A 72089-nucleotide genomic window follows, 5' to 3' on the forward strand; every position below is an offset into this window, starting at 1 on the left:
CCAGGATCCCCAGGTCCGAGGTCGAGCGCCCTAGCCGTTAGGCCAACTCCTCTCCCTTGGTTTGGTGGAGTGATTTCCACCAGTGGATTCTCTTCCAGATTTAGAACTTGTACTTCAAGTCTGACACACTTCCATTTAACACATATCTATACATCAGGCCATTAAACCAATTTACGATGTCAAAATCACCGTTTCATGTTTCAGAAAGAACTTCCATTTCGACAAGTCTACATTTAAATATTTTTTTGGCCTCAAGTGACATTAGAATGTTAATGTTACATGTGCCAGCTCAGACACATTTGTTATTTAAATTTATATTACGGCTACCAGGCAGTGTGAGTCATTGCTCCCAGCCCTTTGAATTTATTTTTGTAAAACAACTTTTTGACAGTTGCTAAAATTCCCTTGTTCCGGATTACGTGTTTCCTCATCTTTTTCCCGAATCAACCTCTGCAGAGCTCTTTAGGAGTATCGAATGAGAAGGAAACATCAGAAATCTAAAATAAAAAAGACAATCCGTGCAAAGTAACATTTCCCCTGTTGTTGAAAAATATGACTTTGCATCAAAAAGTACTTTAAATGAAATGACACTAAACTAAACGTGATCAGCCTGTTACAATCTTCACTCACAATGCAGAGGAACAGCGAAGCCACAGCGGTGCAATAAATGTTAAGTAGATGTTGTATAAAATCATGTAGACTGGCAGCAGAGTGATGCAAGGCTTTTCGATGCTTCGGGCATAAAGAGGAGAGCATATCTTACATATCCCACAGTGAAACCTCACCAAGAAGACACAGAACACATGAAAAGTGATACTGGAAAGATCTCAAATGCGCCAGGGCCATTGGGAAATTATCTTAAACTTGGGCAATTTAAACCATGGTCTTCAATTAGCCATTCAATGAATGTCTTACTTGTGCATCACGTGTATCGTCCAAGAGAAAATAGTTATATCTCATCCAGCAAAACCCTCGTTCCGCCAGATAGATTTAGAATTTAGCACAGGAGAAATGGGTTTACAAACATCTAGAACACTTTTAGGGCTTAGATTTTTCTCCATTGGCAAAAAGTAACTGAAACACTGCTGTTAAGCTGTTAGACTTGGTATCTTTTTGCTTGGTTTCACCTGACTTTTTGCCTTCTCACCCTTTGTTTTTGACTGCGTGCTGAACTTCGTTTTTGCTGGCTTAGGCCTGTGTGCACCTTTTCAATGCAGACCAGTGCTAAAGTGCATGTGCTCTGTGTCTAAAATGTAATGGCATTTTGTTTCTCCATGATTGGCACATTTGATTTACTGTTAAGACACTAGCACAGGCACTATATGTGCCCAGAACCTTGAAATTAAATTCTACTAGTGTGCCTGCAGCGCTGGTTGTGCCATCCACATGAGTAGCCCTTTAAAAATCTCTCAGGCCTGCCAATGCAGATCCTACGTGTGCAGTTTAAAACCTCCATTTAGACCTGGCAAGTTCATCTACTTGTCAGGCGCACATCTTCCTTTTTATTACATATACTCCACCCCCTAAAGTAGGCCTCAGGTAGCCCTATAGACAGGGCAGTGTATTTAAAAGGTAGGACATGTACTTTTGAGTTTTATATCTCCTGGTAGTCAAAAAACACATCTTATAGTGAATTTGGTTTTTAGGTTACAGGTCTGAAAATGCCACTATTACCAAGTTCAGAACAACAGAGAAAAAATGCCAATACTGGTAATCTATTTAAAGACACTGGTTCTCTACCAAAAGAAGACTCCTGATCAAAAATGGGAAATGCTATTCAGTAGCTTTTTATTTTACAAAAAAGATTTTTTTGAAAGAATATTTATTTTGACTTTCAACTTTAGGCTGTCAGTGCACAATACAATTTATATACACAATGAAAATTAACAAGTGAGGACACAAAACAGGGCAATAAAAATCACCAGGCATTCATGGGTCAGTCATATCACAGTCATACAATAACATTCATACATGCTATAATACTCAAAATTGCATATAGAATAAACAAATAAGCCAAATACTAGGTCTGCTGGATTAATCAAGAATATTTTACAGAAATTATCAAATACATTACTGTATTTTCGGTTAAATCCACTCAGTTGTGAAACCTTTTTAAACAAAGAGTGTGGTTATGTAATTGATTATTAGCTAGTGTAGAGAAGAATTAAACACTAAAACCACTGTAGAGGGCAGACACTAGAAGAGGGGGGGGCCTACGCGTTTCGAATCCCTATGGTTCACGCAGGGATTCTCCTCAGGGCCAAATACACTCTGGAAAAGAAAGAAAAGGCAAATGTGCTCAGGTTTTTTACATGACAGAACACTCGAGTGCACTACAACACTCAGTATCAACTTTGCTTACCTCTAAATGAATATATCCGGTGGCAAAAGTAAAAGAGGATGGAAGTGACCTGTTAGCATGAATCAGACGAGACATACAGGAAGAAAAAACAAGAATTGTGTGAAAGCTTCTATTATAGTGCTAAATCAGCAGGGGCAGAATACATTTACTTGAAAGTACCTCTGGATTATATATATTGGCGCGTCCTGAAACCTGGGAGGGACTTTTGCCATGTTGTTGTGTGACTGTGATATCACTGACCCATGAATGCCTGGTGATTTTTATTGCCCTGTTTTGTGTCCTCACTTGTTAATTTTCATTGTGTATATAAATTGTATTGTGCACTGACAGCCTAAAGTTGAAAGTCAAAATAAATATTCTTTAAAAAAAAATCTTTTTTGTAAAATAAAAAGCTACTGAATAGCATTTCCCATTTTTGATAAGGAGTCTTCTTTTGGTAGAGAACCAGTGTCTTTAAATAGATTACCAGTATTGGCATTTTTTCTCTGTTTTTCTGATGATTAGGCTCAGCCTTACTGATTTGAGCCAACCCCAGTTGTTCGTAGTTTAACTATTACAAAGTTGGCCTTTTCTTACTTTAACCATTCTGTGTCTCTGCCTGTCTCTGGAATAGACGTCCGGGTTGGGTAACAACTGGGCTGTGTACATTCTCTCTAGACAGTCACACACAAAGGGAGCTGAGGTGTGCCCTGCATATCATGATGGCCCATCACCAGGCTGATGGGCCTTCCTGAGCTAGAGTAAGAGGGAGAAACTGCCACTTGCACCTCAATAGGGCTGTGCCTGTCCCCGCAAAAAGAGCTGCATACCCCCCTGCAGTGTGTCTGGAGCCAAGGCAGGAAAGAGCAGGGTTCTGTATACTACAAAGACCTTTTTTTGAAGTCATCCTACTTTAAAACCCAAATGGGTATAAATACTGGACCTCCGACACCATATACTCACAACACTTCTGGAACTGACATTCTCCCAGGAAGAAGACCTGCTGTGGTGCTAGGAGGGGCTGCCACTTTGCTGCTTGCATTGCTGTGTTGGCTTGCTGCCTGCTGCTTCTTGCCTGGGAGTGAGAGGACTGGACTTGACTCTCTACATCCTGCATCTCAAAAGGTTTTCAAAGTGCTTGTTGGGCTTGCCCCCTGTAGCTGAAGTCTCATGGATATCAAACACTTCACCAGCATCTTGCTACCAGCACTGGGGCTCCTTTGTGTTAGTCCTTCTCTGCCAAGTGGTGCTAAATCCAGTCCTGGGTCCTCGGAAGTGAGTATTTAGTGCTGCAACCCAAGAAACCAAGGCATTAACACTGACGTGCATCGATATAGAGGGAAAAGCACTGGTTGATTGAAACCAGGGCATTTCCCTGCTATATCGATGCATTGCCGCTACCTGCAACAAAGCCATGCACACCGCTCACTGACTGCATGAGGCAACAACCTTGACTTACAACGCAGCCCTAACTTTGCTGGCACAGCACCTCTGAATCACTGTTGCTATGAGCGATTCGGACACCGCTTCACCGACGTCTGCAGCCCATCATCCCCTACTTTTGCGCGTTCCCAGCCTACACTGCTTCGTGCCCACACATTGCCCACAGCCCAGCGGTTCGACATCAAAGCATCAGCGCTCTTGACAGCAACGCATCAATGACGTTGTCCGACTTCAGAAATGACTCATCGCCTTTGACATCGAACCATCCCCTCCTTAGCTCAATGTATCACCCCTGAACTTCAACGCATCCAAGGTACTTTTAGCAAGTCTGCATGACTCCTTTATCCAGTTCATGCTCCATCGCGGTCAGAGTGAACTTTTGGATTTGCCCTGGTCAAATGTAACCAGATAGTCCCAGTTGGAGCTATTGATTTCTAAACACTGCATTTTGATTTGACCTTGTAAAATATGTATCTTAACCTGTGTATGTTGGAATTTTATCGTTTTGGTCCTGGTTTATTCAGATAAATATTGGCTATTTCTCTAAACTGGTGCGGAGTACATTTGCGGTGTTTTCACTGTGTTACTGTGTGTGTGTGTACAAATAATTTACATATTGCCTCTTTAGTTTAGCCTAACTTATGACTGCCTTGCTCCCAGAGGGTGAGCACAGGTAAATCTTTAGTGTGTACTACACTTACCCTGACAAGGATTGTAGTTCCTGCTTGGACGGGGTGCATACCTCTGTCAACCAGAAACCCAATTTCCAACAAATGCTTTGAGAAAATATAAAACATTCTTTTCTGTTAGATCTCAATTTTATATCTTTAGGATTGCTCGGGCTAAAATCCCTTCCCAAGTAGTATTCAAATTCAGCTGTGATTTTACGCACCCTAACTATGCAGTGAGATCTATCACCATCACTAGAGTTCTGCAAATACATTTCCCTTTTCTTTATATCAAAGTTTCTGAATAGCTATGACTCGTTTCTTCCTACTGATGCACATTACATGGGGGAGATAAGTGCCAGTTGCCTCCGTCAGCAGTCGCCTTGCTTCAGAGGTTTGCCTCAGTGTCCATGGACCTCATGGGGTACCTGAGAAAAGCAGTGGACTCAAGTTCCCCAGACAACCCCTTGCCCAGTAAGAATTTGTCACTTTTCTGTGGAAGTATTTGAACCTCAGGCTATTGAATTAATTATTGTCTGTCTACAGCTGTGGTCCTTAAGGATTGTAAAAAGGCCTGCATTATACCTCTTCTGAAAAAGCCTTTACTGGAGGAAAATTTTTTGAGTAACTATAGACCAATCTCATTTCTACCTTTTATCACTAAGATTACAGAAAAGGATGTAGTTGTGTTGCTCTTGGAACAACTTGCATCTAATTTTCTTCAGGAATTTCACAAGCACAGCACAACGCTTTGATTAACTTTCTTGATTCAGGTGGGATGGAGGCCCTGAACATTTTGGATCTCCCGGCTGCTTTTGATACAGTTTTCCACTGAATCTTTTAGGTTCAGCCTTGGATTGTCTTGCTTCCTTGCTTGCCGATCGCAGTCAAAAAGAGGATATGCTTCTTTTTTGATTGGTTGCCATTCCTATGTCTTGCACTATTCACCAGGGCTCACTTGTGAGCTCTACAATATTAAATTTTTATGCGCCCCTTTGGTCAAACTGATCAATTCTTTTTGACTGTTATGCTGATGACACCCAGATAATTTCAAGAATGGATCGGAACTATGAGTTCACCCATTTTAATTCCAATGTCTGTCTCACAACTGTCGGTACTTGGGTGAAAGAGAACTGCTTGAAGCCGAATGTGGGGAAATAGAGGATCATGCCTCTGGATGGTCGTCTGCCTGAGTGTTGATGATCAGGTCTCCGTCCACATCCCAAGTGTCAAGGTTGTGGCCACCTGCTTTTTCCACCTAAACATGCACCTGCTGCATTATTTGCATGGCGTATGCAGGCAGTGCATGTGCAAGGCATAGGCAGAGCTCCTACAGCCCTGATTTGTTTCCGTTCTGTCCACTGCTTGCTAATCCAAAAGCGGAATATATGGTTGCAGCGAGTGCTAACTCCACAAGTTGTTTACTTGCTGACTCAGCCTCCTAGTTGTGCTCATCATCAAGTATCTCATTGATGACGCAATGTCGATTCTGAGGAAATACCCAAGTATCACCTTCAATTTTCCTTCGTTTGTTCTCACGCCTCACTCTCCTTCTCGCCTCTTCTGTGATTCTCTTCCCTTCTACCTCCTAACAGAAGTCATGTCAATCGATCAACCAATCAATCAAAATCCTTTATTCAATCTTAGTGATAATTAAAGTACACAGTCCAGCAGAATAACATAAAAAGAATATAAAAATTGGCATTAATAGAATAGAATAGAATCATTGTACAATTGGGCATCCTTTTGCTTGTGCAAGCATCTCAATGAAAATAAATAGCAAAATGCAAATCATCAATATACACAGGACATATCATACTTAAAAAGCTCAACTGAGCAACCATATAAAAGCACTGATAAAACATAACACATAAGATGATAAATGATAAAACTGCTAATAGAGTATTTAAATGTTAATGACAAATATCCGGAGTTCCAACAACAACAATTTCAAATATTTGATCCTTGCAGCAGTGCACCCTTCTTCACAATTTTTTTCACATACATGTTTCCTTTCAAACACCAATTGTATGCTCCACAAAAAGAACCAATAGAATTCAAACACTCAAAGAACGCACTCTCACAATGAAACCTCGACCAGCCGGGAATCACCTGAATCAGTTTAGTTTCCCTTCCGCGCAAAAGGTCTACCACACTACTCACATTTTTACCATTCACACATAGTTCTCTATCTCAATTGGGGCCATCAACGATGTCTCACAACAAACCCCCACAAAACTCAGCAGACAAATGCAACAGGGTGTCTTCTACACCTTACTATATATCCCTGGATCTTAAGCCATGTCAGACCCGATAACAACTTCAACAACGACTTATCACCACATACACACAACTCTCACAACATCACTGCCAGACATCACACGACCATTTTTTTACCGCAATTTACCATAATTGTCACACACACACAAACTCCCCTACTAATTTTCACTTCTCCTCTGCCACAGGGTTCGCCACATGTCACTGGAATTCCGCTTATCCTCCGATTCTCGATTTTCGGCTCTGGGCTAGGGACTCTGGAGTAAGGCTCTAGAGCTATTCTAGATTTGGGTACAAGTTTCCCTTTCTTCAAGTGCAGAACCATCCTCTCTAGCTACTATCTGGAAAATCCGGAACCCAAATGTCGGAGGGATGGTCGGAAGCAAAAGCGAAGAGGCCGTATGGGGTAAATATGGAGAGTTTTTATTAGTTTTCACGATATAACTATAGGGCAAACAGTCAGGATGAAGTAACAGACGGGGTGGCATGGTAGACACTCCTAGGGTGGTAGTCCTCTCTTCAGGGTAATTGGAAAACCTATTAAGGGTTTCTGATGGTCTTCTTGGTGTTTAGAAAACTATCACGGGTTTCTGGTGTCCTTGCCCGGGTCCAGGAGGCACCTCAAACAAAAGAGAGTGGCGTCAGAATCACTGAATCAAGGCACCTCCCACAGTTGTACTAGTCATTTTTCATTATTCTACCATCCTCATGCTTCCTTTATCGGATTCCATGTTCACAAGTTGAGATATTTTGTACGTCCTTAGTGGGAAGCAACCTTTACAACGCAGTCATTACATCTCACTACACTTACAATGCAGTCATTACATCGCAACATCCTTTACAATGCATGTTACTACAACGCAGGCATTACAACGCATACCATTACAATGCATGACACTACATCGCATGTCACTACAACGCAGGCATTACAACGCATACCATTACAGCGCATACCATTACAACGCATAGTACCTCTACACTATTCAACATGTACCCTACTGTTGCACCCCCTGGAGTTAGAATAGTAATTTTAATCCCTACACTATCCAACACTTACCCTACTGTTGCACCCCTGGAGTTAGAATAGTAATGTTTACCCCTACACTATGCAACACTTACCCTACTGTTGCACCCCCTGGAGTTAGAATAGTAATTTTTACCCCAATACTATCCAATACTTACCTTAAATGCAATGCGTTGTAATGGTATGCGTTGTAAAGATAGTATGCAATGTAATGGAATGCGTTGTAAAGGTAGTTTTTAAAATGCGATGTAGTGTCATGCGATGTAATGGAATGCGTTGTAGTGAATGTTGCAAAGTAAAAACTGCGTTGTAAGTGCATGTGTTGTAAATGTATGCGTTGTAACGCCATACATTTGTCCTTGGTGCCATCTCTTTCTCCCACAAGAACTCGTCCCCCATCTGTTATCGCATCTCTACTTCTCAGTTCTCTCTATCTACTATAAACAATAACTCTTTCTCTCAACTAATGACGCATTGTCCACCAGCAGTGGGAACACAAGATACATGCAACATTCCACAGTGCAAGCACAATGCGAAATCAAATGTTTAGTTGGAAAATACATTGGAAATGCATTTCAGGCCTACAGTTAGGCTAAATTAACAATGCACAGGTTATATTATGTGTGCCCTTCTACAAGCAAGTAAGCCATACTTTTGATAGATACCTCAGCAGTTACAAATGGCAAATTGTAAAATATTAGTATCATGACTGTAATATTAAACCATTTAGCAAAACCCATTTAATTTGTTATCCCCTAAATAAGTATTAATGCCCAGTTTTGTCAGTTACATTTCTAAAGTATATGTGTGATGTGCATTAATTCATAAGGTTACTTTAACATCTCTTATTCCTCTTTTAATCATAAACTTATTTTCATACATTAGTCACACAGAATATATATGAGTGCAGACTACCTGTGATTATATGTAGAATCTTGACAAAACACCAAAATATCACAAAATAAAAATAGCACAGAAAAAACGAGGTCCAAAGAATTAACTTTGCATACATTTATTGTAAAGTTCCAGAATATTGACATTAAAAATATCATGGCCCAAACCTTTGGCATTACATAGGTAAACATACATTTAAATGCAATTAACACTATTGTTACTTGAAAAACAGGTAAGATACTTTTTTTTAATGTAATACGTTTTTCATAATATATATTGTTACACAACATAAAAACATCGAGTTAAAAACTTTAAAAAAAGATAGTTCATAACAATGCATGCAACTTTAAAATTACCCTAACAAAGAATATATGAATTCTAATATTACATTATAATTTCAAATAAAATATATTATGCTAATAAAAATGTATATTATGAATTTAAATCAAATAATAATGCACAATACAATCCTATGTAATGAATATTTTTTTTAAAGTATAAGCCTATTTTATATAATAAACAAGTAACGAAAAAGTTATAATATAACAATTAAAAGAAATGTACTGGTTTTATGAATATATATAATTTACAACAAAATAGCCTCAAATGTTTTATTTAAAAAATCAGTGTTGGGTGGAAAGGGGGAAATAAGATATAATACTCTAAATTCAAAGTTACAAATATGGGTGGAAAGGCATACATTGTGGAAGGATAACATTTAGGTGGTCATTATGATGCCAGACGGACTGGCTTCTGCAGTATTGTTGGAAGCGGATGGATCACTGTGGTCTTGTCGGAAGTGGTCAATTCGACCGCCGGATTACAATGCATGCTTATGCACAGAAATCCGACCGCTATGGTCCGTCCAACAGAAATTTCCGACCATGATGACGGAGAGGGCACCAGCATACAGAGCAGCCGCCCAATTACGATGCATCATTCAAACGAGCTGATCGTAGCGGTCCAGCCAACTCATCAGAGCAGGCTGAACGGAAGGGATAAAAGCCCAACAAGCACCTCCACACAGCTTCCTACTTTCTGCGCTGACATGGAGCCTATGCTACACATCATGCTGATACTTTGCCTGTTTGCACATGGCCCAATTCTGAACCTTTGTGGATGCCAACCCTGGTAAGTAACATATTGAGATGCACATATATGGTCCACAACCAAATTGAGTAAACGTCATGCAGGTTTGTACTGTTGCACATAGGAATGGGAGGGTTAGAACAACATGTGCCCAATTTAACACGCACTGACATATACCCAATACAAAATATATGAGAACCTGGAAATTAAGGAGGCCAGAAGGGACCTTCAAAAGAGCACATAGTGACGTGTGGAAGTTTTTGAAGTTTTCCAGGGTTGTTGGTGGTCATTGACGGCAGGTGTTAAAAGTTGATGCAGATAAGGGTCCCAACGTAGTCCTATTATCATCCCTCACTCAGGGTGTGAACTATTACCAACTCAGCAGCAGTACCACCAACCACTGAGGCACATGGAACACCCAATGAGACCATTAAAAGTCAAAGAGCAGTAGTGATAGGCAGATAAGAAGCAGCACCATAGATAATTATGCTAAAAAGTCTGAGTAGTAACTCCTAGTACCAGTCCAAGTAACTCCCAATGGCAAAAAGTACATAATTGAATCCCTGTAGATGCAATGCAAATAGTATCCACAGATACCTTGATGTTGTGCAATGGCAGAATACCCAATATTTTTGAATGAGTCTGGCAAAATGGCAATTAGATATGTGCAGATCACATGCTTGTAAGCCACATTCTCATGGACCTCACCCACGCACCTGAAAGAGGTCCCTCAGGACACTCATCACACTCAATGCAGTGTTGTGGAGGACACTAAAAACACATACAAACACACATTTCACCAAACAGTCAAAATCACCCATAACAAAGGTGATAGAGATTGTGTGCATTTGGCAATGTATGCATGTGAACTATTCCAGGGGAAAATTAACAGACAATACACATCACCTGACTGAATACATTACCAGACAACATTGACCCACACCATACATTAAGAATGTCACACACTACACACCAGACCCCCCCCCCCCATACACCACACTGGCTAAGGCTAGGGGTGTGTACTCTCAACACCAAATATAACTTGTTGGTCCCTGTATCTAACATCACTGAAAGTATGGTCCCATCACATCTGCATGGCTTAGCCTATGTCCACAGCAGTGACAATCTACTCCCACCCACTCACATAATCTACATGTGTGGACAGCTCAAAAACAGGGGCGAACCAGAGTGCAATAAACAGTACCACAATAGAAGGGTGCCTCCTCACAAAGGACATAACTCTCATAAGTTGTGATACCCTCACATTATACGTAAGCTAACTCTTGTAGAGACATAGATAATTCAACTGTATGGAGGTCTGTGGCAAATTATGAAGTACTACACTACACAAGCACTGTAGTGTACCTTCCAACATCACATACATAAATACGAAATGTCAGGTTAATGGGATTTTCAAGAACTACAGTCTCATATATACATAAAGGCCATACTGTAAAGAAACCCTGCAGATGTGGGTATCCAAGTCAGGGGTACTCCTGGAAAGCAACAGGTGTAAGGAACACAGTGTAAGTTGCGCCTGCATCTATGTCACCATGTGCATAGGCTCATTGGCATGGTCCAGAAATGGGACTACTATGTTCTCATATATTGGCTATGCTCATGTGGCTAATGGGTAACTGCAAGACATTACAAATAACCCCAGAGCACCAACACTAGTCAGACAACCATGAGACAAATGAAAAGGCACACATGCCTCAAAAGTAACAATTATACAAGACTATACTGCACTCCCTATATGTGTAGAAACAAATACCTACTTAGCACAGAAATAACACATTTCCAACACACAGCTATACTAGTACTGGAAGACTGAAGATGTGGACATTGATCATGGCAAGTTAATCTACTTACCATGGCAGCTGACACACAAAAACAATTATGCCACAATTGGGATATAGCTCACTGGTAAAAGCTCATGACATAGACTCAGTCCCCTGTCACTCCATAACGTCTTCCAAGGGGTGACTAGACCTTCCACTGCAACTGGATCAGCTATCATTGGGAAATCAACCCTATTGTTGTCACACACCCCACAAATGTCAAGGATATCTAATAGAATCAGTACCAAATGCAGGGTAAAGGTTGATATGAACTGTCTTTATTCAGACTAATCACACAGATTGTGCATAAAAAATGACAATGGGGTTTGGGGGAGGCAGCAGCTGTGGCAGGGAAAATGTCAAGGGCTCACAGGGTAGGAGCATTGGAAGATTGGGGAGGAGAATGGCATGGGGTTGGGTTTTGGAGGTAGAGGGATGAGAGCATTGAGATGTGGATGCATGTGCAGTGGCTACATGTTTCTGGGTGTCGGATATATGGTTTGCTGAGGGGTGTTTCTTGCATTTGGTAGTGTGTGATGTGTGAGTGGCTGGTGTGTCTGGCAGTGGGAGGGTGGAAATGTCAGTGGCTGGTGTTTTGGATGTTGTGCCTGGCTGTGGGATGGTGGAAGTGTCAGTGGCTCGTGTTGTGTCTGGCTGTGGGATGGTGGAAGTGTCAGTGGCTGGTGTGTGTGTTGTGTCTGGTGTGGGATGGTGGAAGTATCAGTGGCAGGTGCTGTGGAGGTTGCTTCTGGCTGTGGGATGGTGGATGTGTCAGTGGCTAGTGTTGTGGGTGTTGTGTCCGGCTGTGGGCTGGCAGATGTGGCGGTGGATGTGGTGCCTGCATGATGAGTAGGTGTGCTTTTGCTCATCTCATGTTTGTGTGTGCTGGTTTTGACTGTTAAAGTGGCTGTATGAGGTTTCTGTTTGCTTTTGACAGGTAGATGGATAGGGATACTGGTTGGGGAAGGGGCAGGAGGTTGGGTGGAAAGATAGGAATGTTGAAAGACTGCCGATAGGAATGTTGAAAGACTGCAGTGAGAGTGGAAATCAGAGCCTGAAAAGGTCTCTGCAAGCCAGACATGTCAGCTTGAATGCCTGCCAGGAACAACACCATCAAGGTTTGCTGACTTGTTTGCACCTGGAGGGCATTCAACACTGATGCCTGACCCACAGAGATCTGCCTCACGGGGTCAATAGCCTCCACACTTAGGGCAGCAGAGGAGACAGAGGCAGGGGATGAGGTGCCTGGGGAAAGGAGACTCTCCCCTGCTTATGAGGGCGGGCCAGACTGCTGGTTGGGGAGCAGCAGGGAGGATGCAGATGATAGGGGGGTGTTGGAGACGGAGGTAGCAGACTGATATCCTGGGGAGTGTACACTTGAGGTAGATGAAGATGTTGCAGTAGAATCGCCCTAATGCTCCTCCTTCCTCGGGCCACTGGGTGCCTTGGTGTCACTCGGTTGAATGGAACTACTGTGGTCAGCTGTGTTCGCACCTGTCTGGGCCCTGTCTCTTTCACTGCCCTGGGTTGATGCTGAAACAAGAAGATACAAATGTAAGTTGCAATAGCCCGAACACACTACACAAATGTATTACACAACACCACAACACATCACACAATAGCTGGTAAATCAATTTGTTAACTAAAATTTGCTTGGCCCCCACAGTGTCATGAGGACATACATAAATGGTGAATGCGCTGTGCACAGACCCAATAATGGTGTCAACACCACAGTCAGCTCCAATTGCGTGTGCCACCATACCCCTAATTCTGCCCCATTTATGTATCAAAAGATGTCATCACCCTGTCTACCTAGGTCCTTATCTCATACCAAAAGTAAGATATCTCTTCTAATGGGATGCAGCTATTGAAACCTGCACTACACATTGCCATAAGGCCCTGCAATCTGCTATAGCTAATTTTTCCGTGACACACTACATGTAGGATAGTTGTGCTCCTGCTACAGAGAAGGTGCTGTATCTAATGAGTCATAGCATTAACACCACATGGAAGTTGACATTACACATGGGCGCCACTTCACATGTGACACTTATACCCCTCTCCACAGCCAGATGATGCAGTTGACAGATTCCTCGGAGTAGCCTAGGTAGTTGTCAAATGTACTACAGAAAAGTCTAATGTAGACATAGTAACTCCATTTGGTGTCAGTTGGGAGTGTACATGTCCATTGTACTTTAGACTGTACAGTAAAATTCCCTCCGAATATTGTCTGCTCTGAGCCTACATACTTTATAAAATATGTAAACTTCTCAATGACATCAGCAGATATGTAGGACATAATGTATTGGTAATGTTTACTTTACAAAGCGGTATTACTCGTGTCCAATAGGGGAGTCTATTCACTTTACACTAAGTATGGGCGAAATTAGCGAATTTGCGGTCCGCGAATTCGTGTGAATTTGCAAAAAAAGTCAGCGAGTTCGCGAATTTTCCCGCGAACTCGCGGATTTTTGTGCCATTTGCACAAATATGTGACCACGTGTGCCTGTAACTTTGCCAGCGCGCCAGAAGGCGCCGAGGTCCCTTGAGTGAGCTGGCCATTATAGTGGGGACGGGCGGGAAGACCTTTCATATCTCTAGTGTGTGGTGGATGGGACCAAACGGGCGTGGCTTCTATGCGAGTTCACACGCATCTTGTTTATAAAGGGTCAGAGACCGAGCACAGCAGCAGATGAGGAGAAGGCAGCCTCCTGGTCACAGGAGCTACACAGGGATGGCATTCGGGAAACTCATGGATGCAAAAATACGTTTGGCACAGGACCCAAGAATCCTTCAGATGTCCAAGATAGCTCTGCTGCGTGTGTTGGTACAAAGCCATTCTGATCCTGCTCCGTGGGTTCAGGCGCATGCAGCTGCTGCTGCTGGACAATGTCCCATCTCATACTAAACTGCCCCGTACAGGCATATGTTGGCGCTGGGCAGTAGGGTGCAGTGGCATGCGGGTGCTCCACGCGTGGTACATGCGCATACCGGTGCCAGGGGTGACACGTGTTTATTGGTGCTGTGTAGCAAGTTATGAATTTACATTTTGACTGCACCAGGCGGTGGTACCACCTACACGGATAAGGAGCATCCAGGCACCAGACTTCATGGTGCAAGAGCATAATGATGCTATGCGGTACGGGTATATGTACTGGGGGCAGGGGGACACTTAGCACAATGTGTGCTCACACCCAGAGGGCTCCCAGGCAATTGAGCACAAATGATTTTCACACTGAGAGGTCTCCGGGGCAGTTCACCAGCACGGGGGCTCACACCCACTGGGCCCCGGGGCAGTTCAGTAGCGCGTGGGCTCACAACCCCTGGGCAGTTCAACAGCATGGGGGCTCACACCCACAGGGCTCCCGGGCAGTTTAGCAGCACCACCCTCTGGTTCATCACTGCCACCCTCTGGTTCACCACTGCCACCCTCTGGTTCATCACTGTCACCCTCTGGTTCATCACTGCCACCCTCTCTTTCACCACTGCCACCCTCTGGTTCATCACTGCCACCCTCTAGTTCACCACTGCCACCCTCTGGGTCATCATTGTCACCCTCTGGTCCATCACTGCCACCCTCTGGTTCACCACTGCCACCCTCTGGTTCATCACTGCCACCCTCTGGTTCATCACTGCCACCATCTGGTTCATTACTGCCACCCTCTGGTTTGCCACTGCCACCCTCTGGATCATCACTGCCACACTCTTGTTCATCACAGCACCCTCAGGTTCACCAGTGCCACCCTCTGGTTCACCACTGCCACCCTCTGGTTCATCACTGTCACCCTCTGGTTCATCACTGCCACCCTCTGGTTCATCACAGCACCCTCTGGTTCACCACTGCCACCCTCTGGTTCATCACTGCCACCCTCTGGTTCATCACTGTCACCCTCTGGTTCATCATTGCCACCCTCTGGTTCACCACTGCCACCCTCTGGTTCATCACTGCCACCCTCTGGTTCGCCACTGCCACCCTCTGGTTCATCACTGTCACCCTCTGGTCCATCACTGCCACCCTCTGGTTCACCACTGCCACCCTCTGGTTCATGACTGTCACCCTCTGGTTCATCACTGCCACCCTCTGCATCACCACTGCCACCCTCTGGTTCATCACTGTCACCCTCTGGTTCATCACTGTCGCCCTCTGGGTCATCACTGCCACCCTCTGGTTCATCACAGCACCCTCTGGTTCATCACTGCCACCCTCTGGTTCATCACTACCACCCTCTTTTTCACCACTGCCACCCTCTGGTTCATCACTGTCACCCTCTGGTTCATCACTGGCACCCTCTGGTTCATCACTGCCACCATCTGGTTCATCACAGCACCCTCTGGTTCACCACTGCCACCCTCTGGTTCACCACTGCCACCCTCTGGTTCATCACAGCACCCTCTGGTTCACAACTGCACCTTCTGGTTCATCACAGCACCCTCTGGTACACCACTGTAGATTATGGGGAGAAAGCACACCTGCCCAGCCTCAACCGGGGGCTGGTTAATGTGTTACTGAATTTGAGCTTCAAGTCCCGCACCTGCGTCCTTATCTGTAAGTGCTTCCTATTGTGGTTTAATGTTTGTGACAGCCTGGAGCATTGTGCCATACTTGTAACTATTCTCTGACCCTGCTTCGAGGGTCAGAGCAGGGTCATAGAATAGTTGCAAGTAGGCACCAAGGCACCTCAGGAAGCATTTACAGGGTTACAGCAGGTGCCCAAGTTGGTTACAAAGAAATTAGCTTCAACTTGGGCACCTGCTGTAACCCTGTAAGTGCTTCATGTACTTCAGTTTTTGAAAATCCATCCCGAACGCGATTTCGCGGATTTGTCTGCAATTTCGCGAGATTCGCGGACCGTGAAATTGCAGAAAATCCAAAAATTCCACGAACGGAACGGATTTTACGCCCATGCTTACTTTACACGTCATGGATAACTAACACAAATACCAATGTAGCACTGACTGGTGAAACACACATTCTACCCCAAAAGGTCAGCATACCACTCCCTGAGGTACCTCACCAACCACAGAATGGGCATACACAGATGCACATGTGCATAGCTCCTGACTGCATACAATTCACAATTTTATTGTGTCCTTCTCTTATAGTGTCGCTTCTGTTTTTTTATTTGTTTTGTTGCGCTAATTTTCTGCCAGGTCCCTTTCCGCCGCTTCTGCCGCTGTGGCCCCTCCCCCTTGCCAGTTCCTGCTCCCACCTCCCAGCTGTGCTTCCCTCCCCCTTCCCTATTTAATGGCGGCCGCTGCAGGGAGCGCGAGGAAGACCTCTGAACTCCTAGTCAGAGACTTGCTCTCTCCCCCAGCATGTCCGCCGTTGCGCCGCTAACCCTGTTCACCTATTGCTGGTGGGTGTTCAAGGCCCTCTCCCACCCACAGACTCCCCGGTGGTCCAGTGGGACCTTGCTCTTCTGCTGGTCTGCTGCTGTCTGTCTTATGCCCGTTTTTCTGTTTATCTGTTATTGTGCTGTTTTTCTGTTTTTTCTGTTTATTGTGTCCTACCTGTTATTGTGCCCTTCTCTTATTGTGTCTCTTCTGTTATTGTGCCCGTTTTCTGTTTGTTTTGCTGCGCTGATTCCCCGCCCGGTCCCTTCCTGCCGCTGCTACCCCTGAGGCTCTTACCCCTGTCAGTTCCCGCTCCTGCCTCCCAGCTGCGCATCCCTCCCCCTTCCCTATTTAGTGGCGGCCGCTGCGAGGGAGTGCAAGCAAAATCTCTGACCTCCTGGTCAGAGACCTGCTCTCCAAAGGCTTGCCAAAGGCAATCCGGTCTGCGCCCGTCCATGTCCTGAACACGACCAGCGCCAGGGACCCTGGCTCTCCGACCACCCACCACTACGACTCAGCTGCCCTCCTCACACTCAACCCCGGAAGGAACAACAACTGTCAGATGTCCACACCAAACACCACCCACAGCCAGTTCTCCTGCCGCCACTGCCACAGAACCTTCACCACCCTCTGCTCCCCCACGACTGCCGCCCCCACGCCAGACACCAACACCACTGAAGCCCTGAAGTGCATCCTCCTCAATGTGCGCTCCCTGTACAGACATGCCATAGAGATCTGGGACCTCCTCGACACCCTCTCACCAGATGTCACCTTCTTCACGGAAACCTGGCCCAACGCCTCCTCCACCCCAGACGGTGAGATGGAGTAGCGTGGAAAATGAGCAGGATAAAAGATGGGCAAAACGGCACGAATGAGTAGTGGGGCACAATAATCACAGTACAAAACAGTGGTGCACAGTAATCACACTAAACACCAGTGGGGCACAGTAATCGCAATAAAAGAAACCGTAAAAACACTGGAAAACACTGGAAAAGGTCCAACAAGCGATTAAAGTGCTGGAAAAGGGGGCAACAAGCAAGGCTAGGGACTAACAGGCAATTGGGGTGCAAAGTGGGGAAGAAAAAAAAGAGGAGAGTCACAGGAGACGACCTGGGCTCGAACCGCTACCAACCTGGAAGAGTCACAGCACGGTAGACGGCAGACCAGAGCTACGGGGGGGGTGAGAGCAGGTCCCTGCCCTTTGCATCCATAGCTGGCCAAAATCATGTACAATCCCGAGTCCATATTGGCTGTCTGTAAATATTGTTACTTTCAGGCTTTTGGCAACTTTGCATGCTCTAGTCAGGGCTATCAGCTCAGCTATTTGAGAGGAGTTTACTCCTTTTAGACATGATGCTTCAATAACTCCTTCTAGGGTGCAAACAGCATTAGCAGTGCATAATTCACCTCTTTAATTCCTCAAACACGACCCATCAACAAATATCTCACAATCTGATTCTGCCAAAGGACTATCTTCTATGTCTGGCCTAGGTTTGGTGCACAACTCTGTCACGTCCAGACAATCATGATACGTTTCCTCTCTCACTTCCTCACAGCGAGAATTAGGCAATAGAGTTGCCGGATTTACTGTGGTGCATTTGACCGCAGTCACATTTTCAGCACCCAAAATCACTCGTTTGTACTTAGTCAGCCGACTAGAAGTGAGATACTGAGTCCTAGTGTGGGTTAAAAGAATCTCAACAGAATGGGGCACATATGCCAGACTTCTGCAAGTAGCTGCTACTGCTTTCAAACATCCTGGCAAGGCTGCAGCCACTGTATCCAAAGTAGCAGAAAACTATGCTACTGGATGACGTTCCATTACATGTTTCTGAGTTAGAAATGAGAGTGTACATCCATCTCTCTCACAGCAGTACAATGTAAATTCTTTTGTATAGTCTGGCATTCCTAATGCAGGTGCTCTACAGAGACTGCTTCTCAATTTTATGAAAGCATCCATACCTTCATCATCCAAATCAATCGGATCTTACACATCCTTTTGTGAACCTCTGTAAAGGTTTTGCAATCAGTGAAAAACCACATATTCACTGGCGACAGTATCCAACCATTCCCAAAAACATTTGCATCTCTTTCTGAGTTTTGGGTGTATTCGTCTGTTTGATCACACGGATTCTTTCTGGGGTTATTTTTCTAACTCCCTTTTCTATTTTGTGTCCAAGGTGCTGTCTGTCCTATTTACAAAATTGTAATTTTGCAGGGGATACCTTGTGTCCTCCTTCTGCTAAATGGTGCAATTGTGTCTGTCACACATGCCTCTTGTGTCTTTGATGCCACCAATAGGTCATCAATATATTGAACCAAAACCGAATTTTCTGGCATGACTAGAGGCATTTTTTCAAGATCGGATTGAAGAGGGACTCTGTTTACCCTTAAGGAACTCAGCACCATGCCAAAACACGGTCTCCGAACCGGAAGGCAAATAAATATTGGCTTTCCAGATGAAAAGGAATCGAAAATAATGCTTGGCACAAATCAATTACCGGGTACCATTCTGCATCACAAAGGATTTGGTAAATAATGACTGATGGATTTGGCACTACTGGACAACAGGGTACTACAATTTTATTTATTTTGCGTAAATCCTACACTATCTGGTACTTCCCACAGGGCTTTTTGATACCTGCGCATTACAAGGACTGCTCATTATTTCTTTTATGATTCCCTGTTCAATCATTTGGTCAATTACTGGACCAACTCCTGCAATCACTTCTGGACTCATTTTGTATTGAGGTATGTTTGGGTACACAGCACCATTCTTCACTATTACCTGAATCGGGTCTACTCTTGTCATTAGACCAATCTCCTTTCCTGTAAAACCCCACACACCTGGATTCACTGCACTCTTTAATTCTTCGGGCAGATTGTCTTCTGTGAGAAGTGAAAACAACTCATTCACTTAAGTCCCTTGCTTTGCTAACATCATCTTAAAATCAACATCCTCATCTGGGGTGTGAAATGCAATTCCATCTGGGATTCAATATATGGCGTAGTTCATTTTGTACAGCAAATCTCTTCCCAAGAGATTTACCAGGCTCGAGTCACATACCACAAACCGATGCATGTCTGTGAAGTTTCCAATATGAACTTCTATTGGGTTTGTGATTGGCGTTCTAATATGCTTATTCGAGACTCCTACAACTTGGATACTTTCTCCCGAGAGGGGTAGGTTCAGAATTTCTGCTGCTCTCACATTAGAACGGGTAGCACCAGTGTCCACTAATAATGTAATGTCATTACCTTCCACCTTTCCGTCAACAATTGGACCTGACTGATCTACCGCCAAAGACGCACTCTTCCTCCCCACTCAGGCACCGTCATTGAAATGAGTCTGAATCACTTCCATTACATTGCATCCAATAGTGCGGAATCACACCTTGATTCCTACCAAGCGGGTCTCCTCCGAGATATCCGGTGTTCACAATGTACCTCTGCACTTGAGCATTCACATTATTCGGCATGGGAGCTTGTGGCACCTGTAACTGTTGAGTAACTATCTGCTGCTGCAGTTGATTTACACCCACCTCATTCTGCATCTGTGTGGAATAAAATTTTGATTTCCCCCGTTAGTCTTTATAGCCGATCTACTCTCATTTCTCCAATGTCCAAACTTTCCGCACGCATGACAAGGACATTTTTTCATAGGTTCTACCTTACTCATCTTTCCCTTCCCTTTACCTCCACTGTAATTCTGTCCACTCTGATTCTGTCCATCTATCTGACCACTTGTTTGATTATTACTGTTTTCTTGTTGCTCTGCTACCTTCACTTGTGCCCACATCATTTTCTCCTTTAACTTTTTATGTTTGCTATCAATTTCATCACTACAATACTTTGCATGCCGTAAAATCTCATCCACTGTCTTGCTCTGCCAACAGATGAAATGCTGCTGTATCATATTGCTAATCTCAGGCCTCAATCCAAACACAAAACGATACACAAAATGTCCCATGTCATTATCTCCAATCATTTCAAAACCACTATACTGTTTTGCGGCAATGCGGTGGTTTTAATAAGTGGGCGGGGTCTCGTCTGCCGTTGGACGTTTGCAGCACCAGCGAGGTAGTGCTCGCAACGGCCAACGGCAGCAGGGAAGGGGTCAAATACCTGTAGCAACCGTTCATAGTAGGCATGTACTGACTCCTTTGGTTCTTGGATAGTTCTGTCAATCTTAACCCAGTCTGTTTCTTTTAATTAAGTGATCAGCTGATTATACTTTTTCATTACTTCTTCTGATGGTGCACCTGTTTTAGGATCCCTAGGGTATTCTTCTTTTGGCCAATCAACAGTAATCTAACATTCTGTCCATAAATCAGCCGGAACAGCAATATCAAACAGACCATCTAAATCTTTTAACAAAACGTTTGATACTTTTACAAACCTGTCTACCTGCTTGTACCATTCAACCGTTTTTCTCTTAACCTAGGAAAATCATTTGTGAAAGACAATATATCCTGCCTTGTCCAAGGGACATGAACATCTCCACCACCTGGTACTTCTCTCATCGGACACGCCCTTTTGACCTGTTCTGTTTTTTTCATGGGAAATATGAATGCTCCTTTACTAGCTGCATCTTCCTTCTTTCGTCCATCTAACTTTCCAACGATCTACATATTGACATTTTTTCAAAATATTTCTTATTTCTTTTATCTGTAACCTTTTTCCAGACGCATTCAAACTTCCTAAGTCCTTGTCAGTGAATGCCAACCGGTACGATTTATGCAATACCTTTGACTTTTCTATGTCTACTCCATACTAACTTGCGGCTTCAGATATTTCCTCATGCAAGTTCTTTGCCCTCCAGGTAATACTTTTACACAGAAACAACAATTCTTCATCACGATAAGTCCCTAATCTGTCTGTTCCAATATTCATCTCATCCAAATCAACTTTCAACTGACTCACATTTATACTCTGTGGTTGAGGTTTTGACTTCATCATTTCTTTTATTCAATTATTTAATACTTCCAGTGAGGGACCTGCTGAACTTTCTGCTATTGGAGTAACATTTGGCCCTATTCTTCTTGGCTCTAATTGGATATTTCTCTGAAGGGTCTTAGTTATCAACTCACTAACCGGAAGATCTAACAATGTATTATTCGCATTTTCCTGTCCATCCCCATTCATACCACTTCTGATGCTACTCCCTGGCACAGCTAATGCATGCACTTTAGACACATTCTATCTATCTCCGTACAACGGAACTACTGCACCAATTGTTACTAGTAGTATCAATGCTTCTGCATTCAAACTCATCTGATTCAATTTCTGAACCTGTACTAGTCTGACCCCTTTCAACAAATTCCCTTCATTTTCTTTCATTACTTTCGCTATATATGAAACTTGTGGGGTCAGCGGAGTTCCCAACTGCGGGGCACTTGGAGTCACTACCCCTAAATTCTCTTCATATGGCCGAGGTCTTTTATTTATTTATGATAGCCTCTATCAGAATCATTCATATCACCTCTTACACTTGGAGTCTTTAAATGGTTTCTTTTCTCCTTACATTTACTTCCAGTCTGGTCATCACCCGTTAAAACTGGGTATAATCCTTCTGTTACCACAGCTCTTCTCCATCTTTTCAGCTTTTCTTCCCTGCTCTCAAAGGGGTATCTGAATATCATACTCCTGTAACCTCTGTTACCAATTCTATATTTTTCACTCTCAAATGCTTCCACTTCCCATTCTTCCAATGCTTCGTACTGAGTCAATCTAGGGTTTGGGACTAAGGAATTCATTTGATTTTTTAAAAAAATATTTTATTTATATTTGGATATCGACAGTACATTCTCATAGCCTAAGGAATTCATTTGATTTCTCAAATTCTGCAATATCCTCACATTAAGTGTACCATATTGCTGAAAAGCTAAAACACATCACCTTTCGTATACTCAACCCAACTTTCTAGCCACTGACACGTGTGATATCCACGGTCTAACATCATAAAAGAAGCAGGCGTTTTTGGATGCTGAATCAGAATTCCCTCTCTAGTCACAATTGGTTTGTCTTGAAAAAAATCTTTATTTTCTGCATTAACTTTATTTCCTTGCTTCCTCCACAAATGGGTCTTATCACGAACAAACAAAAATAAACTTTCCGTAATTCTACTTATTCTATTGGTTAACTTTCGTCCTATACCAGCGCTTCTCACACCAAACAACCAATCATAGCACTGCTACCTAAGCAAAGTCTCAACCAATACTAGCACGGCTCACACCAACCAACCAATCACAATCCAGTTCACGCGTGCTGTCTGACCAATGTCGGTGCTGCTTTTTCTGACGTCAGTATTACTCCTTCTACTGACCCTCCCTTTACAAAACTTTTTACGGCAATATTTTTCTGTGTTTTCGTTAGTCAAAATTCTATTAGTAACAACATAAAACAATGCTACTTTGTCTGTTCCACTAAATAAAGAGATAGTTTTTACTCTTCCAGATATTTTCTCACTCTGAGTCCTAGTAACGACCAGGGCTATTTTTACCCTTCAGACAAGCTCCAGGTGGAGCTATTACTCTTCCAGGGATAAAACCAAGATTTCAAAAGAGGACTTTTTGGTGTGAAAAGGAGTCTTGCTATTTTCCTGGAAATAAGGCTAGAGTTTCGGAAGTGGACCCCTCATTATCCAAACATTCTACTCGTATACGAAATTCCCTAAATATAACACCTACAGCCCTACGTAGCTTTCAGGCATTATTTCAACTGACAAAGTATGTCTGCAGTGTGATTTCTTTACCACACTCTTCTTCTGCCTACTTCCAGCAGATTCCTTCCTTGGATCCCTCAGGTATCTCCGTACCCGTACTTCTAGACAACATAGAACATGACACTAACTTATCGTGTAAAGATCATATCAATAATCATTACCAAACCAATCATTAATTAAACCGTCCTCTGCTACCAAGAAACAGATCCAGCGCCAATACCAATAATTGATCAGGGATCGATCCTCAACAACATCACTACAATGGCCCCCACACATTCACCCAGTATCCCTGATGCGCTGGGGCCAATTTGTTTGTTTCATCAAATATTTCTTTTATAGATCACTTGGGACATCAGTTAAATAACTAATATTGATATCAACTTTCCTTCTACTTGGTCTATGGACCAATTAGTTGAATAGATGAAGGCAATGATAATTGCTAACTCACCAACCATTTAGTCAAAATTAATTACAGACTCTCGGTAAGGTTAATAATGAAATGTTATATCAATTTTAAAGGTAAATGCTCATTTGAATTAGGTCACAATTACAAACATTGAATCTCATGACAGGAGAAATTATAAATGTTATACAGACATTATGCAATGTCATTATGCAATGAAGGAGTGGATAGGGTAAGAGACAAAAGTTTCAGCAAATAAATATGCCAGATAATAACATACCCAATAGAGGGATAGATGAAGGTACAATAGGTTCATCCAAAATAGTGCATATCAATATATTGTTGACGGAGTGGATAGGTGGAGATACAAAAGATTCAGAGACAAATACATTAATACTGACATTCTGAGAATGACATAGTCTAAATACAAGACTATCGGTCTGTAGGAAAAACCACCCCCTGGACCCAGGAGGTGATGGAGGTTTCCCAAAAGGGAATCAGGAAACAAAGATATAAGGACAGGAACAGGACAGGTTAGGCACAGCTAGGCCTCTCTGCAAATCAACGGATAGCGACACCTCCCCTCTTCTCTCTTGTCAGCCCAAGCTTCTAACCACACCCCTACAGGCACCCCAGTTATAGTCTAAAATTGACATGTCCATCACTCAAATGTTGCATTTTACGCTCTAATTCGCACAGGGATTGGTGGTCTGGGGAGGTGGTGTTGTCACGCCACCATGACTTCACCTTTAATCAACAACTGTATTGTGGAAGACAGTTCCCATGGTCTAATTCTCAGCTTTTTCACCCATTCCCTACATAAGTCACAAAATGTACGTTCTCTTTTTTTTTTATTTATTTTTGCGAAATACATGAATTAGTCGTTAAAGAGTCATAATTTACACAATACATGTACACTGTTGAAAATCATAGCGTAAATAATCCTGGAGCAAAATACATGATACACAAAAGAGAATTAATAACAGTACATACAAAGAGATGCCATTAACCATGCAATAAGATAGATGAAAATGAAACTACTAAAAAAAGCAATTGAGTGAGAACAAGCCATCAGGATACAGACTCTAGATGATTAGTGATATTGCCCCAGATTTGTTGGCCAAGCTTCTTTTTTCTATGCCCCTTGAGGGCATACAGACTATGCTCCATATTATGTACTGCAAAAAAACGTGCCCTCCATAATTCAAAAGAAGGCAGTTCCTGCTGTAGCCCCCAAGAAGCTATTAGAAGCTGGTATACAGCTGTAACTAAAAATATTAGCTTTACATGTTGTTGTAATAGATCTGGTACTGCCGGCCCCATTTCTACACCTAACAGTATCTGTGTAGCGCTTAATTGAACTGGAAAACCGAAAATGACTGATAAATAATTCTCTATTTGTGATAATAAAGATATTAACCGCGGGCACCCAAAAAAAATATGAAGGTCATCCGCAGATAGGTATCCACACCGAAAACATTTCCCAATAATATCTCCCTGCCATTTAGAAATCTTGTCGGGTGTTTAATATAGATTAAAAATGGATTTATAATGCTGTGCAGATAATTTTGCCGAGAGGAATAAATTCGTGGCCATCTCCAGAGAAATTTCTATCCGTATATCCTGCCTCCCAAGTTTATTCCCCCATTTAACATTTTGTTGCTCTAAAACATTCACCTTAGTACCCAACAAATGGGCATATAACACTCCTATTTTTGCAGCTTTTATATTGTCTTCTATCAGGGGGTTAGCTTGTAGATTTCTTGCTTTCTGAGATAAAAAAATTCCTAATTTGCAAATACTTCGCAAAATTCTCCCTGGGGAGCTGGTATTGCTCACGGAGTTGCTCAAAAGATTTTAAACATCCATCACTAAAAAAATCCCCCAACAGCCTTAATCCTTTTTGCCACCATACATGCACCACCCGATCCCATAAATCAATTGGCAGGAATATAGGAGATGTCAATGGTGTATACCAAGAGATTTTCTCTATTCCAAACATTCTCCTTAGTGTTCTCCAAATCTTATATGCAGCCAAAAGAACCTTAAAATGTGTATGTTTATAATAACTCCATTCCTGATACAGTAACAGACAGTTTTTAGCCTTCACACCCAATAGCATCTGATAAATTGACTGGCACTCTGCCAGATTCGGAGGTCCTACCCCTGTTAGCAAGACATTCATGCCTTGAAGCATGCAATCATAATAATAAAAAGTAAAATCTGGTACTGACCAGCCTCCTAAATTTCTTGGTAGGATCATATAGCGCCCGGCACGGCGGGCCTTACCCCCAGCCCACATAAAACACATTCAAAGAGCCTGGAGTTGTGTTAAGCTGATTGTAGCAATTTCTAAAGGGACACACCTGAAAAAATATAGTATTTGTGGCAATATCATCATTTTTAGTAGACTACATCGGCCTACTAACGAAAGATGAAGACATTCCGTCTGATCCAACTGTTTCCACACCCCTGATGTTAAATCCTCCCAATTAGACTTGACTAGGGCCGTTGGAAAAACCCGTAACTTAATCCCCAGGTAGGTGACTTCTTTACAAACCTGTGGATTGGAGTACTTTGGCAAGTTGGCACACAGTAACTGGGTTTTGGAAGCATTCAGTTTATAGCCAGCAACTACACCAAAGTTCGCGGCAATAGATTCGATCTCCTCCATTGCAGTTGATGGACATGGCGTAACAATTGCCACGTCGTCCGCATAAGCTAGAACCTTATATTGATAATTTTCCATCATCACCGGAGGGATCCTAGAGCAAGCTTCCAACATTCTTAAAAAGGGCTTGATGTACAATGAAAATAGAAGAGGAGAGCAGGGGCATCCCTGTCTGGTACCCCTCTGTATTTGTACCAGGTCAGACACGAGTCCCATGGTGCTGATATGGGCCGTAGGTTGCAAATACAGTGTCTGAAGTGATTTTATGAATTCGGGGCCAAACCCCCTTCGCTTCATTACGTCCCATAAAAAGCACCATGAGACCCGGTCAAAAGCCTTTTCGGCATCTAGTAAAATTAAACATAATGGCTCCTGGGTGCGGGATGAATTTCACCCATGCTGTATGGGGGAAATTTAGTAATCACTCCAGACAACCTATTCGCAAGGATCTTCGAATACATTTTCCCGTCCGCGTTTAAAAGCGAAATAGGGCGGTAGGACCCAGCTAAGTTCGCAGGTTTTCATTTTTGGGGAAAACCACAATACATGCCTCACTCCAGCTCCCTGGAGGCGCCCCTTTCTGGGCATTTCTCATCGTCGCTAGGAGATCTATTTTTAAAACAGAAAAAAAGTCTTATAAATTTCTAAGGGTAACTTATCTGGGCCTGCCGCCTTTCCCCTGGCTAAGCCATTAACTGCCAATTCTAGTTCTTCTGCCGAAATAGGTGCCTCTACACTTTTTCTTTCATCTTCAGATAGATCTGCCATAAAATATCGCCCAATAAGAATGGTAGCCCTATCAGTATCATACTCATCTCCTTTATACAATGATTCATAAAATTGCCTAAACACCTCTAATATTCCAGTTTCATTATCTACTAAGTTACCTCTTAAATCTACTATATTATCTATCCGCTGTGCTGCTTCCCTTGACCTTAGTTTCTGGGCAAGACATCTACCACTTGCCTCCCCATACGCATATTGGATTTGTTGTTTAATGAAAAAAAAATTGCGCTTTCCTGCGACCATTTAAGGTTTAACCTTGCTTTAAGTCTAGCTACTGCCGTCGTCTGATCAGTTATATCCGCCCGAACCGTATACCCTGCGCTAGTGATTCCTCAGCCTTTGTTAATTCTTGATAGAGCTCTTGAAGTTTTATTGCCTGTTGTTTTTGATTGTATATACCAAAGCTTAGGGCCTCCCCCCTAAATGCAGCTTTAAAACAATCCCAGACATTGCCCACACTGCTTGTCCCCCGATTTATATTGAAAAATGTTTCAATCCACTGTTTCATGTATTCAGTGAATTGTTGTTCTAATAATAACTTGCGATCAAAAGAATATACCCTTGGTCTTATGTAGGTTACTATATCCGTTATAGAAAGAACCACTGGTCCATGATCGGACGTGATTCTAGGATAGACTTGGATAACGGCTGATTTCAGCAATGACTGGGGAATAAAAAAATAATCAAGTCAAACTAACTTACGATGGGGAAAGGAAAAGAACGTGTACCCAGGAGCCATTCCCCTTAAAAAAGCCCATGCATCCACCAACCCATGTACCATAATTAATGCCTGCAATGCCTTGAACACACGTGGCTTCCGACCACTGTAGCTTTCATCTTTATTACATAGAATATTCGGGGATAAATTTATATTTAAGTCTCCACACAGAATCAGCGGTGTAGGCAAAGTAGCTAACTCAACATTTAAAAACTCCAAAGTTGATGCTTCGTCAAGATTTGCTCCATAAACAGCTCAAACCATAAAGTTTACCAGACCTACAACGCATTCTGCGATTGCCCATCTTCCTAAATCATCTACTAGAACTTTACCGGTTTTGCCTATATGCTGCTTTCCCAAAATTGCCACCCCTCTTGACGAACCCGAATACCTAGTACAGGTGATAAGATTGAATCCCAACTCTTCAAGCAATCGGCGTTTTGACCATACAATATGAGTCTCTTGGAGAAAAATTATATCACAATACTGCTGTGCTACCCGACGTCTTTTATCTATTGAGTTCAACCCCCTAACATTCAATGTACCTATTTTAATACCCCTGCCTGCCATTTAACTAAATCAAATCTGACTAAATTAGCTCCATTTATTAACTGAAAGGTAACAATGTTTTTACCAAAGTGACTCATTTCTGACCAATTTTCATGTATTATTTTATGTTTTCCCCCTCCCCTCCCTACAGCACCCCCCACCCACACCCCAGAACCCCTTGCCCGCCCTTCCCACAACCCTCCCACCCATTATGAGGCTTAAGGACCATGTCCTCAGCGATGTCGAGGTGCTTTGACCGACCCCCCCGTTGACTCTCCCCACCACACTCATGTGTCCCATTTTCCCCCTTTCCCTCGTCTTAGCAATTGATATCTCATCAAACCCTGCACAGACAGAGAAAATAAACATACAATCTATTACCCTGTCTTTATCCAAATGACATTTTAAACAATAAATTCACATCATTTCAAGCAATGTCATACTTAGTGTGATTTTTAAAAAATATCCCTCACATTTGCCATCATATATTATTCTGTTCGCTACTTTTCAACTTATACAATTTCATCATTGCATAAGAAAAAGGAAAAGAGAAAAGACAGAGTATCCATCTATATCTCAAAGATAAAAAAAATTGGAAAAAAAAGAAGCCCTTACGCATACTTCATGGGAAAGAGGGAAGATAATACAAAAAAAAACTACAAACAACTACATGGTGATTACAACCTCCCTGAAAAATTACGCAAAACAGAGCGCCCTCATGAGCCCACTATAACTGCTACATGTACTGTACTATTATTTTTTAGCGCTCTTCTCCAAGTCCATTAAATAGTCCTGTGCTGCCTTGGCAGAAGAGGAATACCTTGTTTGACCTTTGAGAATGACCTTTAATTTGGAAGGGTTAAGCAAGAAGACCTGAGCTCCCTTAGCTTGTAGAGGAGCAATCAGTTTCCGCAATTGCCATCGTTCATTCACAGTTACAGGACAGAAATCAGGGCGGACAAAAAACTCGCATCCCATACCACTCCGTTTTTTTTCTGGACGTGCTAAATCATAGAGTGCTTCTCGTAGTAAATAGTTGTTCAAACAAATTAGTATTGCCCTGGGATATGAATTCTGATCGACTTGCCGTTCTTTCACATGTTGACGCATCACAAACGGGAACCTGTGTGCTCGTATCACTTCCGTTTCCCAGTTCCATGCACTCAATTCTGGGAAGGCCTCTTTGAACATCTGGACAATAAATTTACGCAGGTCTGACCCTTCTTTTGTTTCAGCTATACCTAATACGCGTAGGTTATTATGACGCGCACGATTCTTTAAGTCCGTAAGCTTCCAGTCAATGTCTGACTTAGATTTCTCCAAAGTTTGTATAGCTGTTTGTTGCTTCACTAGAGAGTCCTCCACTGAAGACACTCTTTCCTCTACTTCAACCACCCGAGTGGTTACTTCTGCACAAGTCTTCACCAAGTGTCGTACAGTGTTCTGAAGTTTCCTTACGGCTCCCTGTGTGCATAGCCCCTCAGCTTTTGTTTCACTACGATGAGCCATAATAGTTTTATAAATCAAACCAAGAGTGATTGAATCCTCTTCAAAATCCTCATCTAAATTAAGCTGGGCTAAGGAAGGTTCCCGCTGGTGCTGCGAGCTTACACAAGTCTCCCCGGTTTTCCTCACCGTGTCCTGAGACAAAGATTGCTCAAATTCATCCAGATCATTATCATCATGGAGATACCCCCATTCGCCTAAATTACTAGAGCTATCCAGGTCTTGTTCCTTATCTGACACAGTAGTTAAATCTGACATTGAATAAAATTTACCGTCTGACCCAGCGTACTCAGATTCTGCCCCCTTATCCATACACTGCATGGAAGGGTCACTGTCAAATCCTTGCTGGGAATTGCCATCCTCCGTGGCTGACCCCATTGCCGTTACTATTATTGGCACTACATTTTCTTCGCTTGCTGCCGCATTTTCATTTCTATCATGACTGCTATCCGAAAGCCCTCCAGGAGTTGCAGTAGCAGTATCAGAGCTTGAATGTTGCACACTTGGGAGATCCCCAGTGACTTCACCTGCCTTTTCTCCCACAAGCGCTAATTCTGACTCAGGAACTGTCTTAGCTTTTACTACACGCTTCTTATCAAAGATTGCTGGAACAGTCTTTTGCTTTATGGGCGTCACCAGAGCCTGGCAGTGGCTCTGACTCTGATTCAAGTTCTGACGCTGGAGGGCTCCTTGTACATATGCTGCGATCGAACCAGTCTGAGTCTGTGTGCAGGTATTTTCAGAAACCATACTCTCAACACCAACATCAGCCCTAATCTAGGCAGGTTTAGTAGTAGCCGCCCCTGCGGCGTTACTTTTTATTACACCTTTCGATGTATTTTCGATGTATTTCCTTTAGTTTTAGGCACATTGTCAGCAGTGTCCATGCTTGCACTATACTCGGCCACCCCTCCAGTGGGTGTACCAGCCGCCGCACCCCCTTTGTTTCTTGCATTGCCCCTTCCCTTGGGCGCCATTCTTACCGGAGGGTATGTGTCTTGAGTCCCAGGAGACCGGGAGGTGTGCTATCTGCTCACACGGTACAGTCCACAAATTACTGGCGTCCTAGCCCAGCCGTGAAAAGTTTGCTTTCTCCAGTCTGTTTTCCCCGGTAGATTAGGGCACAATTAGAACACAGAATTATAGAAATGAAGAGGGCGTGCTGAGCCCAGCGCGGTCAGAGCACTCGGCGTTCAGAGCACTCAGCGTTCAACGCTCGGCACGTATCTCGCTCCTCCTCGCCATTCGCGCCCAGCTGCACACATTTTAATCAGCAAGTAGCTCCAGCGCTGCCCGCCGCCGCTGATCTCCGGAATGCCTTTGCACGAAAGACGGGGAAACACACCTCGGTGAACTTTTTAACTAGCGCATCCCAATACAACTACCAGAAGCGCCACTTCGATAAGGCTAATGCACAGGACCAGTCTCGGAGGTAATCACCACCATAGCAGGGAGAGTCAATGGGAGTCCTGGGCAGAGCACCTCACACGGCCACAGCAGCAGCCGCCATCTTGCCTCCTGTCCTCCATGTACGTTCTTTTTCTATGAATTAAAGTTATTCGAGAAGACCATCTCCAGTCCCACGCTCGGGTACAGTAATTGCAAAAAGAACAATTGATTGACAGAGTGCAGAACAATGTCATACATTCACCCAGTACAGAGATCTGGGCCTAAATCCATCATTTATTTTGCTGACCATGCCATTCCAGTTTGGACCAAGCCACATACAAATCAGTCTTGAGCCTGCGCCCAATGGGAACAGTCCAGCCCGAACTGCCAGGCCAGGTCCTCCCTGGACTGGAAACAAGCACCCTAGTACCGGTTTCTGGCTGTCAGCCTTCATCAGCAAGGGAAGCTTGACTCCAGTGGCATGGAGAGCACAGGACCCACGCTTGGGCATACCCGTCCCACTCGGAGTGACAAATGCAAAAAGAACAATTGATGGACAGAATGCAGAACAATGTTATACATTCACCCCAGTACAGAGATCTGGGTCTAAATCCATCGTTTTGTTTTGCTCACCATGCCATTCCAGTTTGGACCCAGCCATATGCAAATCAGTCTTGACCCTATGCCCAATGGGAACAGTCCAGCCCGAACTGCCAGGCCAGGCCATCCCTGGAATGGAAACAAGCATCCTAGGACCGGTTTCAGGCTTTCAGCCCTCATCAGCAAGGAAAGCTTGACTCCTGTGGCATGGAGAGCACGGGACCCACGTCTGGGCATACCCGTCCCACTCGGGGTGACAAATGCAAAAAGAACTCAGTGACAAATACATTAATACTGAGCTTCTGACAACGATATAGGCTAAATACAAAACTATTGGTCTGTAGGAAAAACCACCCCCTGGACCCAGGAGATGATGGGGGTTTTCCAAAAGGGAATCAGGAAACAAAGATATAAGGACAGAAACAGGACAGGTCAGGAACAGCTAGGTCTCTTTACAAACCGACTACAGCGAGGCATCTCCTCTCTTCTCTCCTGTCAGCCCAAGCTTCTAACCACACCCCTAAAGGTACCCGAGTTAAAGTTTAAAATTGACATCTCCATCCCTCAAATGTTACATTTTACCCTCTAACATGCACAGGGATTGGTGGGCTGGGGAGGTGGTGTTGTCACGCCACCATGACTTCACCTTTATTCAACAACTTTATTGTGGAAGACAGTTCCCATGGTCTGAATCTCAGCTTATTTACATCTTCCCCACATAAGTTACAAAATGTACATTCTTTTTCTATGAATTAAAGTTATTAGCAGAGAACATCTCTGGTCCCATGCTCGGGTACAGTAGTTGCAAAAAGAACAATTGATGGACAGAATGCAGAACAATGTCATACATTCACCCCAGTACAGAGATCTGGGCCTAAATCCATATTTTTTTTTGTTTTTTGTTGCTCGCCATGCCATTCCAGTTTCGACCAAGCCATATGCAAATCAGTCTTTACCCTGCACCCAATGGGAACAGTTCAGCCCGAACTGCCAGGCCAGGTTCTCCCTGGACTGGAAACAAGCATCCTATGACTAGTTTCGGTCTTTCAGCCCTCATCAGCAAGGATAGCTTGACTCCAGTAGCATGGAGAGCATGGGATTCACGTCTGGGCATACCCGTCGCACTCAGGGTGACAAATGCAAAAAGAACAATTGATGGACAGAATGCAGAACAATGTCATACATTCATCCCAGTACAGAGATCTGGGCCTAAATTCATCGGTTTTTTTGCTCACCATGCCATTCAAGTTTGAACTCAGCCATATGCAAATCAGTCTTGACCCTGCGCCCAATGGGAACAGTCCAGCCCGAACTGCCAGGCCAAGTCCTCCCTGGACTGGAAACAAGCATTCTAGGACCGCTTTCAGCCCTCATCAGCAAGGAAAGCTTGACTCCAGTGGCATGGAAAACACGCGTCCCACGTCTGGGCATATCCGTCCCACTCGGGGTGACAAATGCAAAAAAGAACAATTGATGGACAGAATGCAGAACAATGTAATAAATTCTCCCCAGTACAGAGATCTGGAACTAAATCCATTGTGTTTTTTTTGCTCACCATGTCATTCCAGTTTGGACCCAGCCATATGCAAATCAATTTTGACCCTGAGCCCAGTGGGAACAGTCCAGCCCGAACTGCCAGGCTATGTCCTCCCTGGACTGGAAACAAGTAGCCTAGGACCGGTTTTGGGCTTTTAGCCCTCATCAGCAAGGAAAGCTTGATTCCAGTGGCATGGAGAGCACGTGACCCACTTCTGGGCATACCAGTCCCACTCGGGGTGACAAATGCAAAAAGAACTCAGAGACAAATACATTAATACTGAGCTTCTGAGAACGATATAGGCTAAATACAAAACTATCGGTCTGTAGGAAAAACCACCCCCTGGACCCAGGAGATGATGGGGGTTTCCCAAAAGGGAATGAGGAAACAAAGATATAAGGACAGGAACAGGACAGGTCAGAAATAGCTAGGCGTCTTTGCAAACCGATGGACAGAGATGCATCTCCCCTCTTCTCTCCTGTCAGCCCAAGCTTTTAACCACACCCCAAAAGGCACCCTAGTTATAGTCTAAAATTGAAATGTCCATCCCTCAAATGTTGCATTTTACCCTCTAACTCGCACAGGGATTGGTGTGCTGGGGAGGTGGTGATGGAGCGCGATGGTGCTCTAAACTTGTAGGGTTGCATCATAATCATGGATAGTCCACATCCGCATATATTCCTGTGTTGTATCAACTTTGATCATTAGAATTGTGTTGTAATAACAAACATGTGCAAGTGAATAAATAGAAGAGTTTTTTATGCCATGCAAAAGAGAAATGAAATGGTACATATCTTTGAAACTGTAACCTTTACTATATTGCAATTGCCTAACGAAAAGTCTATGTGTAATGTAATGCATTTTGATTTAAATGTGCACCATGATGAAGATTGCACATGGAGATGACGAATTGCTTTTAATGTGTAATAATTGTAGATGTTTGCAAATCGTTATTAACATGTGTGTAAATCCTGGTGTGTAAAGGCCTAAATGAAATGTTCACTTTGTGTATATGAAAGGCCTATTCATTTATTCTTATGTTGGCCGAATTGTGTAGGCCTGGAAATGTAATTTCCCTGGTAAGCTCACATACAGAGGTAGTCAGTGAATTTCATGTGTATGCAAGGATGTTCTGTTCTTATGTTTCAGATGCAGGTGGAAGAAGCTGCCTTTGTTAGCTAGAACTAACGCCTTTTGTTTTAGGAGTTAGGCTTGGAGGAGAAGAGTTACTTTGTAAACAGAAGGTCGATAATTGGGAGCCAGTGTTCTTTCTCGCTGAGGAGTCCTGGGAAACTAGGTCATCGGACTACACTTGGAGAATGTGAGGAAGATGGTGGAAAACTACCTAGGAAAGTTGTCCGTTAGTATGAGGTGATTTGTGGGCGTGTATTACATCTTTTCATTTTGTATTAGGGAAAGTGCCCTGAGGGAGGAGAGGCAGAGCCAGTGTCAGAGAGGTGGAAAGAGACAGGTTGAGTTAGGTGATGGGGTGAGGAGATCGATCTGGAAAGAGCATCTTAGAATGGACTCTGTAGCTTTGACTACCTGATTTACTTTGTGAATGTACCTTTAACTGACTTTGCTAGGGGAAATGTTAAGTAGGGATGTCACCTTAGAGATAGAGAAGGGATAGTCTAATGCTTTCTACTTTTCAGCCACAGATGAAGTCTAACTTAAATACTGGAGCAGTTCTTGCTTGCGTCCTATTTTTACGAACTTTTTATTCACTTCATGATTCATAGGATTAGGCTCATTCGTAGATATGGTTTTGTATTAGTTCCCATGTATTTTTACAAACTCGTCTTGAGGTGCTTGTATATTCAGTTGTTTTTGGCTCTGTAATAAACCCTTAAACTAGAGTTCGGAGTCTGTGATCTTTTGAGCCACCGTTATTATTCACTGTTGAATTGACTAAGATGAGTTGTCTCTCCCCTTTACACTTCTCAGCAGGTAATAAAGACCCATCCGCCCAGGGTTCCTAGTTAAATATTGGTAGTGGAACCCGACCCTTGCAGTGGCGTTGTCACGCCACCATGACTTCATCTTTATTCAACAACTTTATTGTGGAAGACAGTTCCCATGGTCTGAATCTCAGCTTATTCACACATTCCCCACATAAGTTACAAAATTTAAATTTGTTTTCTATGAATTAAAGTTATTCGCAGAGAACATCTCCGGTCCCACTCTCGGGTACAGTAGTTAGCAGGTGACTGACACACTGGCCTTCACTCCTTCATGTAATCTGATATGCACAGCGCATCTTTTTCTCCTCATGGCAGAACAAACTTGCTCCTAGTAGCTTTCCCCTCCCACCATAGCCAAGTTAAATAAAATAGTGTCTTCATCCAGCACACTAAAGCAAACGAAAAAATAAATGTATATTCATTTACCTACCACCTTGTACTATTCCTCATTAATGTTACCTAGCATAAGCTTAGTGCAAAAGCAGCATTCATTATTAAGTTAAAGCAGGATGCAACATGCAAAAATAATAATGCACATGCGGCCTATTTGTGCACGTCTTCGTTTCTTCAAAAACACAAAAGTTATTAAAATACTGTGTGATTAGGTGTTAATTTAGGCATGCGCAAAGCAGTTCCCTTGTGTTTATGTTGGTGCACGTTAGTTTTACTACGTCTATTTACTGTTAGTACGTATTATGGGGATATGGATTCGAGCAGGTTTCATTTTTGCGAAACCCTGCTATATAACAAGTGCCTCAAAAATCTCACACATGATGTGCTGTTGAACGATGTATGTTGTCAAAGGGCTGTTATAACACGCCTCTGTCATGTTCCTAAATCCTTTGATGGGTCTAAAGGTCATGTCGTAGCCAAGCTAACCATCCCCCTTTCCCTAGCTGCTGAAAGACAAAAAGTTCTATCAAACTATTGTAACTAACAATGTTGCCTGCACTGCTTTCTCCGGATCATTCTAGCCAATTAAGGAACCAACAAGTACCATAAAAGTCTTCAGTGAGAAAACATACTCTGAACGGCACCCCAAGACACCCTTGAATCCAACCTAAGATTGTGTGTGGTACATCACATCACTGGATGACCGTTCAAATGCTAAATAAGTCCATGTAAATGACACCAAAATACCTCTGCTCCAAGACCAAGAAATAAAGGTCACAAGTATTCCACTATAACCTACTACAAAAAAAGTTCTCTACGCCCACAAAGCAAACTACACAACACTGCTCAGCACAGCAGACTATTGCAGATGTGATGTAAGCACATGCTTCTGAGAAGTCCTAAAGTTGATTCTCCAAGAGTGCGAGGGCCACACGTTCAAATAAGCAGTTTTATTTTGTCTGTCAAATTCTGCCTGGCATTTATATCGTCAAATATATCATGAATACAGGCAAATCTTGGTCCGCTTGCATCATTGAGGTGTAGGCAGCGTTTGGTATTACAATCGTTGTTGTTCTGCAATTACAGGGCGCCAGCACCGACCTCCTCCTCCGCTCACAAGCAACGAAGATTCATTTTACGTGCTCAACCGAAAAGATCCAAATTACCCCTGCGGCTTCCCACCGGCGCAGCGGCAGCAGCAAATCAGATTGCTTTGTGATGCATTCTCAGTCAGCCTCAATGCAAATGATAAAAAAAACAACATTTGTCCGCTTCCTGCAGGCGCGCGCAGCAGCGCGAGCGCAACACACCCACTTCCGTGCTGCTGCTCGCATTGCGCAGACTGCTAATTAATGGCCTCTGACAGAGTTGTACTCCCCAACCCCGCACATAAAACACTTTGTAATGGCAGAGCATTCAGCAGCAGGACAGGGTTGCAGAGCTAGAAAGCCAGCATCTATCTAATTGCTCCTTTTTTTGTCTATTTTAAAAGCGCAAGCCGTGCTCTTCTTTCTCTCTGCCCTTTTGCTTTGAGACTGATGGGATTACAGAGAATCGTCTCGTACTGTAATTTTTATTGAGCAGTGGCGAAAGAAACACTACTAATGTACATTAAAATATTCTCCGTTATCACAGGTCTTTTATTTTGCACGTAATGTACACTGTTCTGCCCAGTACATTCGGTAACTAGTCCATGCTATGCCGCTACAGAAGCAGTCGCAAACTATTCATACATTGGGGCAGATTTATGTTAACTGGCGCATCCCCAGGGATGCGCCAGTTAACATGCGCCACAGTGCGCCACTGCTCCGCCACCCATGGTGCAAGGAAGTGAGGATGCGTGACGCATCTCTCGGAGTACGGGCGGCGCATTGCAGGAGTCATGTCGCAAGTGCGACATGACTCCTGCAATGCACAGGAGCCACCTATTGAATGCATTGTGCGTCACCCTTACGCCTGCTTCAAGCAGGCGTAAGGAATTGACGTAGAAAGTGGCTGAGTGAAATCTCACTCAGCCACTTTTAGGAGGCGTTCCTGCGCAGGAATGCCCCCCCTGCGCAGGAACGCCTCCTTATGGCGCAGGGGTTTCCAACGTGACGCATCTCCTAGATGCGTCACGTTGTAAATAGGGCGCATTGTTTGCGCCTCCGTTGCGTCACATTTAGTGACGCAATTGCGGCGCAAGGAGGCGCAAGGGCATCATAAATCTGCCCCATTGTCTTCCAAATACCAAAGAAGGAGAGCACCCATTTGCCACTTCCTTTTCTTTTGGATTTTTTATGAATTGCAATATGTTCTTTGCGGAATTTTAATTAATTGAAAGACGTCCTTTGCCTGATGCAATGATAATTGTGACTCGCAATGCATATTGTAATTTGGATTTTTATCTTCGCAAAGCATGTATGACACTATCAGCCTGATTCATCAATCTCCCGTTTTGCGAGCCCCTAATAGCGATTCATAACGAATCGCTATTAAGGACTTGCAAAACGGGATTCATGTAGGAATTGCATAAAGAAATACGATTCCTACACATCCTTATTTGCGATTAGCAAATTGCTAATCGCAAATAAGGAATACTCCCCATTCATTCCTATGGGCCAAAAGGCCCATAGGAATGAATGGGGAGTATTCCTTATTTGCGATTAGCAATTAGCTAATCGCAAATAAGATAGCGATTTAAAGGGTGCCAGGGGTGTCCAAAGGACACCCTGTAGCACCCCTTAAATGCAAATTGAAACAGGTGTTGCGCACACACATGTCCAAAGGACATGTGTGTGTGCAACATGCAACTTAGAAAAATGCTTTTAAAAGCATTTTTCTAAGTTTTCGCTATTTACCATGAGGTTTGACCTCGCGGTAAATAGCTGGCCGAAATTGCGAATTCGCAATTTTTAAATGGATGATGAATTGCATTTAAGGAATCTCAAATAGAGATTCCTTAAATGTAATTCCTCGCAAAATAGCAAAATCGCTTTTACCGATTTTTGCATTTGGGATGATGAATCCCAAATGCAAAAATAGCGCTCGCAAAGGGCCAGATTCTCAGAATCTGGCCCTTTGCGAGCCGATTTCGGCTTGATGAATCAGGCTGTATATTTCATCCTATTCTGAACCATGTAGAACTGGATGGCATCTGTCACTTCTAATGAATGCCCTGCTCATTAGGCGCCCATTCCCATTTTAGCCAGTGAACATGAAGTTTATTAGCAGTTGAGAAAATGGCGGCGTAAGATAACTGTTGAGATCTTTTGTGATCTGCAGGTCACGAGTTCGAATCTCGAAAAGCCTCCACAGTCTTCCATACATGCATGTTAAGTATATCGAGTACCATTAAAGTTGTGAATTGTAACGTCTGTTATTTACAGCTCCCAGATCGTCAAAAGTCTGGTGTGAAGAGCTATATAAAAACAAATGAGAATTCTTAAAACCTTTCATTCTACAAAAATAGAGCAGTATCTCAGACTGACTCTAGAACACTGCTTGTATACGCTGTGGCGCTGCTAGAAGATGCATTTCTTAGCGTGGGCGTGAAAGACAAAGTTATGAATAACACATATCTTTTCTACTATTAGCTATAAATAATTAAAAAAAACTTCCTAGCATATGGTATCCCACCAAACTGCCCCATTTTCAACATGCGCCTGACTGTGTTTTTTCTTATATTAAGTGAGGACCGCTGGAATTGTGCAAATAGGCTTAATCTAATCATGCTATAGGATTGGCTGAGTAATGCAACATTCTGGTGCATTATGTTAATTTTATGACATTTGAACATTCTTCGTGTTAGACCTGGTATCATTGGCGTGAGCGTCCCTTCCATTTTTTACTGATTGCCTCCTCTGTTTTTGATCTGTTTTGCCGGTTAAATGCTTTGGGCACTGTGCCACTGCTATTCAGTGCTACAGTGCAAGTGCTCCCTATGTTACATTGAAGTATTGATTAGTGACTCCTTGATTGGGTTATTTGATTTACTTGTCAGACACTATGTACAGTGCACAATGTGTGCCCGGGGCTTGGAAATTAAGTGCTGCTGGTGGGCTTGCAGCACTGGTTGTGCCACCCAGCAGCTTGTAAAGTGTGTCTCAGGTCTGCCATTGCAGGGCCCATGTGCAGTCTGTGACTGCCATGTCGACTTGGCAAGTGCACCCACTTGCCTGTCCCTAAACCTTCCCTTTTTTTCATATCAGACACCCCTACGGTAGGCCCAAGGGCAAGGTGCATTGTAAGTAGAAGGTAGGACATGCCCTGGTGTGTGTGGCATGTCCTAATAGTGAATTACAGCCATTTTTTTTGCTTTTCACTATTGCAAGGCTACCTGTTCCCCATAGGCCAGAACGGGCAGTTTGATTATTACATCTTATAATCCTAACTGACTCAGGGAAGAAGGTAGAAATTCGAGTTTTGTATGCCTCAACTCAGAGTGATAAAATACATCTTTTAGTGAAGTTGGTTTTAAATTCTGTGTTTGAAAATACCACTTTTAGAAAGTAGGTATTTTCTTGCCTAACTATCCAAGCCTGCCTCTGCTAGGTTGTGTATTCCTTGTCTGGAGTTTGAGTGACAGGGGCTGGGGGATTCCAGGAGACAGGGTGAGTCAGCACAGGGCTGAATAGAGAGATCTACATGTAGATGGGTGGAAGGAGTTGCACCTGAGACCTGAATAGGGCTGTGCCTTCCCTCCACAATGCTGGCTCCACCTTCTATGGTGTTTCTGATGTCTCTTGCCTACACTGTGAAAGGAAAGAAGGAGTCTTGTCAACAAAGTGCCCCAGGACTGACCAGAACTGGTTTGGACTAGGCAGAGGCCTCCCTGCCTTCAGCGAACAAAGAGAATAGTATTATAAATATGGGGACTCAGACCCCAAGATTTTAGATCACTTCTGGGAAGAAAACAAACCTTTTTCCAAGGAGAAGAACCAAGGAAGCTGCGGGAGCTGGGACTGCCCCTCTGCCAGTGTGCTGTTTGCTGGGTTGGCCTGCCGTGGTCTCTTCATTGCCAAGGAAAGGAGAAGGAACTTTTAAAGAACTTTCATCATCTTGCAGAATATTACTCCAAGGGCATGATTTGAGCTTGCCTCCTGACCAAAGTCTCAGGTATACCAGACTTCACCCCCTTCTGTTTGCCTGCGTCTGGAACTTACTGTTCTAGTGCTACAGAAGGAATCTGCAATACCGACGCTGGTGAGCAATGCCGTAATCTGCAACGAAGTCGTGAGCGCTGCTCCGACTTGCAACGTAGACCCGAAGCCGGCCGCCATGACACATCGTAGCCAGCGAACAACATTGTAAGCCTGCCATAGCTGTAAGTGCTGCTCAGACTTACGATGCCGGCCCGATACCTGCTGCTGTGCCGCATCGACTCCGAAGCCGACATCATCGCGGAGCCCATCTTCGATGTGGGTGGTCAAGAATCCATCGACATCGCAACATCGTATGGAAGCATGATTGCGGCACCATCGTGATGTCACCTCCTCTCTGGTCATGAACAGATGCCTCCCCTGCCTGTGCAAGCATCCAGGACACCCACGCATCATCAAGTAAGGAACCAACGCCGCAACGCTCCAACGACGCCGCACCTTCCGATGCCTTGAGCTGTCTTTGTTTTCGCTTTTCCACGGTACTGTTCTTTGTGGGTCTGTTTTGACTCTGGGCCCAACGCCGCACACCTCGTGGTCGGCGCTGTACTTTGGGATTTCTTTGACATTGACGTTGTGATAACTCCAGTTGGGGTTATTTGTTGCAAAAGACTATTTTTAAGTGAATAACCTAATTGTGAACTATTTCTACCATCTTGAAGAATTCTTATTGATTACAGTATTGTGGATTTTTGTAGTTTATGGTCTTGTGATAAGTCTATATAAAGAATACTTATTTGGCGGGCACCACTTGACGTCATATACGTGCTGGGGCACGCTGGGTGCGCGACTCCCGTGAAATTTTTTGTGTTCTAAAATGATATGTACGTGTCTTTAATGTACATATTAGGGCAAAAGATTATCCAATGTATTCATAAAAATAATATATTTCTATTTGTAATAAACTTCTATTATTTTTAAACATATTTTTGCGAAGTTGCGTCGGATGTGCGCTTCGTGAGCACTAGGTGCACGGATCCCATGTGACCTCAAAAAAAAGATTTGATTTGTTCATAACATTTCCCATTGTAACTATTGAAGGATGCCACCCATTTTAATTATTCTGATTGGAGCAGTTGATGAGAGACATTTCTTCTTCTTCCAGAGCTGGTTTTGGATTTTTTGGGTGTTTTTAAAAAATTGCATTGGAGAAATTGCATCTGGTTCACAAGCTCCTCATCATTCTTCAGATGAAGATATCATGGAGGAAGATCCACCCAAGCAGAGGCCTGAATCAGTGGTATGGAAATTTTTCACCTTTCCTGCCGGAGAAAAAAAGGTCAACGCAAGAAAAGTGACATGCTTCCAGCTGCAGCCGGTAGTGGGAGCATCTGCTGGGCGGTGGCGTGGGGAGGGGGAGGGGCAGGGTAGGGGGTAGTAATGTATGGATTACGGACCTTAACAGGTAAGTAAACATTTAAATAAATAAAACAAATTTTGTTGCGTGCACTGCATCACTAAATGCGATGCAGTGCGCGCAACAAAATTCGTTTTATTTATTTAAATGTTTACTTACCTGTTAAGGTCCGTACTCCAGACATTACTACCCCTCACCCTGCCCCTCCCCACATCACCGCCCGGCAGGTACTCCCACTTCCGGCCGCTACTGCATGCTTGCTGTGTGATAGGGTCCTGTCGCGAGGCAGTGACAAGAAATACTCCTGTGGAACAGTGAGTATGTATAAACATCTGCGGACCATTCACCCAAAGAATCTGGCACAAGAAGAAATGAGGCGTGCAGCAAAAAATCCACCACAAGGCATTGCTAGCACCTCCGGAGCGTCCACTTCAGCACCACCAGTAGACATTCGCCCAGAATTTGCTTTCTGCAGCAGCACTGCACTAAGTACAAAACCATCATCTGTTATGGTGAACAGTCAGTGGATGCTATTTGTGCAGCTCAGCGGAACCACAAATGCAAATTTTTTGTTTTTTTTGTTTTTGGAATGATGTTGAATTCCAAAAGCTAACTTTTTACCTAGTTCCTTTTTTGTTCAATTTTTAAAAAACACCAAAAAAAGTACAACATTGTTAAAAACCTACAAAAAAAATAGAAAACAAAAAACAGATAAAAAAAAGTTCAGAACTACCTTATCTGGATTTAAAAAATAACTATAATTGCATGGTAATGTCTGAAAGTTTGGTTGAATGTATCTGTAGAGCATGATTGACTGAAAGAATGCATTAGTACTGTATGGTGAATTTATAGGGGCAGATCTATGAGGAAGTGCTGCAGCGTGACACTGCAAGCCCTTTAGCTGCACTGCGCTGCAGCACTTCTAAAGCACAGGGATGTGACATATTTACATGAACATGTAGCAATTCTGTGCTCCCTCTGCACTAACTCACAAACTGCAGCCATGCAGTGACGCAGGCACCCTTGCACCATGGTGCAAGGATATCTGTGTCGTGGGGAGATTGTTTTTGTGCAGGAAGGGACTACTTCCTGCAAAAAAAACATCACTAAAGGCATTTTCCTCCTTCAATGTGTGCTGTGGAATGCAGCATGCATTGAAAGAGGAAAAAAACAAGGAGAAATGAAATCCTTTCTCCATGTTGTGCCTCGCTACACCACCTCTAGGGTGGCGCACCATTCACATATTTCTACAGATTTATACTTTCTCGTCAGTCTTGAGAAGTGTTATTCTATGGGTGTTGTGTGGGAACAGACACAGCAACACCCATGGAACGCCCCTTCAACGCAAAGTGCTGCATTTGAATGGGTCATATTTTCAAGGAGAGAAAAAGCCACGCAGGGTGGCATTTCCCCTCCTTGTAGATATGGAGGAGTCCCCAACGCCATCACTATGTTACAAAAAGTGACGTACTGGTGCCCCATAAGTGCTTAGGTATTGACAGAGTGATACAATAAGAACATAGTGCAGGATGGTTGATTGACGTACTGCATGAGACTGACAGGAGATATCCTAGGCTGCTTGCGTACTACTTCAGTGTTTAGTGGAGTGTACCAATAGTATATATCTGCTTAGAGGTTTGTAGGGATTGTGCACAGAATATTGTATGTGTACGTGTACTTGTGTTGGTGCCTCGGTCATTCTATATGAACATCACTAGTAACTAGAATGATGACGGTGCTGCAAACAGAGTGCTAAGTTAATTTATAAGTGCTTAGGTATTGTCTCAATGCCTGAGTCATTCTGCAAGTGCATAGACAGTGACTGGGTTCCTAGAGTGCTAGTAGTTGACAGCAGGATACGTTTATAAGCACTTATGTTTCAGCAAAGTGATTAGATAAGGACATACTTCTGTCAGGATGATTGAAGGAGTGGACACAGACTCACAGTGTGATTCCAGACAAGCATGACTATTACCTGGACTTTTGCAGGACTGACTCAGTAGTCTGCAAGGGGTTAAGGGACCAAATACATTGTGCACATTTGACTGTGCCACTGCTTGTCTCAATGCCGTAGTCATTCTGCAACTACATAGACAGTGACTGGGTTCCTAAAGTGCTAGTACTTGACAGCAAGATACGTTTCTAAGCACTTATGTTTCAGCAGAGAGATTAGATAAGGACATGCTTCAGTCAGGATGATTTTAGGAGTAGACACAGGCTCACGGTGTGATTCCAGACAAGCATGACTATTACCTGGACTTTTGCAGGACTGACTCAGTAGTCTGCAAGGGGTTAAGGGACCGCATACATTGTGCAGATTTCACTGTACCACTGCTTGTCTCAATGCCTGATTCATTCTGAAAGTGCATAGACAGTGACTGGGTTCCTAGAGTGCTAGTAGTTGACAGCAGGATACGTTTCTAAGCACTTATGTTTCAGCAGAGTGATTAGATAAGGACATGTTTCTGTCAGGATGATTGTAGGAGTGGCCACAGACTCACAGCGTGATTCCAGACAATCAGGACTATTACCTGGAGTTTTGCAAGACTGACTCGGTAGTCTGCAAGGGGTTAAGGGACCAAATACATTGTGCACATTTGACTGTATCACTGCTTGTCTCAATGCCTTAGTCAACCTGCAATTGCATAGACAGTGACTGGGTTCCTAAAGTGCTGGTAGTTGACAACAAGATACGTTTCTAAGCACTTATGTTTCAGCAGAGAGATTAGATAAGGACATGCTTCTGTCAGGATGATTGTAGGAGTAGACACAGACTCACAGTGTGATTCCAGACAAGCAGGGCTATACCTGGACTTTTGCAGGACTGACTCAGTAGCCTGCAAGGGGTTAAGGGACCGCATACATTGTGCACATTTGACTGTACCACTGTTTGTCTCAATGCCTGAGTCATTCTGCAAGTGAATAGATAGTGACTATGTTCCTAGAGTGCTAGTAGTTGACAGCAGGATATGTTTATACGCGCTTATGTTTCAGCAGAGTGAATACATAAGGACATGTTTCTGTCAGGATGATTGTAGGAGTGGACACTGACTCACAGCATGATTCCAGATAAGCATGACTATTACCTGGACTTTTGCAGGACTGACTCAGTAGTCTGCAAGGGGTTAAGGCACCGCATACATTGTGCACATTTGAATGTACCACTGCTTGTCTCAATGATTGAGTCATTCTGCAAGTGCATAGACAGTGACTGGGAACCTAGAGTGCTAGTAGTTGACAACAGGATAAGTTTATAAGCGCTTATGTTTCAGCAGAGTGATTAGATAAGGACATGCTTCTGTCAGGATGATTGTAGGAGTGGACACAGACTCACAGTGTGATTCCAGACAAGCATGACTATTATCTGGACTTTTACAGGACTTACTCAGTAGTCTGCAAGGGGTTAAGGTACCACATACATTGTGCACATTTGACTGTACCACTGCTTGTCTCAATGTGTGTATCATTCTGCAAGTGCATAGACAGTGACTGGGTTCCTGGAGTGCTAGTAGTTGACAGCACGATAAGTTTATAAGGACTTATGTTTCAACAGAGGGATTAGATATGGACATACTTCTGTCAGGATCATTGTAGGAGTGGACACAGACTCACACTGTGATTCCAGACAAGCATGATTATTACCTGGACTTTTTCAGGACTGACTCAGTAGTCTGCAAGGGGTTAAGGGACCGCATACATTGTCCATATTTCACTGTACCACTGCTTATCTCAATGCCTGAGTAATTTTGAAAGTGCATAGACCGTGGCTGGGTTCCTGGAATGCTAGTAGTTGACATCACAATAAATGTATAAGCGCTTATGTTTCATCAGAGTGATTAGATAAGAACATGCTTCTGTCTGGATTATTGTAGGAGTGGACACAGACTCACAGTGAGATTACAGACAAGCATCACTATTATCTGGACGTTTGCAGGACTGACTAAGTAGTCTGCAAGGGTTTAAGGGACCACATACATTGTGCACATTTGACTGTAACACTGCTTGTCTCAATGCCTGAGTCATTCTGCAAGTGTAAAGATAGTGACTGGGTTCATAGAGTGCTAGTAGTTGACAGCAGGATACGTTTATAAGCTCTTATGTTTAAGCAGAGTGATTAGATAAGGACATGCTTCTGTCTGTCTGATGATTGGAGGAGTGGACAGAGCTGCTTTAGAACCAGAGAACTAGGTCAGCAGAGCTGTTGTAGAGCCAGAGACCAAGGTCAGCAGAGCTGCTGTAGAGCCAGATAACCAGGTCAGCAGAGCTGCTTTAGAGCCATAGAACCAGGCCAACAGAGGTGCTGTAAAGCCAGAGAAACCAGGTCAGCAGAGCTGCTTTAGAGACAGAAAACCAGGTCAGCAGAGCCGTTGTAGAGCCAGAGAACCAGGTCAGCAGAGCTGCTCTAGAGCCTAAGAAGCAGGTCAGCAGAGCTGCTTTAGAGCCTAAGAAGCAGGTCAGCAGAGCTGCTCTAGAACCAGAGACCCAGGTCATCAGAGCTGCTTTAGAGCCAGAGACCCAGGTCAGCAGAGCTACTCTAGAGGCTGAGAACCAGGCCAGCAGCGGTGCTGTAAAGCCAGAGAAACCAGGTCAGCAGAACTGCTTTAGAGCCAGATAACCAGGTCAGCAGAGTTCTTTAGATGGACAGAACCAGGGCAGCAGAGCTGCTTTGGAGCCAGAGAACCAGGTCAGCCGAGCAGGTCTAGAGCCAGAGAACCAGGTCTGCAGAGCTGCTTTAGAGCCATAGAACCAGGTCAGCAGAGATGCTTGAGAGTCAGAGAACCAGGTCAGCTGAGCTGTTTTAGAGGGGAAACAACCCTTACAACGCAACTATTACAACGCACACCGTTACAACGCACACCATTACAACGCAGGATCCGTTACAACGCATGACTTTACAACGCATGACATTACATAGCAGATGCTATTACAATGCATGCCATTACAACGTAAGTATTGGTAAGTATGTTATTTTTTTAAATCATTTTTTTAAATGTAAATTAAATAAATTAATTTAAGTAATAGTATATATTTAGTTTTGGGTTATGGGGTACAGGGGTATTTTTAGGTTTCAGAGCTAGGTTTGGGTTTTGGGGTACAGGGGTATTTTTAGGTTTCAGGGCTAGGTATGGGTTTTGGGGTACAGGGGTATTTTTAGGTTTCAGGGCTAGGTATGGGTTTTGGGGTACAGGGGTATTTTTAGGTTTCAGGGTTAGGTTTGGGTTTTGGGGTACAGGGGTATTTTTAGGTTTCAGGGTTAGGTTTGGGTTTTGGGGTACAGGGGTATTTTTAGGTTTCAGGGCTAGGTATGGGTTTTGGGGTACAGGGGTATTTTTAGGTTTCAGGGCTAGGTATGGGTTTTGGGGTACAGGGGTATTTTTAGGTTTCAGGGCTAGGTTTGGGTTTTGGGGTACAGGGGTATTTTTAGGTTTCAGGGCTAGGTTTGGGTTTTGGGGTACAGGGGTATTTTTAGGTTTCAGGGTTAGGTTTGGGTTTTGGGGTACAGGGGTATTTTTAGGTTTCAGGGCTAGGTATGGGTTTTGGGGTACAGGTGTATTTTTAGGTTTCAGGGCTAGGTTTGGGTTTTGGGGTACAGGGGTATTTTTAGGTTTCAGGGCTAGGTTTGGGTTTTGGGGTACAGGGGTATTTTTAGGTTTCAGGGCTAGGTTTGGGTTTTGGGGTACAGGAGTATTTTTAGGTTTCAGGGCTAGGTATGGGTTTTGGGGTAAAGGGGTATTTTTAGGTTTCAGGGCTAGGTTTGGGTTTTGGGATACAGGGGTATTTTTAGGTTTCAGGACTAGGTATGGGTTATGGGGTACATGGGTATTTTAAGGGTTCAGGGTAATGGGTATTTTTAGGGTTCAGTTTTTAAATAAATAATTTTAAATAATTTAAATAATTAATTTTAATAATTTTATTATTTTTTAATATTAGTTCTTTAATAATAATTGTTCTTTTTAAAATAAACTATTTTTTAAAGTATATATATTTAAAAATTAATTATTAAAAAATAGTTTAATTTATTAAATTAATAAAATTTTAATAAATTACATTTAAAAAAAAATAATATACTTACCTATACTTACGTTGTAATGGCATGCGTTGTAATAGCATCTGCTATGTAATGTCATGCGTTGTAAAAGCATTCGTTGTAAATGTATCTGCGTTGTAAAAATTGCGTTGTAACGGTGTGCGTTGTAAAAGTTCGCGATGTAACGTCATACATCCGTTTTAGAGGGAGAGAACCAGGTCAGCAGAGCCGCTTTAGAGACAGAGAACCAAGTCAGCAGAGCTGCTCTAGAGCCAGAGAAACCAGGTCAGCAGAGCTGCTATGGAGGGAGAGAACCAGGTCAGCAGAGCTTCCTTAGAGCCAGAGAACCAGCAGGTCAGCAGAGCTGCTCTAGAGCCAGAGAACCAGGTCAGCAGAGCTGCTCTAGAGGCAGAGAACAAGGTCAGCAGAGCTGATTTAGAGGGAGAGAACCAGGTCAGCAGAGCTGCTCTAGAGCCAGAGAACCAGGTCAGCAGAGCTGCTTTAGAGCCAGAGAACAAGGTCACCAGAGCTGCTTTAGAGCCAGAGAACCAGGGCAGCAGAGCTGCTTTGGAGCCAGAGAACCAGGTCAGCCAAGCTGCTCTAGATCCAGAGAACCAGGTCTGCAGAGCTGCTTTAGTGCCATAGAACCAGGTCAGCAGAGATGCTTTAGAGCCAGAGAACCAGGTCAGCGGAGCTGTTTTAGAGGGAGAGAACCAGGTCAGCAGAGCCGCTTTAGAGACAGAGAACCAAGTCAGCAGAGCTGCTCTAGAGGCAGAGAACAAGGTCAGCAGAGCTGATTTAGAGGGAGAGAACCAGGTCATCAGAGCTGCTCTAGAGCCAGAGAACCAGATCAGCAGAGTTGCTTTAGAGCCATAAAACCAGGTCACCAGAGCTGCTTTAGAGCCACAGAACCAGGTCAGCAGAGCTGCTCTAGAGCCTTAGAACCAGATCAGCAGAGCTGCTCTAGAGCCAGAGAACCAGGTCAGCAGAGCTGCTGTGGAGGAGCCAGAGAAACCAGGTCAGTAGAGCTGCTGTAGAGCGAGAGAACCAGGACATTAGAGCTGCTTTAGAGGGAGAGAACCAGGTCAGCAGAGCTACTTTAGAGCCAAGGGACCTGGTCAGCAGAACTGCTTTAGAGCCATAGAACCGGGTCCGTAGAGCTGCTTTAGAGCCATAGAACCGGGTCCGTAGAGCTGCTTTAGAGCCAGAGAACCAGATCAGCAGAGCTGTTGTAGAGCCAGAGAACCAGGTCAGCAGAGCTGCTCTACAGACTAAGAACTAGGTCAGCAGAGCTGCTATAGAGCCAGAGAACCAGGTCAGCAGAGCTGCTGTAGAGCCAGAGATACCAGGTCAGCAGGGCTGCTTTAGAGGGAGAGAACCAGGTCAGCAGAGCTGCTTTAGAGCCAGGGAACCAGGCCAGCAGAGCTGACTTAGAGCCCGAGAACCAGGTCCGCAGAGCTGCTTTAGAGCCAGAGAACCAGGTCAGCAGAGCTGCTTTAGAGCCATAGAACCAGGTCAGCAGAGCTGATTTAGAACCAGGGAACCAGGCCAGCAGAGCTGCTCTAGAGCCTAAGAACCAGGTCAGCAGAGCTGTTGTAGAGCCTGAAAAAACAGGTCAGTAGAGCTGTTTTAGAGGGAGAGAACCAGGTCAGCAGAGCTGCCCTAGAGGGAGAGAACCATGTCAGCAGAGATGCTTTAGAGCCAGAGAACCAGGTCAGCTGAGCTGTTTTAGAGGGAGAGAACCAGGTCAGCAGAGCCGCTTTAGAGACAGAGAACCAAGTCAGCAGAGCTGCTCTAGAGGCAGAGAACAAGGTCAGCAGAGTTGATTTAGAGGGAGAGAACCAGGTCATCAGAGCTGCTCTAGAGCCAGAGAACCAGATCAGCAGAGTTGCTTTAGAGCCATAAAACCAGGTCACCAGAGCTGATTTAGAGCCAGAGAACCAGGTCAGCAGAGCTGCTCTAGAGCCTAAGAACCAGATCAGCAGAGCTGCTGTAGAGCGAGAGAACCAGGTCATTAGAGCTGCTTTAGAGGGAGAGAACCAGGTCAGCAGAGCTACTTTAGAGCCAAGGGACCAGGTCAGCAGAGCCGCTTTAGAGACAGAGAACCAAGTCAGCAGAGCTGCTCTAGAGGCAGAGAACAAGGTCAGCAGAGCTGATTTAGAGGGAGAGAACCAGGTCATCAGAGCTGCTCTAGAGCCAGAGAACCAGATCAGCAGAGTTGCTTTAGAGCCATAAAACCAGGTCACCAGAGCTGCTTTAGAGCCAGAGAACCAGGTCAGCAGAGCTGCTCTAGAGCCTTAGAACCAGATCAGCAGAGCTGCTCTAGAGCCAGAGAACCAGGTCAGCAGAGCTGCTGTGGAGCCAGAGAAACCAGGTCAGTAGAGCTGCTGTAGAGCGAGAGAACCCGGTCATTAGAGCTGCTTTAGAGGGAGAGAACCAGGTCAGCAGAGCTACTTTAGAGCCAAGGGACCTGGTCAGCAGAACTGCTTTAGAGCCATAGAACCGGGTCCGTAGAGCTGCTTTAGAGCCAGAGAACCAGATCAGCAGAGCTGTTGTAGAGCCAGAGAACCAGGTCAGCAGAGCTGCTCTACAGACTAAGAACTAGGTCAGCAGAGCTGCTATAGAGCCAGAGAACCAGGTCAGCAGAGCTGCTATAGAGCCAGAGAACTAGGTCAGCAGAGCTGCTGTAGAGCCAGAGATACCAGGTCAGCAGGGCTGCTTTAGAGGGAGAGACCCAGGTCAGCAGAGCTGCTTTAGAGCCAGGGAACCAGGCCAGCAGAGCTGACTTAGAGCCCGAGAACCAGGTCCGCAGCGCTGCTTTAGAGCCATAGAACCAGGTCAGCAGAGCTGCTTTAGAACCAGAGAACCAGGCCAGCAGAGCTGCTCTGGAGCCTAAGAACCAGGTCAGCAGAGCTGTTGTAGAGCCTGAGAAACCAGGTCAGTAGAGCTGTTTTAGAGGGAGAGAACCAGGTCAGCAGAGCTGCTCTAGAGGGAGAGAACCAGGTCAGCAAAGCTGTTCTAGAGCCAGAGAACCATATCAGCCGAACTGCTTTAGAGCCATAGAACCGGGTCAGCAGAGCTGCTTTAGAGCCAGAGAACCAGGTCAGCAGAGTTGTTGTAGAGCCAGAGTACCAGATCAGCAGAGCTGCTCTGTAGCCAAAGAACTAGGTCAGCAGAGCTGCTCTAGAGCCAGAGAACTAGGTCAGCAGACCTGCTGTAGAATCAGAGAAACCAGGTCAGCAGAGCTGCTTTAGAGCCAGAGAACCAGGTCAGCAGAGCTGCTTTAGAGCCAGAGAACCAGGTCAGCAGAGCTGCTCTAGCTGACACTGACTGACTGATACTGACTGATTGACACTGACTGATACTGATTGACTGACACTGACTGACTGACACTAATTGACTGACACTGACTGACTGACTGACACTGACTGACACTGACTGACTGACTGACACTGACTGACTGACACTGATTGACTGACATTCACTGACTGGCATACACTGAGTGACTGAAACTGACACTGATTGGCACTGACTGACTGACACTGACTGACTGACACTGACTGACTACTCTCTACTACTCTACTACTCTCTCTCTACTACTCTACTACTCTCTACTAATCACTCTCTACTACTCGCTCTCTACTTATCTACTACTCTCTAAAACTCACTCTCTACTAGTACTCTCTACTACTCTCTCTCTACTACTCACTCGCTACTTCTCTCTACTACTCACTCTCTACTACTCTCTACTACTCACTCTCTACTACTCTCTACCACTCACTCTCTACTACTCTAATACTCACTCTCTACTACTCTCTCTCTACTACTCACTCTCTACTACTCACTCTACTTCTCTCGACTACTCACTCTCTACTACTCTCTCTCTACTACTCTCTCTACTACTCCCTCTCTACTAGTCACGCTCTAATACTCACTCGCTACTACTCGCTCTCTACTACTCTCCACTGCTCACTCTCTACTACTCGCTTTCTACTACTCTCTACTACTCACTCTCTCTACTACTCACTCTCGACTACACTACTACTCTCTCTACTACTCACTCTCTACTAATCACTCTCTACTACTCTCTACTACGCTCTCTACTACTCACTCTCTACTACTCACTCTACTACTCTCTACTACTCTCTACCACTCACTCTCTACTACTCTACTACGCTCTCTCTACTACTCACTCAGTACTGGTCTCTGTACTAGTCACTCTCTACTACTCTCTCTCTACTACTCACTCTCTACTCACTCTCCACTACTTACTCTCTACTACTCACTCTCTACTACTTACTCTCTACTACTCACTCTCTACTACTCACTCTCTACTACTCTCTACTACTCACTCTCTACTACTCACTCTTTACTACTCTACTACTCTCTACTACTCTCTCTACTACTCACTCTCTACTCACTCTCTACTCACTCTCTACTACTTACTTTCTACTATTCACTCTCTACTATTCGCTCTCTACTACTCTCTACTATTCACTCTCTACTACTGTACTACTCTCTACTACTCTCTCTAATACTCACTCTCTACTACTCTCTACTACTCCCTCTCTACTATACACTCTTTACTACTTGCTCTCTACTACTCACTCTCTACTACTCTACTACTCTATACTACTCTCTCTACTCCTCACTCTCTACTACTCACTCTACTACTCTCTACTACACTTTACCACTCATTCTCTACTACTCTACTACTCAACTACTCACTCTCTACTACTCTCTCTCTCTACCACTCTCTCTCTACTGGTCTCTCTACTACTCAATCTCTACTACTCTATCTACTACTCACTCTCTACTCACTCTCTACCACTTACTCTCTACTACTCACTCTCCACTACTCTACTACTCTCTACTACTCTCTCTACTACTCATCCTCTACTACTCACTCTCTACTACTCCATTACTCTCTACTACTTACTCTCCACTACTCTCTATGACTCACTCTCTACTACTCTCTACTACTCACTCTCCACTACTCTCTACCACTTTCTACTACCCACTCTCTACTATTCTCACTCTACTACTCTCTACTACTCCATCTCTACTATTCACTCTCTACTACTCACTCTCTACTACTCACTCTCTACTACTCGCTCTCTACTACGCTCCACTACTCACTCTCTACTACTTGCTCTCTACTACTCTCTACTACTCACTCTCTACTACTCTACTACTCTCTACTACACTCTCTACTACTCACGCTCTAGTACTCACTCTCTACTACTCTATACTATTCTCTCTAGTACTCACTCTCTACTACTCTACTACTTACTTTCTACTACTCTCTACTACTCTCTCTCTCTACTACTCAAACTCTACTACTCTCTTTCTACTGCTCTCTCTCTACTACTCTCTCTCTCTACTACTCACTCTCTACTACTCGCTCTCTCCTACTTACTCTCTACTACTCGCTCTCTACTACTCACTCTCCACTACTCACTCTCCACTACTTGCTCTCTACTACTCGCTCTCTACTACTCGCTCTCTACTACTCACTCTCTACTACTCGCTCTCTGCTACTCTACTATTCACTCTCTACTACTCACTCTCTACTACTCTCTACTACTCACTCTCTACTACTCTCTACTACTTTCTCTAATACTCACTCTCTACTACTCTCTACTGCTCGCTCTCTACTACTCACTCTCTACTACTCACTCTCTACTACTCTCTCTCTACTACTCACTCTCTACTACTCACTCTCTACTACTCACTCTTTACTACTTAACTACTCCCTACTAATCTCTCTACTACTCACTCTCTACTCACTCTCTACTACTCACTCTCTACTACTCGCTCTCTACTACTCTACTACTCACTCTCCACTACTCACTCCCTACTAATCACTCTCTACTACTCTCTACTATACTCTCTACTACTCACTCTCTACTACTCACTCTACTACCCTCTACCACTCACTCTCTACTACTCTACTACTCTACTACTCTCTCTCTACTACTCACTCAGTACTGGTCTCTGTACTAGTCACTCTCTACTACTCTCTCTCTACTACTCACTCTCTACTCACTCTCCACTACTTACTCTCTACTACTCACTCTCTACTACTTACTCTCTACTTCTCACTCTCTACTACTTGCTCTCTACTACTCACTCTTTACTACTCTACTATTCTCTACTACTCTCTACTACTCACTCTCTACTACTCACTCTTTACTACTCTACTACTCTCTACTACTCTCTCTACTACTCACTCTCTACTCACTCTCTACTCACTCTCTACTACTTACTCTCTACTATTCACTCTCTAATACTCGCTCTCTACTACTCTCTACTCCTCACTCTCCACTACTCACTCTCTACTACTCTCTACTATTCACTCTCTACTACTGTACTACTCTCTACTACTCTCTCTAATACTCACTCTCTACTACTCTCTACTACTCGCTCTCTACTATACTTTCTTTACTACTTGCTCTCTACTACTCACTCTCTACTGCTCTACTACTCTATACTACTCTCTCTACTACTCACTCTACTACTCTCTACTACAGTTTACCACCCACTCTCTACTACTCTACTACTCAACTACTCACTCTCTACTACTCTCTCTCTACCACTCTCTCTCTCTACTGGTCTCTCTACTACTCACTCTTCACTACTCTATCTACTACTCACTCTCTACTCACTCTCTACCACTTACTCTCTACTACTCACTCTCCACTACTCTACTACTCTCTACTACTCTCTCTACTACTCTCTACTACTCACTCTACTACTCACTCCCTACTACTCTCTACTACTCACTCTCTACTACTCCATTACTCTCTACTACTCACTCTCTACTACTCTCTACTACTTACTCTCCACTAATCTCTATGACTCACTCTCTACTACTCTCTCTACTACTCACTCTCTACTACTCGCTCTACTACTCTCTACTACTCACTCTCCCCTACTCTCCACCACTTTCTACTACCCACTCTCTACTATTCGCACTCCACTACTCTCTACTACTCCATCTCTACTATTCACTCTCTACTACTCACTCTCTACTACTCTCTCTCTACTACTCTCCACTACTCACTCTTCACTACTTGCTCTCTACTACTCTCTACTACTCACTCTCTACTACTCATGCTCTAGTACTCACTCTCTACTACTCTACTACTGTATACTATTCTCTCTACTACTCACTCTCTACTACTCACTCTACTACTCTCTACTACTCTCTACTACTCTCTACCGCTCACTCTCTACTACTCTACTACTTACTCTCTACTACTCTCTACTACTCTCTCTCTACTACTCACACTCTACTACTCTCTCTCTCTACTACTCTCTCTCTACTACTCACTCTCTACTACTCTCTACTACTCACTCTCTACTACTCACTCTTTACTACTCTACTACTCTCTACTACTCTCTCTACTACTCACTCTACTCACTCTCTACTCACTCTCTACTACTTACTCTCTACTATTCACTCTCTACTATTCGCTCTCTACTACTCTCTACTATTCACTCTCTACTACTGTACTACTCTCTACTACTCTCTCTACTACTCACTCTCTACTACTCTCTACTACTCCCTCTCTACTATACACTCTTTACTACTTGCTCTCTACTACTCACTCTCTACTACTCTACTACTCTATACTACTCTCTCTACTCCTCACTCTCTACTACTCACTCTACTACTCTCTACTACACTTTACCACTCACTCTCTACTACTCTACTACTCAACTACTCACTCTCTACTACTCTCTCTCTCTACCACTCTCTCTCTACTGGTCTCTCTACTACTCACTCTCTACTACTCTATCTACTACTCACTCTCTACCACTTACTCTCTACTACTCACTCTCCACTACTCTACTACTCTCTACTATGCTCTCTACTACTCATTCTCTACTACTCTCTACTACTCACTCTCTACTACTCCATTACTCTCTACTACTCTCTACTACTTACTCTCCACTACTCTCTATGACTCACTCTCTACTACTCTCTCTACTACCCACTCTCTACTATTCGCTCTACTACTCTCTACTACTCACTCTCCACTACTCTCTACCACTTTCTACTAACCACTCTCTACTACTCTCACTCTACTACTCTCTACTACTCCATCTCTACTATTCACTCTCTACTACTCACTCTCTACTACTCACTCTCTACTACTCGCTCTCTACTACTCTCCACTACTCACTCTCTACTACTTGCTCTCTACTACTCTCTACTACTCACTCTCTACTACTCTACTACTCTCTACTACTCTCTCTACTACTCACGCTCTAGTACTCACTCTCTACTACTCTATACTATTCTCTCTACTACTCACTCTCTACTACTCACTCTACTACTCTCTACTACTCTCTACTACTCTCTACCACTCACTCTCTACTACTCTACTACTTACTTTCTACTACTCTCTACTACTCTCTCCCTACTACTCAAACTCTACTACTCTCTTTCTACTACTCTCTCTCTACTACTCTCTCTCTCTACTACTCACTCTCTACTACTCGCTCTCTGCTACTTACTCTCTACTACTCGCTCTCTACTACTCACTCTCCACTACTCACTCTCCACTACTTGCTCTCTACTACTCGCTCTCTACTACTCGCTCTCTACTACTCACTCTCTACTACTCGCTCTCTGCTACTCTACTACTCACTCTCTACTACTCTACTACTCTATACTACTCTCTCTACTCCTCACTCTCTACTACTCACTCTACTACTCTCTACTACACTTTACCACTCACTCTCTACTACTCTACTACTCAACTACTCACTCTCTACTACTCTATCTCTCTACCACTCTCTCTCTACTGGTCTCTCTACTACTCACTCTCTACTACTCTATCTACTACTCACTCTCTACTCACTCTCTACCACTTACTCTCTACTACTCACTCTCCACTACTCTACTACTCCCTACTATGCTCTCTACTACTCATTCTCTACTACTCTCTACTACTCACTCTCTACTACTCCATTACTCTCTACTACTCTACTACTTACTCTCCACTACTCTCTATGACTCACTCTCTACTACTCTCTCTACTACTCACTCTCTACTATTCGCTCTACTACTCTCTACTACTCACTCTCCACTACTCTCTACCACTTTCTACTAACCACTCTCTACTACTTTCACTCTACTACTCTCTACTACTCCATCTCTACTATTCACTCTCTACTACTCTCTACTACTCACTCTCTACTACTCTACTACTCTCTACTACTCTCTCTACTACTCACGCTCTAGTACTCACTCTCGACTACTCTCTACTATTCTCTCTACTACTCACTCTCTACTACTCACTCTACTACTCTCTACTACTCTCTACTACTCTCTACCACTCACTCTCTACTACTCTACTACTTACTTTCTACTACTCTCTACTACTCTCTCCCTACTACTCAAACTCTACTACTCTCTTTCTACTACTCTCTCTCTACTACTCTCTCTCTCTACTACTCACTCTCTACTACTCGGTCCCTGCTACTTACTCTCTACTACTCGCTCTCTACTACTCACTCTCCACTACTCACTCTCCACTACTTGCTCTCTACTACTCGCTCTCTACTACTCGCTCTCTACTACTCGCTCTCTACTACTCACTCTCTACTACTTGCTCTCTGCTACTCTACTATTCACTCTCTACTACTCACTCTCTACTACTCTCTACTACTCACTCTCTACTACTCTCTACTACTTTCTCTAATACTCACTCTCTACTACTCTCTACTGCTCGCTCTCTACTACTCACTCTCTACTACTCACTCTCTACTACTCTCTCAACTACTCACTCTCTACTACTCACTCTCTACTACTCACTCTCTACTACTCACTCTTTACTACTTAACTACTCCCTACTACTCTCTCTACTACTCACTCTCTACTCACTCTCTACTACTCACTCTCTACTACTCGACTACTCACTCTCCACTACTCACTCTCTACTAATCACTCTCTACTACTCTCTACTACACTCTCTACTACTCACTCTCTACTACTCACTCTACTACTCTCTACCACTCACTCTCTACTACTCTACTACTCTCTCTCTACTACTCACTCAGTACTGGTCTCTGTACTAGTCACTCTCTACTACTCTCTCTCTACTACTCACTCTCTACTCACTCTCCACTACTTACTCTCTACTACTCACTCTCTACTACTTACTCTCTACTACTTACTCTCTACTACTCACTCTCTACTACTTGCTCTCTACTACTCACTCTCCACTACTCACTCTCTACTACTCGCTCTCTACTACTCTCTACTACTCACTCTCTACTACTCACTCTTTACTACTCTACTACTCTCTACTACTCTCTCTACTACTCACTCTTTACTCACTCTCTACTCACTCTCTACTACTTACTCTCTACTATTCACTCTCTACTACTCGCTCTCTACTACTCTCTACTCCTCACTCTCCACTACTCACTACTCACTCTCTACTACTCTCTACTATTCACTCTCTACTACTGTACTACTCTCTACTACTCTCTCTAATACTCACTCTCTACTACTCTCTACTACTCGCTCTCTTCTATACTTTCTTTACTACTTGCTTTCTACTACTCACTCTCTCCTACTCTACTACTCTATACTACTCTCTCTACTACTCACTCTACTACTCTCTACTACACTTTACCACCCACTCTCTACTACTCTACTACTCAACTACTCACTCTCTACTACTCTCTCTCTACCACTCTCTCTCTACTGGTCTCTCTACTACTCACTCTCTACTACTCTATCTACTACTCACTCTCTACCATTTACTCTCTACTACTCACTCTCCACTACTCTACTACTCTCTACTACTCTCTCTACTACTCATTCTCTACTACTCTCTACTACTCACTCTACTACTCACTCCCTACTACTCTCTACTACTCACTCTCTACTACTCCATTACTCTCTACTACTCACTCTCTACTACTCTCTACTACTTACTCTCCACTAATCTCTATGACTCACTCTCTACTACTCTCTCTACTACTCACTCTCTACTACTCGCTCTACTACTCTCTACTACTCACTCTCCACTACTCTCCACCACTTTCTACTACCCACTCTCTACTATTCGCACTCCACTACTCTCTACTACTCCATCTCTACTATTCACTCTCTACTACTCACTCTCTACTACTCTCTCTCTACTACTCTCCACTACTCACTCTCTACTACTTGCTCTCTACTACTCTCTACTACTCACTCTCTACTACTCATGCTCTAGTACTCACTCTCTACTACTCTACTACTGTATACTATTCTCTCTACTACTCACTCTACTACTCTCTACTACTCTCTACTACACTCTACCGCTCACTCTCTACTACTCTACTGATTACTCTCTACTACTCTCTACTACTCTCTCTCTACTACTCACACTCTACTACTCTCTCTCTACTACCCTCTCTCTACTACTCACTCTCTACTACTCACTCTCTACTACTTACTCTCTACTGCTCACTCTCCACTACTCACTCTCTACTACTCACTCTCCACTACTCGGTCTCTACTACTCGGTCTCTACTACTCCCTCTCTACTACTCACTCTTTACTACTCTACTACTCCCTACTACTCTCTCTGCTACTCACTCTCTACTACTCGCTCTACTACTCTCTATTACTCACTCTCCACTACTCTCTACCACTTTCTACTACCCACTCTCTACTATTCTCACTCCACTACTCTCTACTACTCTCTCTCTAGTACTCTCTCTTTACTACTCCATCTCTACCATTCACTCTCTACTACTCACTCTCTACTACTTGTCTCTCTACTACTCTCCACTACTCACTCTCTACTACTCACTCTCTACTACTCTACTAATCTCTCCTACTCTCTCTACTACTCACGCTCTAGTACTTACTCTCTACTACTCTACTACTCTATACTATTCTCTCTACTACTCACTCTCTACTACTCTCTACTACTCACTCTACTACTCTCTACTACTCTCTACTACTCTCTACCACTCACTCTCTACTACTCTACTACTCACTTTCTACTACTCTCTACTACTCTCTCTCTACTACTCACACTCTACTACTCCCTCTCTACTACTCTCTCTCTACTACTCACTCTCTACTACTCACTCTCTGCTACGTACTCTCTAGTACTCACTCTCTACTACTCGCTCTCTACTACTTACTCTCCACTACTCCCTCTCTACTACTCGCTCTCTACTACTCGCTCTCTACTACTCACTCTCTACTACTCGCTCTCTGCTACTCTACTATTCACTCTCCACTACTCACTCTCTACTACTCTCTACTACTTTCTCTAATACTCACTCTCTACTACTCTCTACTACTCTCTCTCTACTACTCACTCTCTACTACTCGCTCTCTACTACTCACTCTTTACTACTTAACTACTCCCTACTACTCTCTCTACTACTCACTCTCTACTCACTCTCTACTACTTACTCTCTACTACTCACTCTCTACTACTCGCTCTCTACTACTCTACTGCTCACTCTCCACTACTCACTCTCTACTACTCACTCTCTACTACTACTCTCTCTAATACTCACTCTCTACTACTCTCTACTACTCACTCTCTACTACACACTCTCTACTACTTGCTCTCTACTACTCTTTACTACTCACTCCACTACTCACTCTCTACTACTCTCTACTAGTCACTCTATTACTCACTCTCTACTACTCTATACTACTCACTCTCTACTACTCTACTCTTCTCTTCTACTCACTCTCTATGACTCACTCTCTTCTAGTCTCTACTACTCTCTTTATTACTCACTCTCTACTACTTACTCTCCACTACTCTCTACTACTCTTGCTATTACTCACTGTCTACTCACTCTCTACTACTTACTCTCTACTACTCACTCTCTACTACTCACTCTCTACTACTCACTCTCTACTACTCTCTACTGCTCACTCTCCACTACTCACTCTCTACTACTCACGCTCTACTATTCTACTACTCTCTACTACTTTCGCTAATACTCACTCTCTACTACTCTCTACTAACTCTCTACTACACACTCTCTACTACTAGCTCTCTACTACTCTTTACTACTGACTCTACTACTGACTCGCTACTACTCTCTACTACTCACTCTACTACTCATTCTCTACTACTCTCTACTACTCTACTACTCACTCTCTTCTACTACTCACTCTCTACTACTCACTGTCTACTATTCTCTACTACTCTCCCTTCTACTCACTGTCTACTACTCACTCTCTACTACTTACTCTCCACTACTCACTCTCTACTACTCTCTCTACTACTCACTCTCTACTTCTCACTCTCTACTACTCTCCACTACTCTCTACTACTTCCACCTACCCAGTCTCTACTATTCTCACTCCACTACTCACTCTACTACTCTCTCTCTACTACTGTCTCTCTACTACTCCCTTCCTACTATTCACTCTCTACTACTCACTCTCTACTACTCGCTCTCTACTACTCTCCACTACTCACTCTCTACTACTCACTCTCTACTACTCACTCTCTACTACTCTACTACTCTCCACTTCTCTCTCTACTACTCACTCTCTACTACTCTACTACTATATACTACTCACTCTCTACTACTCTACTACTCACTCTCTACTACTCTCTCTCTACTACTCTCTCTCTACTAGTCTCTCTACTACTCACTCTCTACTACTCTCTCTCTCTACTACTCACTTTCTACTTACTCTCTACTACTTACTCTCTACTACTCACTCTCTGCTACTCGCTCTCTACTACTCACTCTCCACTACTCACTCTCTACTACTCGCTCTCTACTACTCTCTACTACTCACTCTCTACCACTCAGTTTTTACAATTCACTACTCTCTCTACTACTCCCTCTCTACTCACTCTCTACTACTTACTCTCTACTACTCACTCTCTACTACTCGCTCTCTAGTACTCTCTACTACTCACTCTCCGCTACTCGCTCTTTACTACTCTCTACTACTCATTCTCAAACTACTCACTCTCGACTACTCTACTACTCTCTCTAATACTCACTCTCCACTACTCTCTACTACTCACTCTCTACTACACACTCTCTACTACTTGCTCCCTTCTACTCGCTCTCTACTACTCATTCTACTACTCACTCTCTACTACTCTCTACTACTCACTCTACTAGTCCCTCTACTATTCTCTACTACTCACTCTCTACTACTCCACTACTCTCTACTACTCACTCTCTACTTCTCTCTACTACTCTTTCTACTACTCACTCTCTACTACTCACTCTCTACTATTCTCTACTACTTACTCTCCACTACTCTCTACTACTCGCTCTACTACTAACTCTCTACTACTCACTCTACTACTCTCTACTACTCACTCTCTACTACTCTCTACTACTTTCTACTACCCAATCTCTACTATTCTCACTCTACTACTCACTCTCTACCACTCTCTCTACTACTCTCTCACCTACCCACTCTCTACTACTCACTCTCTACTACTCTCTACTACGTTTTACTACCCACTCTCTACTATTCTCACTCCACTACTCACTCTACTACTCACTCTCTACTACTCTCTACTACCCACCCTCTACTATTCTCTCTCTACTAATCTCTACTACTCTCTCTCTGCTACTCACTCTCTACTACTCACTTTCTAGTACTCTCTACTACTCACTCTATACTACTCACTCTCTAGTAATCACTCTGTATTACTCTCTACTACTCACTCTCTACTACTCACTCTCTACTACTCATTCTCTATTACTCTCTACTACTCACTCTCTACTACTCACTCTACTACTCTCTACTACTCACTCTCTGCTACTCTCTCTACTACTCTCTACTACTCACTTTCTACTCCCTACTCAACCTTACTCACTCTCTACTCTCTATCTTTCTACCTATTTCTACCTCTCTCTCTACAACTGTCTACCTCTCTACATCTCCCTCTCTACCTGTATCTCTCTACCTCTACACCTCTACCTCTGCATCTCTAGCCTCTCTACCTCTCTACACATATGCACATGTATATATATATATATATATATATATTACCTACTGGCGGTCGCCAGTAGGTAGTTATAGTTAGGATTGTTTTCCAAATGGAAATCGCAACATTCTATTGGGAATAACTTTGGCGCCGGTTGAGGAATCTGCCTGAAATGTTCCTCAACTTTGCCTCGCGGCGGTCCGCTCCTTTCCTGAAAGTTTGGGGGGCATTCGTCAAGCGGGGGCCGAGATAAAAGGGGGGCCCCAAAACGTGTTTTCCCCATGTTAATTTCCATAGGGCGGTCGAACTCACTTTCAGCTCGAACGGCTGAATGGATTTTCACCAAACTTGGCAAAATTGTAGGGACTGGTAGCCCGATGTGCCTTTGCTATGTCTCAAGATATGTGCTCCAGAGGATTTTGAGTAATTTGAGTTTAAAAAAATATATATATCTATAAGCGCGCCCCGGTACGCGTACCGGGGAGCGCACCGGGCGCGCTACGCGACTTGCGCACGGAAAGCTGATTGGCTCTCGGGTGTCTGTAAACATTCGAAACAGTCCGCAGTGGCCGCCATCTTGTGTCTCGGTAGGATCGAGATACAAGAGGTGGCAAAAAACAAAGGGGGAAATGACCAAAAGGGGGCAGGGTACACCCCCCCCTGACCCCCTAGGTTTGATGTGGGGGCCATAAAAGGGCCCCGCCGGGCAAAATTATTATTATTTTTTTCGATTTACGCGGGGGGAGCGCCCGGTACGCGCACCGGGGAGCGTACCGGGGAGCGTACCATGGAGAAAAAAGAATGACAGATTTTCCAAAAAATGTAGCATTTTCTTTTAAATTGGAGGTAGTTCTAAAAAGAACTGTTTTTTTTATTGTTTTTGTTGTTTTATTTTTTTTATTGTTTTTTTGAACATTTTTTACTTTTTTTGACTTTTCTGAACACTTTTATATATTTTTTGTATTTTCGAAGGGGAGAAACAAAAAACAGGGAATTCTAAAGGGCTCAACAGGAGCAAAAAAAAAAGGCGGAAAAAATTAATGTTTTCTTGGGCACTTGTGGTTATCCCAAGCACGGTTAATAAGTGTGATGCTTTGCTCTCCATAGCATATCGTTTGTCCACAAAAAATACAAAGCATTTTAAAATTGGAAATTTTTGGTTGTATGGTGGAGCATATCTCCCTAACTTCCAGTCCCGATGGGGTGGGAACATTAGTTTGGGAGGTGCTGGCAGAAGATTGGACAGGGTTTCTGGCCAGTTCCCTGAGCTCTGCCCTTGCATAGTTATTTGGATGCCTGCGTCGCATATGCCTGATCATCGTGTGGTTGCCAAAGGAGTATTTTTTGTTGGGATTCCCCCTTGACAGCTCCTGATGACATATTAAGCAGGTTGCCTTAGGCGCATTTACTTTTTTCTTGTCCTTGGGGATTGAAAAAAACTGCCAGATGATGTGCTCTTTAGGTTTGTATATAATATCGTCCTCTCGGACGAATCTCCTCTCCTCCTCCTCCTCATCGTCCTCCTCTTCTTCATCTCCACCACTGTGAAGTTGTGGTGGTCCTTGTGGTGGTGGTGGTGGTGGTCCAGAAGCTCCAGCAGCTGCAGATACTGTAGCCATTTTCTACTGAAATAACTGCAGGTCTACCTCTCTCAAAGCACAAAAGTAGAATGAGGAAAAAAGGTGGGGTCTTTCATCATTTAGAAAAGAAAACTGTTCTGAATCAATGAAAAGTGTTATTTTTAGGTCACATGACCTGGCCTTACATCATTAGGAAACCGAAAGTGAAATGAACCAATAAAAAGTTTTATTTTCAGGTCACATGACCCGACGCGCTTACGCTACGCGCCCCGGGGCGCGCTCCGGGGCGCGTCCGTAGTCGCGCCCCGGGGCGCACCCGGGGGCGCGTAGCATAAGCGCATCAGGACGTTGCGCGATCGTATGCGCTCGCGTGCTTCCGGGTGCGCTTACGCAGTGCGTCATATGACGCATCACACGTTTACGTGAAATGTAACGATGTTGTTTTCGTTCGCGAGAATAGCGCTAACGGGACGCTCACCGGTACGCACCCCGGGGCGCTCCGCAACATTGCGCTTACCCGTACATTCACCGGTACGCGCCCCGTGAGCGCTCCAGGGCAAAAAATAATTTTAAAAAAATTACATCATTAAACAATATAAAATTCATTATAAAATGTTTTACTTTTTATACCTATAGAGATTTGCTATTAAAAAACCTATGAAATTCACTGAAAAACCGTAGGTTTCACACCAGTTATAGTTAGGAATTAGCATTTAAAAAACCTATGAGATTCACTGAAAAAACTATAGGTTTCACACCAGTTATAGTTAGGAATTAGCATTTAAAAAACCTATTAAATTCACTGAAAAAACCATAGGTTTCACACCAGTTATAGTTAGCTGAAGGTTTTACTCGCATAAAACCATTGAAATTCCCACGTTATAGTTAGTTGGACTCACTATAACGTGCGCGTGCAAGGCACTGCTGATGACGTCAAATATTACATCACTCATGACATGGTCAGTGACATCACTCATGACATCACTGATGACACCATCCTTGTGACAAAGTGACAGACCTCCTTTCACTGTAATGTAAACTTTGAAACACATATTCAAAAATAGAAACTAAAATTTTTTTTTAAAAATGGAGATACCCATACTAGTTACAACAACCAATTCAGTAATTCCACCATCTATATACACATCCACTCATTCACCAACAGTTCTATGTAGTCACTCATACATATACTCACTCATCATATATAGTGATACACCTATATATCCTGTTACACAACAACAGTCATCCAAAATATACTCTCACACATATTCACACATGCAAATAAACTATTAAACATCCATTTATTTGCATATACAGCTATACACACACTACCACTTTACTTCTAAGGAAACATACACATACTTACTCTCTTAAACAATCACTTATAGAAACACATACTTATTTAAACAGGAACTCTTACAATCCCTCACTCTCACATATACTCACTGATATACATCAATATTCACATATACTAGATTAAAACATATGTAGTTACTGATAAAGACACAAGTGAGACAGTCATTCACTCACTAACATACACATATACACACTCATCCACCCATACAGTCCTGCACATATGCTGTCTTCAAAACACGTACAAACAGAAAGTCGGTCATTCATGCATCTATGTGCTAAGTAACACCCCCACCAAACATATAGACACTCATATTGATATTAAAAAAACATCTAATAACCCATATACCTACACATGTAGCTACTCACCAACTCATGCAGTCACTTATACACAAAGTAAAACATTAATACATATATTTAAATATTTAAACATTACTCACTAATATTTATTTTTCAGAAAGACACAAATTCACTGGATGGTGTCATCAGTGATGTCATGAGTGATGTCACTGACCATGTCATGAGTGATGTAATATTTGACGTCATCAGCAGTGCATTGCACGCGTAAGTTATAGTGAGTCCAACTAACTATAACGTGGGAATTTCAATGGTTTTATGCGAGTAAAACTTCCAGCTAACTATAACTGGTGTGAAACCTATTTTTTTTCAGTGAATATATATATATATATACATATATATATATATTCACTGAAAAAACCATAGGTTATAGACCATATATAGTTAGGAATTAGCATTTAAAAAACCTTATTTTACTCACACAAAACCATTGAAATTCCATATATAGTTAGTTGCACTAACTATATATCGCGCACCCGCAATCCACTGCTGATCATGTCACATATTACATCATTCATGACATGGTCAGTGACATCACTGATGACATCACTGATGACATCTCAAATGACATCACTGATGACATCACTGATGACAACATCCAGTGACTGTATGTTTCTGTAAAGTTAAAATATGTCTTACATATTGAAGAATGAGTGGATGTATAAGTGTCTGGATGAAGGATTTAGTAGGTGCGTGACTGACTGTATGAGTGAGTGATTAAATGTGTCTCACTGAATGCATGGGTTAGTGACTAAACTGTCTTAATTTGTGCATCATTATGTCTGTTGTGATGTAAACTGCTGCATGTGTTGATCATTAGCTATACGAGAGGCTATATGTGTTATTAATTGGTTGCCCAAGTATTTCTATGGGAGATTGAGTTTGTGTGGGGGTGGCTGGAAGGTGTGTGACTCTATGCATAGATGTGTGAGCAGTTTATTCACTAGGTGTATGAGTTCAAGAGTGCATGTGGAAACAGCTACATGGGCAGTTGACTGTGTGCATGAGTGTATTGATGAGTGAATGGCTATCTCAATGCTACATGTCATAGTAAGTACATATGTAAAACACAGTACATGTGAGAGTTGGCATATATAAATAACTGTGCATGAGAGCCACTGAATGAGTGAGTGGTTGTATCGATCATTGTGAACTTGTATCAGGGATTGTATAAGAGAGTAAATATGTGTTAGTATATGTTTCAATAAGTAAGGTGTGTTTAACTGTATAGTTGAAGAAATGGAGGTGAGATTGTTTCTTTGCATGACTGACTGGGTGTGTGAGTAACTCCATGGATGAGTGGCAGTGTGTGAGTGTCTGTATACACTGAGTGTATCTAAGGTTATATTAGAGTCTGAAGAGGTTTATCGTATTAGCACAAGAATGATGTCAAATGAGATGTCATCAGTGATGTCATCAGTGATGTCATTTGAGATGTCATCAGTGATGTCATCAGTGATGTCACTGACCATGTCATGAATGATGTAATATGTGACATGATCAGCAGTGGATTGCGGGTGCGCGATATATAGTTAGTGCAACTAACTATATATGGAATTTCAATGGTTTTGTGTGAGTAAAATAAGGTTTTTTAAATGCTAATTCCTAACTATATATGGTCTATAACCTATGGTTTTTTCAGTGAATTTCAATGGTTTTTTAATAGCAAATATCATAAGCTGTCGAATGTCAAGTACGTGGTAAGTAAAAACATTTTCGTGTTTATGCACACTGATCTGCTTTGAATGCTGCCCCCCACCCCTCATTTCTATTAGGAGTACTCTCTCTTTGCAGATAGTGAAGGGTAGTTAACGCAGGCCTTTGCCCCCGTTGTAATCCGTCGTGCCTGCTTCTCTCTCCATTTGATTGATTGTTCTCTTTGGTTCATTCTCTATTTACAAACAAGCACAGAGTCGCAATACTCTGCTTAGTCTTTGCAGATAGCGAAAAATCGTGTAAAAAAACAAAAGGAATCGAGCAAAATCAGTAGGCCACTAATGGGATCTCTTTTTGACCTCCCTAAAATAGAAACATTAGGAACAACCTGTTGATAATACCTATGTGTATGTACATAAGCGGCGTTCATTTGTGTTCACAGTACCCCTTGTTGATTGTTTGAATCGAGCATTGAATTGTTCGAAGTTGGTTCTCTTAAGAATCTTCTCTGCCTGCAAACGAGGAAGAATAGGAATATTCTCTCTCCCTTTGCAGATAGTGAAGGGTAGGTAACGCAAACCTTTAACACGTCGTGCCTATTTCGTTCCTCATTGATTGATTGTTTCCCCAAACATTGACTGTTTGGGAATTGGTTCTTTTTGGAGGTATTCCCTGTTTGCAAATATACGTAGGAAAATCTTTGCAAATAGTGAAAGGGTACGTAATGCGGACCTTTCTCCCCCGTTGTAATCTGTCATGCCTATCTACTCCCCACTGATTGATGCACCTGTTTCACCCGGACCATTTACTAGAGATACGTCATCTGGCCCGACCAGAGAGCACCCCTAGTGAAAAGGACATATGCAATAATAACGAAGTGATCACTGTATCCTGTTAACAGAAACTTTAGCATGAAACAACCTGGAAAGAAAAGAATAGGAAAACGAAAATCAGTAGGCCACTGATGAACATGAACTTTTATTAAACAACGAACAAAGAAACGATAACATAACGTAATGATAAAACCTATTAATGTCCTAGAAACAAGAAAACGTTAAAATATGCCAGTGGTGAGAGACCAGAAAAACAGTAAGAGAAACCAAATCACCCCTCGCTGTCCCACCGCCTGCCACGCCAAAAAAATCGATAGACTAGGGAAAATGCAAGTCAGTAGAACATCCGCCCCCACTCTGGAAACTTCCAAGGTGGGGCAGGGTTGCGGCTACGCCCAGCCGGGAGCAGCCCATATAAGGCGGGTCCTGCTGCCACGCCTCGGCCAGGAGATCCTAACGTAGGGTGTAGCCGGAGGAGAGGCCGAGGCCAGCGGGACCCGGCCAGGGGATTGCCTTTACAACGCTGAAGAGTTGCAGGGGGGGGAATATCTCCTCGACCCTCCCCTCTCTCTCCCAGTCCGGCCGTGGTGGCCCTTGACAGTTTCAGGTAGTCCCGCCACATGCTCTTCCGGTCCGGCCACCAACGGTCGGGGGGCCGAGGCCGACGGGATCCGGCTGCAGCCGATAAACCAAGGAACCCATTCATGGGGCCAGAGCCAGGGGCGTCCGGCCGACATCCACCGGAAGCCCGGCCCGAAGACGGACGGGACACTTCTTCTTTCTTGAATAATGGCTGCGACAACACTGGGGGGGATGTCTGCCTCCGAACCTCCCCCCCCCCTCGTCCTCATCGCCTGGTCCGGCCATAACAAATCTCAAGCGAGACGCCGTGGGGTGCACTGGGAGGGAGAGACGGTGCGAACAGGCCTCTCCCGCCTCCCCAGGTGGAGGCTTCCCAGCTGCACCCTCAGCGCTCCAGGCGCCCGGAAAAGGGTTCTTCCACTGTGGCCATGCTGCAACGTCTCGCCCGGCAGGGTGGAGCCCGTCCGCTCATTTGACCCCGCGATCGCCAGTAGCTACCGAACTCTCAAAATGGCGGTCGACCTGGCAAGAGCGGGCCCAGCATAAAGAAATGGCCCGGTCACTGGTTGACTCCACCACCGTAGTCCTCCACGACCTTGAAGATTCTAGAGGAGCCGCGGGAGTCTCCGACCCCCGATGGGGAATGACTGCCATGATCGCCCGTGGAGTGACGAAACTGTATCCGCGGGACGTCGGCGCTCCCATGCTGGCGCCAGCCTCACTTTGAATTACTAGAATCCTGCAGACCTCAGTTCCGGTGAAAGCACAGTGTGACCCGGTAGGAACAATTGTTGCACCCCCTCCCCTTTTTGACTGATAGTTCAAACCACCGATCCTTTCCTTTGCCCTTTTAACGGAACTTTGGACTGCCTCCCCCTCTTTTACATTTTATAGAGAAAACAAAACATTAACCACTACATTAGCATAGCAGTTGACACCAGAACTGTTTTCAAATTGAAAACCAACAACATCTTCAACAGAATCCTTTTTGTTTCTGCTGTGACCCTGCTACAGCACAGGCATTGTCCCCAGCAGTAATTCTGCAATGCCGGTAAGAATAGCTGTGGTGCCTACTGGACTCACTCACCCCCGCGGCGCCCCACGCCGTTATTTGCTGGGCGGCAACTTACTAGACATCACTTTCGTGCCATCTAGATTTCAGCGCGTTCTGCTGCCTTGGAACTATTCGCACAACAGACTGCTACTGACGACCCACCCCCAGGCAACATCTTCTGAATTTTCATAATTTGAAAGAACTAGTAACATGTCCTCATCAGGAATTCAAAAGAAATTGCCACGGTCTCTTCGTTGTTTAAATGTTTTTACTGTTTTTGTTTTGTTGTATATATTTATATGTTATTAACGTTTTATATTCCTACTACTTTGTTGGAGTGCTATATATTTTTAATGTGACACATAATTGTAAAAACTTTGATGTACAAAGAGTCATTCCTGGAATCTTCCGCTTCAGGCTCGGTCCCCTCCCCAATCACAATACAGGATGGTTTTCAGATAGTAGGAACACGTGTGGTGTGACGGATCTCATCGGGTGTGGGCCTTGATCTACTATAACTCCTTTGAAGAGGGGTGATTCTTTACAGCTGGAGCCATAAACTACATCTGCAGGGCTAGCTGATAGCCTGGTCAATCGGACACAGAGGAAGAGGAGTGTCAGAGGGTGCGGTAGTGAATAGGGCGAAAGGGAGGTGTCGGGCGGGCACAGAGTGTGATTCTCAGGGAAGAGCAGCGCAGATGGGGGGAGGTTTATTGCCCATGCATAAGACAGAGAGCGGGGGTGACCAGTGCCTGGGGAAGATGCTTGCGAGGGTGGGGAGCCATGCTACGAATCGACAGCGTGCAGAGAGTGGGTCTGGTCAAGGCATCTAAAATGGCTGCCGTGCACGACAAAAGTGTGGCATTTCAAAAAAGGCAAGATGGCGCAAACAAAGTTTTTCAACACTTCCTCATTTCCTTCGAATCGAACGTTAACAGACGTTGGTGCATATTACCAAAGTTAAGCGATATTTATCGCTAACGATGCTTACCAACAAATTTTTTACCGCTAAGCATCGTCAGAAATTATCGAAGATAAACCTT

The sequence above is a fragment of the Lissotriton helveticus genome, chromosome 3_1 (genome assembly GCF_964261635.1).
Source record: "Lissotriton helveticus chromosome 3_1, aLisHel1.1, whole genome shotgun sequence".
Taxonomy (NCBI): Eukaryota; Metazoa; Chordata; class Amphibia; order Caudata; family Salamandridae; genus Lissotriton; species Lissotriton helveticus.